The following is a 71804-nucleotide window of genomic DNA, read 5'->3' as shown; positions in this document are numbered from 1 at the left end:
TACCTCGCGTGCCGAGGGGTCCCAGCAACAGATGGGGCCCTCCGTACCTCTCAGGATGGAGTCACCAATGACTAATTAAAATTAGTTAATTAAAATGGGCTGAGTAATGTGACAGCTGTAAATGCAAAGATAGGCTTTTTCAAATAAGCCCCATTTGTTCCACATGTGCATTTGATAGATAACTTTTGGTTACTTAATGTGAAACCAGTAATTATGGAAATGACAGCTAGTGCCAGACAATGGCATGGAGCTGAGAGAATGGGATTTGAGAGACACTGAAAGGGGTGTTTCCTTCCAGTATGCACATTGCCAGTAAACTGATAATGCAGAACCTTGTACTCCACACCAAAGGAAAGTCTAAAACGAACTCTGCAGAGCACGTGAGAGCACTACTGGGCAAGGGGTGGTGAGGAGTGTTACTCCACTCCTTAGTGTTCCCATTAGTACAGTGAAGTCAGCACAGATGGGAGGCAAAAGTAACACAGTTGACACTGCTGGTTGCAAATGATCATCATGCAGGAACAAGTGGAAAGCAGGGAAGGGATCTTAGCATCTGTAAAACACAGGCCCTCTCTGATTGATTTATGCACCACGCTTAGAAGTCTGAACCCACAATCTAACCCACAGGGTCTTCCCTACACAGCCAAGCACCTTTCTATACCTTGCCCTGCTCCTTCTCCAAACTGTTGTGGTGAAGAAGGCAACACCTCTTGTCTGTGCACGCTCTCAATATAATACGAGCGCTCAATATAATACGAGTTCCACCATCCTTGCTCATAGGGAGGGTACTTTACTCTGTGAGTAGTGCCATTGCAATCAATGGATGTTCCCCTGGGTAAGGTAAGTCTCCAGATGTAAAACCAGGCCTGAATCAGTACTGGGATTTTAGCTAGTGCCTTTCAAATTTTCCAGAAGAGGAGACATAGGGCTAATAAAAAGAGTGAGGGACAGGGACCCTGGGACACAGAAAAAGCAGGCATCAGCGCTGTTGGCTCTGGGGAGCTCAAGCTCCCCTTTAAAACAGGAAGTGACCAACTTAGCATCTGTCTACACCACTTCCCCAGCACTCCAAGAAGGGATGGTGCCAAGCATGTCCTACCCACTTATTCCTGCTCCCCACCACTCCCTGCCAATTTCCTGCCCAGAAATGCAGCAACCTCCAGATGCTGCTTTCAAGACTTCTGTCTCCTTTGAAAGCAGCCATCAGGGATGCACCCTGGGAGGTTTCACTGCTGTATTTCACAGTTGGGCACATGCAAGGCAAAGCAAGAGAACTAGGTATATGATGCAGACACATTCCTGATGTCAGATCTCCTCTCTATTGCTCTAATTTTGACTTTTGGTTTCACTCAGCTGCAAAGTCAGCAGCTCAGCTCTTCCTTCCCCGCTCATTCCAATCAGTAGCATCTTCTGTTCTGGCCCCCATGTCTTTTCTGACTTCATCCTTCCTTTTTGATCTTGGCCTTCCTCTGTCCCTCTCCCTTTGGCTTTCACCTCCATCATTCACTCATCAAATTTTCTCCTTCACTCTGCAAGACATGCCCTACCCATACCAGCCTGGACTCTGTGGCTCTTTTGGCAGCACTCCTCGCAACCAGTGTCACTCTCTCCAGGGCTCACTCTCAGTGGAATATTCTTAGCATCTTCATCCCTGCATGCTCAGATACTTCTCACTGCCTGCCATTCAAGTCCATCTAGCAGAGACTTTTGACGACCGGGGCGTGTCTACACATGTAGTTGCATGCGCCTAAACTTAATGCATCTTTGTTCAAGGTGAATTAAGGCAATTTAGGTGCATGCCTACATGTAGACACATTAATGCACACTAAATTTAGGCTCACATAGCTAAGTCTTGTTAGCCCATGCATAGCCACAGTAATCTAAATTAACTCAGTGTGCAGCCATTGATGCACCCCACATTAAGGCACATTCAGCATCTACGCGTGGACTAATGTGACTCAGCTAATCGCATCTAAATTTGGTACAAGTATCAAATTTAGGTAGGATTAACCTGAAATGGCAATTTTTAAGGCACATTAAGGGTGGATACTTGTGGACATGTGCCCTTGATGGACCTTAAAAATGGCCATTTTAGGCTAAACCCACATAAAAGAGCCACGTGCAGACAAGCCCACTCGCCCACAACAAAAAGATGAAAGAGTGCTTCTGACAATGACTGCCCAAAAAGGTCCTTGGTTATCATTTACCAAAGATCCAAAAACATAACATGGCCCATTTTAAGTTTGTTCCTGCCTCAGTTATTCTGATCTCATAGTGCTTGCCAGCCCACAGTCCACACCATGAAGAGCTAAAGGAATATTGTAGCTAGGATTTTGGGGTATGCCTGCAAAGAAAGATCAAGAAAGATGCTCACAGGGTGCTGATTGTCATCAGCTATTGAAATCTTTCACATTGATTGGTCCCAAATATCACCGATTTCAAGACGACAAGAAACCACGCAACCATCTATTCCCATAGAATTTCATGCAGTTTTCCTACATTGAACCCAGTAACTCGGGTTGGCTAGCATAAAAGCCTGGTCTTGACAAGAAGACATGAAGAATCCAAACTCTTCAAGGCCCTCCAAGGTGTGGCAGAAGGCCACCTCTGTTTCTCCCCAAAAACTCTGCTCTGTGACAATTTGGTTAAGATGGGCCCTGAGAGGGTACACACCTTACCCTATCTCTTTAGGTAACCTGAGCTGAATACATTCCTGAGGGAGGGGGGAAACCTGCTCCCTCTGCCTACGTGACTGGCATCACCTACCTGGGTGAGGGGCTTGGGCTCCCTGGGGAGCTAGGAACTGCCAGTCTGCCCAGCAACTAGTGATTCATTTCAAATTGGTTGGCTCACAGCCAACAGGTGCTGGCCTCCATTGGGCCAAGTAAATGAGGTCTATATAAGTTAAGGACTGCCCAGGAGGAGGGGGCAGCAGCCATGAGGAAGACTCAGAGAGAGAGAAGAGCTGGACCATCTGAAACTTGTTCTCTGTCTCAAAACTCATGATCGAGGAATGGTCTGCCTCCAGAGGGAATCTCCACCTGCCTCTGGATGATACTTGTGAGTAAGCTACCCGAGATCTAACTAGATATATAGCTTACAGTAACTCAGACACGTGATCAAAGGCTACCCAGCCATGCCAGTTTGCTCTATGGGATTTCTCTGATATTGCTCTACACTGTACCCTATTCCAACCCTAACCCTGGTAACCAATAAAGTTCTTCTTTGTACGTGGGAGACTTACTGGGAATGGGTCTAGATTATGCCTTTGGATCCCCTTGGATCGGCTGACTAAGGGAGACTACTACTTGTGCTTCCAAATGAGGGAAGCATTCCAAGTTCTTGAAGTGAATCAAATACCTTCAAGGGCTACTAGGCCCGTGTTTCCCAGGGGGTGTAGAATCAAGCCCATCCCTGGGTGGCGGCAGTTTTACCCCCAGGCTAGTGGGTGTGCTCCAGGAAGGGGGTTGGCCAGACATGAGGCGCCCCCAGAGAGGCACTTGGAGCCTGGAAGGTGGTCAGGTGCAGTGAGGTGGGTGGCTTAACGCAGGAGCACCCCCTACTGGCCCGCCACACAAGGTATACAGATAACTAACCCCAATTAGTTTCAGTGAGAGAGAGTCACCTAAGTAAAAGTTAGGCATTTCTAGGTAGCTGGACTTGAGTAACTAAGTAATACTGCACATCTTCTCATGATACAATCCAGATAAGCCTGAAGAGAATGGTCCGCTCAACATTGGATCCGATATGCCCTGTCTTCTGAAAATTAAGGCATAAAGTTCATTCAAGGGGCTGAGGCTGTGTGTGGCCACCTCTAATATTTGGAGCAAAACCATCATCCGGAAGAGAGATTCCTTTGTAAAGGATCCCCCTGATTAAATGTTAACAGCAGCAGCACTAGATGGGGTTGTTGTGTGACAGGTCAGAGCACAGCAGCGAACAGAATTTTTTTTTAAGTAGATGCATTTTTCTAAAACTCTTTGGAGAAACATAACCTCCCCCCCCCAAAAAAACTCCCACAAAACAAAACACTTAGAAGCAATTTTAGTTAGAGCTAGCAGGGGATTTTTTCACTGAAAAATGCTAACCTCATGTAGCAGCCTTACCTTTTCAGAGCTTGGGTTGAATCCCAGGATCAAGGGTCTGCTGTTTGATTGGTGGAGTTCACCCACCAATCTGGAGGCAGCACAAGAGAAGCAATGCCCCGCCCTTTTCCAAAGGGAGGGGGCAAGGAGCAGCTGGACCTGAATCGGAACTGCGCCAGCCAGGTCCAGACAACTTTGATGGCGGAGCCCCTGAAGAGTATAGAAAGGGAGCATGCTCAGCAGCTGGAGAGATGACAAGGGACGGCGAAGAGAGAGGAGCTCCAGAGACGGCCGTCCTCAGGGCCCTGCCTGAGCTTCAGTGGTGAACAAACTGGTGCATGGGGATCATGCTGTAGGAGCCGCTCGAGGCAGCTTGAGCCTGTGAATCCAGCAAGCGGCTGGACAGTCAGAGAGCTGGCCCTGGGAGCAGCTTGCGGCTGCTTGGGCCTCGTCCGGCACGCAGGTCGGCACACAGAGAACTGCCTTGGAAGCAGCTCACGGCTGCTCACCTTAGCCCTGGCCCTAGGCCAAGTGACTGCAGCCCCACAGCATGACTCAACTTCTAGCTAAAAGAGCCCCAATGCCCAGAGCAGGGCCCAGGAAAGGGGAGAACCCCCGGTGTGAGACCAGGGAGTCGGAGCCTGCAAGGGCTTGGCTCCCGAGAGAGAGAGAGAGAGAGAGCGCCCTGGATGCCCAGTGCAGGGCACTGGACTGTCAAGGAAAGCCGAAGGCACCACTGGAGAGAGGCTCTTGCAGGATTGGCCACCGGGGACAAGCCTTGACTTCTCCAGAGAGGAAGCATTGCTGGGGAAATGGGACCCCACAGGGGAGGCTGACATGGGTGAGGAGGGTCTGCCGCCCCCACCATCCACTGAGGGAGGGGCATGTCCAAGTCCCAGGGCCCTAAAGGGGAGGGGCTTCAGGGAAACCCCTTGGGGAGGTGCTGAGTGCACTCCCTATTTTGAGTTAGTCATGTTAAGGACTATACAGCTAGGGGTAGTCTTTAAGGGGGTTTATATTGTTTATGTGTTTTAATGTCTCAATATGTATATTGGTATTGTTATTCATGAAGATTTAAAGAAATATTATTGTTAATTTACTTGGGTTTTATAGGTTAATATCCCTATATGTAAATTGTGTTGTATAGGTTGTAAGTTATTTGGTATTATATGTGAATTGTGGAATATTATATATGGTTATATGTTAAGCCTTGTAAATAGTCTGTTTTATATTAAGTGTCTGTATTTATTCTTGTAATAAATTGTACATAGTTAAGTACTTGGCCTAGCTCTATAGAGAGGGGAGGAAGCCGCTCTAGTAGCTGACCCCTTCCTCAGCACCCTGCCTGACCACCACCACTGTCATCGGAGGACAGGGCACACCCCCTGGGTTTACCCAGGCTACACTCATGAAATAGGAGGGTTTCCCCAAATCTTCCACTTTAAAAAAAAAAAATTAAAGTTTTTGAAAATGTCAAAATGGCCTATTTTTACATTTTTGAACTAGAAATGTTTGGCTTTGCAAGTCAAAATGACTTCATTTGGAAACATTAGTCAGTTTAAACTACCAAAAAAAAGCGGGGGGGGGGGTTGAAAGCAGAGATAGGTTGAGATCAGAAGGAAATCTTTGGAAGTGATAGAATCAAAGCAGTTGAGGGGACTCAAAATAAAGGTTTTTTTAAAAGTTTTGATGAGTGACAATTGGTTGATGAGAGGAAAAATGGTTCAATAGCTGAAAATTTACTTCATCACATGAGCAAAAAAGAAATCATTCATCTCAAATTAGAATCTCAAAGCAAAGTTTTGGTTCTCTCTTCCTTCATAACAGGAACTTGATTGCAGTACAAGGAGCAGCCAGCCTGGGGACTACCTTTTTGTGAGGGCAGGATTTCCTTTCCCCAGTTGTACTTCGCCCAATGGTGCACTGATGCACAATAGTCGCACACCCTCTCACAACACCATCATGCATTCTGACATCCCCATGCCCAGATACTTGAAATAAATCCAGGGCTCCCAACTGGCCCCTCTTGCAGGACAAACTACGCAATCTGCAAGTGACAAATGTAAGGATGGGTGGTCATTCCTATTATGCCTGCACTGAAAGAGGAGTTCCTTAATTCTTTACTTTTGTTGCAGGTGCATTAGCCACCTCTGACAATGTTTTCAGCATTCATTCCTTCATTGCATTGGGACATGTGATGCAAACCTAGCAGCAAACTTCCAGAGGTCCCAGCATGCTTGTTAATGGACTAGAGGGTGAGTTAATGGCCTAAGGCCTGAGGGTGGCTTAATGACCTGAGCTCTCAGAAACCCCAGCACTTTGAAACTGCATCTCAGTGCTCAGGATGGGAGACCACGCAGGGTTTTGAATCAGCACGCTAAACAGCCAAACTCTGAATTCTGCCATCGAGGGTCCTGTTTCGGTTCCCCTGGAAGCTGACAGCAAAACTTCCCATCAAACCTCGGTGCTGGCAATCTCATAAGGTGCAGCTGTCATGTGATTTCTGACATCTCCTGTTTCTAAACAGGACTCGGCAGAATATTCAATGGTCTCTAGTGATGATTTTGCATTCATTGCTTCTTTTGGAAGGCTCCTCTAAAGCCTCCCTGCTCTGCTGGATAGAAACACACGTTTCCTTTCCAGACTGAAGTTCATTAAACACCAGGCTATTTCAGAAATCTGACTGATAGTGTCACATGGGGAGCTGTCGAGTGAAAATTTGCCTTATCTGTGGGTGCTGAGAGCTTGAAAAGCACAACCTGATTTTTGAAAATCTTCCTCCAAATCTCACCAAAACTATTGGCTCTAGCATCCCACAGATAATGGGTAGACTTGGTACCAGGTTCACACTTTGCAAGCAGCGTTTTTTAGTCTATAAGGAACATCTCCAGCCTCCTGCCTTTCTTTACCGGGTGGTTACGTCTCTCCCACAAGGAGCACGCTATTGAAGAACAGATCCAGGAGGTGGCACTCTCCACACTGTGTCAAAACGAGAGCCATGAAACTTTTACTACTGGAGAAAAATAGGCTGACCTCAGAGCCCTAAATCACCTGAATTCCCATCCTCACATGCGGCCTTTGACGGCCCAGCCAAGCAGCAAATGACAAGCAAAAGCAACACAAAACTGCAAAAATGACACTGAGGACATAGTGAAAATGTGCACTAAACTTCAGCAGGAAAACAATTAGCAAATCATCGTACAGCTACAAGAAAGCACATCTAGCTCTAGTTTGTGGCCATGTTGATCTAAGGACATAGGCAGACAAGGTTCTTTGAGTAAAGGCAATATCTTTTATCAGATATTAGCTATAGATATATTTATTAAAAAAATATATTTTATTTGAGTTGGTCTAATAAAAGGTATTGGCTTTACCCAAAGAACCTCATCTGCATCTAGCTGTATACACTTGCCCTATCTTATCTCAGGTCCATCCTTTGCTGCGCTGCTGCAGAAAGCACCTGTGTCACCCGCAGATCTGCGATGACATCCAATTCCTCCTCAAATTCTCACCTCGGCTTCCCTGCATCTGTGTCCTTCATGAACCTGCCCAGTCTCCCGTCAGCTGCCAGGTACCGCTCTGCTGCCAAAACTCCCTCTGCCTGGGCCATGTCACTATTATTACTTCTTATGACACCACACAGATGCCCTGACATACTAGGGGGGGCTCAAATGCATAGTGACAGGCACGTTCCACCCTGAATAGCTCCCAGGAAAAGGCACTGAAGTTGTGGCAGGGAGAAGGGACTCCTCCAAAGTGACACAACAAATCAGCAGCAAAGCAAAGAATGGGATCCAGATCCAAAATTCCCCTGCCCACAAAATCACACTGTCTCTTGGCTACTTATTCTCTTTCATTTCTTCCTTTCCACCCTTCCCAAACCCAGCCGATTTCCTTCGTACTCTCTTCTCCCGTGCCTGACTCTCCCCAGTAGTTGCTTCCTTTTTAAAGAAGAAAGTGGACAAGCACCTGGCTGGGGTCGTCTGACTCCAGCACTCTTGCCTGCCCAGGGCAGGGGTTCAGACTCGATAACCTATTGAGGTCTCTTCCGACCCTAACATCTATGAATTTATAAAGCACTCCCTTATCCCCAGCAGCCTATAAACTAAAATCAGTAAGTGAAGTAAAATTCCAGCAATTCACGGGCTAAATCACATTGCTTTTAGCTGGTTATCTCCACAAGACTGATGTTTAACTGCTGTCCTGTTTAGCTCAAAGTCTGCAAAGGCTGCAGTATAGTTTTGGCAGTGGTCTGACCATAATGCCCAGATCCATTTTCATCCTGGGATGCCCAAAGGGCTTTCCAGAGAGGGTCAGAGTCATTGTCCTAGTGTGCACAGGGGAGATTAAGTCATGGAGGGGAGAAGTGACCTTCCCGAGGTCTCTCAGCGGGTCGGGGAAGGGCCAGGAGGACAACCCAAGTATCCCGAGTCACTGTGCAGTGCACTGCCTCTTAGATTACCCGACATCCTCTCCCCGTAGCAGTGCCCAGGCCTCGCTCCATAACCCTTCAGACCGGGAGCCTGGCCTTCACAGACGTTCCCAGCTAGATGTAGGAGCAATTCCTGCTAGTAACCAAAACCAGCCCTATTATGTGTATCCCGGTGGTGTTTAAACACTGCAGACAGAGAGCAAGACCTCATCACACAGGAAATGAGAAGACAGTTTCCGTCCTGGAGAGCACAGAAATCAGACCATCACGTGAGAGGCAAATGAGAGGTGGAGACAAGACAACAGGAGGGGGCAGGGAGAGTGATGGCAGTGGTCACAGCACCCAAGCTGCCCCACGTGATGCATAATCCCCACACTGGTCCCATTTTCGGAGGTAAATTTCTACCCCACTGAGATCTCAGGTTTGCCTTCCTTGGGAAAAGCTGCTACTGAAGCCAATGGGCTAAATCTAGCCATTCCTTCTAGATTTCCCATTGTTTTTACTCAAGCACGTTCCCACTGTTTGAGGAAGAAGATCATAACTTGGCTCATTATAAACACAACTGAGCAACTCAGTCCAAGCTACAAAATGCAGAGAGCATCTTGCTTCTGAATGGGAGCGTCTCCTTGTAGCTGAGGGGGCCAGGCATCCAAGCAGGTGTCCTATTGCCATTGGTTTCATGAAGGATGTGTTTGGTATCAAGGTGAGGACATTCCTCCGACTTTCAGTTCCTGCCCTCCTGCACCCATCCATTGCCCCCACTGCTTCTCATCTGTTTGCTTGCTTCCCCATCTCCCAGAGAAGCAGAGAGGCCAGAAGTCAGCCTGTGCTCTCAGACCAGGCGAGCTTTGTTCCAGCTTGAAGTTAAGCAGTAGTACCAGGGAGCTGCAATGTAACGCATCTGCACACACCAGCTTGCCCTGCTTCTCTCCACCCTGCAGGACTGCTGCTGGAGCTCGGCATGGCAAGCCTCCTAGCAGGGCTGCTCCACCCATTAGGCCAACTAGGCAGTCACTGAGGGCACCAAAATTTGATGGGGTGGGGTGCCAAAATGACATGCAGAAAAAAATAACAGGAGCATCATTCTAAATAACAGCCCTGCCCAGCTGTTATAATTGGGTTAGGGTTAGTGTGAAACAATCGATACAAAAAAAAGTTTTTATTGTTTTATTGTGCATTTCAAAGATCAAAGAAGTACACGTAAAAGTTCATTCTAGACTTCTTATTTTCCTCTATATTGGAAGTAGTGGGGGGCGCCGAGGTACGCAGTTTGCCTAGGGTGGCAATTACCCTTGGACCGGACCTGCCTCCTAGTCCCAACCAGCTCCCCAGGCCATAAATTTAGACAAACCTTCTCCGGTCACTGACACTCAGCGGTCCCCTTCCAGGACCCTCCCTCCATCTGGGGCAGAAGAGGTGTTTTGGTAGCTGCACATGCAAAATGTCAGGCCCACCACCAAGAGCTGGGATCCCAAGCACCTGCTGGAGCCCAGGAGACGGCGGCAGCGGGGAGCGGTTGTAGCAGAAATCTGCTCTTTGGCTTGTCACCATCCTAGTCCCAGAGCTTGCCAGTGTGATGAGAAAGCACCCAAGCGTGTCTAATCAGGAAGCAGCTTTTACCCTGCGTATAGTTAGCCACCGGCATGGTGGACCTTTGTGTCCATATTACAGGCATGAAGGGAACAGGGAAACTGCAGGAGCTGTGGAAGTGACACAGGGAAAGCAGATCTGCAGGAGAGATGAGGCCAAGACTCCCATTTCATGTTCAGATTTCAAAGTCCTGCTGATCAGAGAGGAGGGATGATAGGTGTCTCCGGTGGGTCTGAGTTTATGCCTAGCTCTGGGCTGGTGTCAATGACTGCCCCAGTGGTAAGCAGGCACCTGCTCATTCAGTACAGGGCGTTCAAGGCAGCTGGATGTGATGCTAGCCACACCAATCTGACGTGGTGTGTGTTAATCACATGAGTTTACTGGGCCAGTAGGTTTATACAAATGGTGACCTCTCTGCTCATGACCTTCAGGCCTGAATACAGAATCCAGCTGTGATCCCATCCTGGGATTTGTCTCAGAGACAAGGAGAAGGCTCTGAGCTCTCCGTATTCAGGTCCTTTGCTGAATGTCTAGAGTTCAAAGAGGAAAAACCCCCTCTCCAGGGCCCACCCTCCACCCCTTAATTCATAGATTCATAGATAATAGAGTCAGAAGGGACCCAACGGATCATCGTGTCCGACCCCTGCCCCTGGCAGGAAAGAGGACCGAGGGCACATGACCCCAGCCAAGGGACTGTCGAGCCTCCTCTTGAAGACCTCCAAGTTAGGTGACAGTACCACCTCTCTGGCCACCCGTATTGTAAAAAATGTCTTCCTAATGTCTAACCTAAATCTACTCTCCACTAGTTTGTGCCTATTATTCCTAGTTACGCCCTGGGGCGATCTGGTAAACAGCTCATCCCCAATTCCCTGCTGTCCTCCCCTGATAAATTTATAGGCAGCCACAAGGTCACCCCTCAGCCATCTTTTGTATAGGCTAAAGAGATCCAGATCTCAACCTCTCCTCGTAGGGTCTTTCATGGAGACCACTCATCATGTGGGTGGCCCTCCTCTGAACCCTTTCCAGATCCTCTGTGTCCCTCTTGAAGTGCAGCACCCAAAACTGGATGCAGTACTCCAACTGAGGCCTGACTAATGCTGCATAGAGGGGGAGCATCACCTCCTTCAATCTGATTGTTAGGCATCTGCTAACACACGACAAGGTGCAATTGGCCTTGTTGATGGCCTCGTTGCACTGCTGGGTCACGTTCATCCTGTTATGTTCTGTCCAACCCTAAATAACTCTATTTACAACATCACAATACAACATTTCAAAGTATAAGGCGCAACATCGCAAAGTGTAAGGCGCAAACCTGAACAATCTTAATAACTTCTTAATAACAACCAGTTGGATGGATATGCACTGACACTACCAACTAGTATCTGCTGCCTAGATAAAGAGAGGTTACTCTTTCGGGATGGCATTGCAGCCCTCTCCAGAGAACTCAGTTCTCTTCCAGGGAATTGAATCAGCCCCAGAGCCATGACCGCGCCAGTGTAACTGAAAACACTTTTATTTCTGCCTCCACTAGATTTTGCCTCTGGGTGTTCCTGTGACTATGCTGACTCTTCAAACGTTGACCCTCTGGCGCATGCTCCTAACAGTGACCGAATGCTATTCAATAGAAATCATGCTATAGATCAGGAACTCTCCCAGAGTGGAGGTGAAGCATTCTGTTTGCAGGTCCACCATATACAGGCCCTATTTGCCAGTCTGCTGCTTTTACAGTCACAAAATGGGTGCAAGTGTAACTTGCTGTTTTCACAAGGTTATCACGTATCTAGTGCAAGGAAGAACAACCTGATGGCAAAGACTTAAGACTGAGAATGAGGGAATCTGGGGTCTTATCTTCAGCTCTGGCACAGGAGTGCTCTGTGACTTGGGGTACATCTCAGAACCTCAGTTTGCACATCTGTAAAGTAGGGACTGTAACGTGGCAGTAGAGGAGAGCTAAACCAGATTCATCCCTCGCCTGAGCACCCAGAAAGCCAAAGTAACTCCAGGAAAACTCCCGTTCATACACTCTAGGAAGACTAGGCTGCCATATGGTCTTCGGAGAAAATTACAGAGAGGAGCCGAGCAAAGAATTGATTCAGGAGGGGGAACTGCAGAAGACACCAAAGCAGAGACCTTCAGCCTCTCAGAGACCTTTGCACAGCGTTGACTGGACCTTCTCCAACAAACTGTTCTCACGGTCCCTTCACCTCTGTTTTCCCCCAGATGTTCCCCTTTTACCACCACCTCTGCTGTGGCCCCCTCCATCCTTTGCCTCAGTGTCTCGTCTCTCTTTCTATCCAGCTGGTCCCCCTAACTAAACACATAAAATCCTGTTTGGTCTCTAGCCCATACTGTAATAAACATGATTAATAATATAAAATGGGTCCGGTTCTATTTACTCATCTCAAGCACTCTGCAGGGACTAGGTTCATTAATATTTACAAAGAGTTTTTTGATCCCTCAGCTTCTAGGATGATTTGCCTTCAGCAGGCGCCAAATTATTATTCGATAGTAAAATGCACAGCAACTAAATTCTCAGTTTTGGATGCTGGTCAGTCTACATCTCCATGTCTCTGGCTTGCGTTCCCCCCTCAGCCCCGGTGTCAAAGGTTTATTTTAGCTTAGACATTCCTGGGTAATGATTTCTGGCTAGAAGACTCTTTTCATGACAAATGCAGCAATTCTGGTTCATTATAAACTGCCCTTGGCACACACAATATTAACTGCTCTTATTCAAGCGCTGACTTTGTTGCCTATATAGCTCTCCAGCATGAGCAGAATAAACCCACGGAAAGGATTTCAAGGAAGATAAATTGCATTTTGGGCCCATGTCCCATGTTGTATGTGGACATACAACCCCCATATTGCCTTCTGTAAGAGCAGGGATATTACCGTGGCCAATTCTATCGCCATATTTTGCTTAAAAATTCCCACATCAGATGCAGTTGAAAAAAAACCAACTGCTTTTTTCAGTAGTAAAAGAAGAAAAACTGAAAAACAAAACTCTACTCTTTTTCCTAAAGGTCCCTGCCCACAACAATGGAGTGCTAGCATATATTTAGCCTGATCCCAACCTATCCATAAAGCCTCCTCCTTCTTTTGCATTACTACACAGAGCAATATATTCCCAAGAGCAGTTTTCATCCACAACTGTTGCACTAAATCTTTCCAGCAAAAAACTGCTTTTTGCTGTTGCATTAAATCTTTCCAGCAATGCTCCTGGCATGGATGCCTATGAGCGACCCTGGGAAAGCTGGTGGGTTTTAGAAATGAGCACCCTTGTCCAGCCTCCACTTTTGTGGGGTCCCAAAGTAGCTTGAGCATGGGCTTTCCCAAGGCATTTGCTTCTGAAGTCCTGCACAGGGAGGGGGGCACAGAACAGACCTAGGACAGGGAGATTGCTGTGAGGTTTGGCCAGCTCAGGGATCTAGCTACTGAGGAACCAAAGTGAACATGAAAAGCCTCTCGCTCTAAGTGGTAGTTTGTCACAACTTAGTGATCTATTAAAAGTGGACCAGCCGGTGAACCCAGCAAGTGAATTTTGCCCCCGGTACACTTGGACAGTTTACCCACTCGGCTCTCTCCCCCTCCCCTGCTAGCTTTTCTCCTCTCTTGTTTCTCATACGCTCACTCAGCGTCACCCCCATTTATTCCCCTTGTGGGACTGCTGGAGACTGACTGGGTTCCCCACTGAATGCTATACTTCATCCCTGGTAGATCATTTCCCGGTAAGTCCTGAGGAGTGGGCTGAGGAGGAGGATGGACTTGTGTTTGTGGCATTGAATGGGGACTCAGGAGACCTGTTTTATTTACCTGGTTAGGCACAGATATTTGGTGTGATGTTGCACAAGTCCCTTCAGTTTGCACTTCCCCCTGCCTGTTAAATGGAGATGACACTGCTTTTTTGTACCACCCTTGCTTCTTCAGACAGAGAGCTTGCGGGGGCAGGAACAGTCTCTTCCTATGTGCAACCCCAGGCACCACCAGGCTCTGACTTCGGTGGGATGCTTCACTGCAGATAGTCGCCAGGAGGTTGTTTCCTCCTTGGCATTGTTGCAGATTCCCCTTTTCGTTACACAGGAGAGCAAACTTCCAGCCCCTCTGGGATCAGCTTGGTGTCAGGGGCTGCATTGCTCTAATAAGTAGCATCTCTCCAATACATACTTCATTACATGGCATGTCAGGTGAGCAGACCACATATCCTCCCAGCAAATCGACTTACTATTCCCTGAGCAGAAAATGCATTCATTTAGTAGATGGTCCGTCTCTCAGGAGGGGCACACTTCAAAAATGGTAGAATAAGACATATGATGTATTTAATCCGCTATCCTGATGCTAAGGACAACTACCATCTATTACAACAGCAAGCTATGCCTGGTAGCTCTCCTCTTCAACCATTGACCCAGTCTTGATGTCATTGATAGTTTGAGACCTGCTCGTACCACAACACAGCAGGATGGACCAGGTTGTCAAACTGTCTCAATCATAGAAAAATAAGGCTGAAAGGGACCTTGAGAGATCCATTAGTTCAACCCCCTGTTCAGAGCAGGATCAGCCGCATCTAAATCATCTTAGCCAAGTGTAGGTTTGACCTGCTTTTAATGCCTAAAGATGAACACAACCTCTCCAAGTAATTTGCTCCAATGCTCAGCTACCCTCATAATAAGAAACTTCTTCCTAACATCCAATTTATATTTCCCTCATTATTTCTTGTCCTGACCACAGCAGCCAAAGAGACTAGACTAACTTGCCATGGCATTGTGCTACTAACACACAAGATGTCATCATTTCAGACCTCACGGTACACACAGAAAAGGAGAAGGTATGGTTGTTCCCTCTCCCCCGTCCTCTTCAGCTAAACCTCACACCTCACAAAGTAGGGATGGAGTTTACTACATACTAAACTGGAATCCTGGATTAGGAGCCAGAACTGAACTTCTTGGAGTGGCCAATTCCCAGTCTCTGGTCAGTCAGAGAGAAAGCTACTGCCCACCAGGCTTTTGTGTACAGGGGTGGGGACAGGAAAGGAAGAAATAGTGAGGACTACCCCATATGTGTGATTTCTCATAACCTAGAGAGACAGCATATCCATGGTATAGATTCTGATACTGATGCAAATCTGGAGAAAGACCAGCTAAGTAAGCCTGGGATTGAGATCTGAATTTGCATCTGTAGGGGTTTTCTAAGTAAGAAGGAGACCTTATGAGATAGGAACAGATGCACAAGGCTAGGCGTGGGCATGCTCTCCTGTTCTTTACTGCTGACTCCCTCAGTCACCCTGACCCTTTCCTCACCACTGACTTTTAATATTTAATTGCAGGTTTGCTGGGGGACTTTGCCCACCTGATTCCTGTAACCAAAGGGAAAGGGAAGGAATAAGGACTCTGATATGTGGTATGGGAGAGCCGTGAGAAGCGAATGAGATGCCACACAGGCTCAGAAAAGTGCACAAGCAAGTAAGAGACTTAATGCTGAATCCTCCCCAAAACTATTGCCTTGTGACAGGGTGGGTCAGAGCTAGCTGCATGCATCCATCCTAATAAATTCCACTCACCCCAGGCAGCTGGAAGCTGCATTGCAGATTATGGGAAAGCGTTCAGGCTGTCCAAAGAGACAGAGCTTAGAGCAGCACCATTCAATGGGCCTGACTGCAAGCATGTGTTTATATCATGCTGCTTTGCTGGCTGAACCAAGGACTAAATCCAAACTCATCACCACAACATGGGAGTGCACATGACCGCTCCTACATACTGTCCTGTAGAATAGCACAGTATATATGTACCCTTCCCTCCTACCCCCTGCTGACTTTGCTCAAATCAGGTGTACAGAGGTGTCATGGAAGGTAGAGTTTGTTCTTTACAGCATAAATGGTTGCATGGAGTAAGCAAATGAAGAAGATCCAATTTGCTTTGTGAACACTTCCCCCACCCAGGCATGTAGGTAATGGTTTTGTTTCTCTGTTTTGAAGGCAGCAGCCAGAAAACATGGCAAGGGTTGACAAGCTGAGGCAGCCTTCATCCTTTCATACAGCACTTGGTTCTCCACAAAGCAGGCCAGACCACAGAGCTTCACTGTCTCTAAGAAACTCTGTTTCTGTCTCCAAGCTAGTAGCCAGGTGAGCAACTAGGTTCCACAGGCCATTAACTATTTCACAGTATCCACGTATTGAGATCCGCATTGACTGCATGAAAAATCACCCATCCCACCCTCTGGGCAGTGTTGACCAACTCTTAAAAACACAATGGATGCCAAACAAACTCTCAGCAGAGATTATGACCTACACTGTCCTAAATGGCCTAAAGCCAGCCTACTTAAGGGATGTGCTCTCTCCCTGGGCCACTCTACAAGAGCTGTGGTCAGCATAAGCACCCAAGATGTGCTTCAGCTTCAAAGAAAGGGGATAGCTGGGAAGACGATGAGAATCTCTGTGAGAACTCGGAAATATCGGGAATTTGGTGACCTAAGGGCATACTGCAAAAGTCATCTGTTTGAGAGGGTATTGGTGCTTCCCACAAAGGTAGAGAGTTGCTGCAGAGAAGTGATTGCTTTAGTGCTGCTGCGATTTCATTGACCAGTAATGGTGCCTTAGGGCAGCCCGAACCTTAAGGATGCATCTTTGCATTAGGCTCAATCTATACAAATACACCGGCAAGTGAAGGCCTGGAGAACTTATCCCTCACAGCAGTCCAGGTCCAACTAAAATGGGATAACAACCCACAGAAACACCAGCAGAGCCCTGTCCATGCTTAGCATGGAGCATGGGTGCCTATTCATCACAGACAAAAATCTTATCCAATATTAGGTAGAACTAAATCTACGAGGTTTATACAGCAGACCAGGGCCTTCTCTCTGGAGGGTCTTTCTAATCATATAGACTGAAGATTTATAGTATTAGACTCTTCCCTCGGACACTCACTCGAAACTGCCCTGAAAGGCAATGCGAGTTATAAGCACATCCCTGAGGCCAGCCTGCACCACAAAAGGTCCTCGACCGTCCTTCTCTGTAAGGCCGTGCCCACACATTTTTCCTGTAAGATTTCTACATTACTCCAGAACAAAGATTTAAGATCGTCTCATGCATGCGTCCCTAAACTATTGCTTGCAAACTCCTTCAGAAGAAGGTGCTCATTATCCTGGTGCTAGTTCCCACGTACCCTCTTCTCATCCCCCATTTCCAACATAGGGAGACAGTACTCGCCTGGCATGTTCGGTGGCACAACATATCAATCCTAGGCGTGAGATAAAACCTGAGGAGCAGCCAAAGGAAGGATGGGATGAGGCTTTCAAGCCTAAAAAGTGTGGGGAGACGGACCACAAATGAGACAGACAACGCAGACAGGGATGCAGTGAAGAACATCTATGAGCCGTGGTAGTCGCTTCAGCTCTATTATTCTACTACATACTTAAAATAACAGTCAGCTGCTAATACTTGCAGGACAATTATTCAAACAAAACAACCATTCAATTTATCTTGCTAAACAAAAAAAGAGACCAGGAATAGATGTGGAGTATTCGAATACGTCACTTAAATATGTCAAGTGGGGATAACCAGGACCCTGAAGGCACAAAAGCTACCTAGCATACCAAAAACACAGTTAAAAAGGGACTCAATCCATCTGTAAGCCCCTCTCTGTAGAGAAGATATCTGAGGAATTTAATCTATCAGACAAAGGCATTGCGCAAACCGGGGCAGGAGAAGTGTGGAAAAGCCCAACTCGTAATTAAGCATTATTTTGAATGGCCAGAGTAACCACCCATCAGAGGAGAGTACCAAGAGCTGCAGTGAAACCTCTGTCTCTTGATGTTGTTAAATCAAAATGAAATTGTCTTTACAACTGGATCAACTGCAAGCTGCTTGGTTCAGGGGAGGAATCCCCGGGGAAAATCTACAGCCTTACTTTAGGCAGGAAGTCAGACCGAACGACCATCCCTTGTGGGCTTTAAATCAAGAGACTGGCATTTCCGACACACTTCAAAAATAAAAATCTCTGCTTGGCCAAATTCAGATCTATCCCCACGTCCAAAATTTAGATCCAAATCAGAATTCGAGTTTTACTGAAACCAAAGGATTCAAAAGGCCCCCAAGAGCTTTGCGAAACATCTGGGCTGCTTCTTTAGGTAAAAAAATATTGTAATTCTTGAATGCACTGTCTGGAAAGGGGGGTAAAGCATCATCTTCTGTCTCTCGTGTAGATATCAAAACATCCTGGATCGTGGAAGTGGCACATCAACGCAAGAGGATCACAAGGTGAGTCCAAATTGACTTATACAAGATGGACAGACACATGACAGAGAAGCTGACACCCTTTGTCATCTTCATCCCTGGTGAGGAAACCAAGCCATGCGTAGCAATCAGCAAGTGGTCTGAAGAGGACTCAGGGCAGGGCAGGTATCATTGTCCAGCGCATCAAGTGTGAACTGAACTGAGAATCAGAGCAAAGACACGAAGCACGCCCCAGAGCATTCGGCTCGTGTATGCTGAGCCACTTGGAGCTGTTTTCAAACCCTTTATTCTGCTTAATTGCCGGACTCTGGTAAGCCAGAGCAGGAGCCAGGAGAGCAATCATTTTGGAGAGAGCAGTCCTAGAGTCAAGAGCATAGCTGCCAAGTATGTGGGGGCCTGTGAGCTCTGCCCTTCCCGCCCCCCGCCCCGAACAACCTGTCTCTAAGTGGGCACGACAGGCCTGAAATGGGAACATCAGATCCCGGTCCCAGGCTGCGTGACTCCAGGCCAGCATTTGTCCCAGTATTGTGCAGGAATCCAGGTTTTCTGTTCACTGAGGAAAAAAGTGGGAAATGGCAGGTTTCCCCTTGCAGGCTGGCAGCGCTGCAGACTACAAGGGGCTGCAGCAGCGGGACACCAGGGACACCGTGTGTATGTGTGCATGTGCACACATGCATGTGGCCAGGAAAGCAGCCCCAGGCAGCGGTGGAGAGCAGCTCCCCCAGCTGCCTGCAGGTACGTCAATGCGGGGGGCAGGGTAGATTGAGACCGCCACGGTGAGGAAGGGAGTGGGGCAGGGGTGCTGCCCAGGCAGGGCAGTGCATGAGGACCAGGGCCAAGGCGGGGAGCAAGACAGAGCCCAGAGGGTGGGACAGAGGGGCTGGCTCCCTACTGAGGAGCGGTGCATGGGACCCATGTGCCCCCCAGATTTGCGCGCAGGGCAGGGGTGGATGCAGGCTGCCTGCTGCCTGATGCTCCCTCTGGGAGCCGTGCACTGGTTGCTGGCAGCCCACATCCACCCCCACCTCCCCTCCACCGCAGGCTCTGCTCAGCTCTGCTCCAGCCTTGTCATGGAGAGAAGGGCGGGGTATCATCTTAGGACCCCCCACCCCAGCAAAAAAAAGGTCGGCTCCTGTGGTCAGGAGGAAGGCTGTGCAGACAAGCCCTTCCAAGTCTAGGAGGCAACATGAGTACTGTCATGAAACAGAGAGGGAGAAAGGGGGTGAGCTTGGGGGCCGTGTTTCACAGTTGCAGTGGGTTCCCTGCAGACAGTAGAGAATAAACGTCTTGATGGATCTCTTTTAGAGGATGGCGAGAAACCGTCTATGGCCCAACGAACAGGAGCCTTTGGGGGCAAAAGCTGCCATACCTCGAGGCCCCACCAGCAATGTCTCCGGGAGTAGGTCCAGCGCCACCCACCACGCCAGTCCCACTCCAGGGAACACCAGCTCTGATGCCAGCAGAGTCACTGCCGGTCCCCAACTTCTGCCTGTCTCTTCTGACCCCCTCCTCACAACCTCTTCCGGTGGCAGGTTTAGGAAAAGCAAATCCGAGCCCGACACACAGACAACCCTCCAGCCTTTGGCCAAGGGGGCTAAACGCTGGGCAGAGCTGCCCTTCTCTTCGCCCCACAGCAGCAGGAGACAGCAGAGGAGTCCTGCCACGTCCGCAGCAGGGGCTTCAGCCACCAAGGTTGGTGAGCTCTCTCCTCGCATGCCCCAAAACCTGTTTGCTTTTGGAATTAGGGCCACAGCTTGGTGCTGGTGAACTCAGCAGTGGAAAGCCCATTGATTTCAATGGGGTGAGGGTGGGAATGGCCAGGAGAGTGGAGAAGAGGGCACCACTTCTGGTGGATGTGTATTGCTGGCAGACCGGAGGCTCCTTGGGTTTGGCTTAGAGGCAAACAGTTGATCTTGAAGCAGGCTGCGGTGGGCTCCCGAAAACCTGGTTCTCACCACTCACCTGCTAATGACACAGACGCAGCACCGGCTTCCCAGCATGCACTGGGCTTCCATTGGGCCAAAGTCTGCCACCTGCACACACCAGCTCCATCAGTGCACTCAGTGAAGCTACCCCAGCACAGCATACTAATTAATGTGAGTAATTATTAATATGGCAGCATCTGGCCCTCTATTAGTAACCAATGGGTCACGAAGCGGGCAAATTGTCTGGATGTTAGTGCCAATACATACAACCAGTTCACACCACGGACTGGAATCAGGGAACATCCACTTGTGAGAAGTCTCACCGAACTGGTGGCCTAAGCTAGACTTAAGCCCGTCTCTCCAGAGTGTACAAAACCAGCCTGTGCAAGAGACTCCTCCTTCCTAATCTAGGCCCCTGCCCTTCCTTGCTCTCAAATGCACTTCTGCTTGAAGCCAATAGTGATTTAAAACCAGGAATAATCAAGAGCGAGGGTGTGAGCCCCAGCCTCTATGAATTGTATTGCTAATTGTCCAGGAAACACAATGAAGGGAATGTCCTCAGTGGGCCCCCATGACAGGCAGTGAATTGAAGTTGCAAAGGGTTTGTTTGTGCACAGCACCATGCAAAAATGGCCCCGTGTGAGCTGGTCTCAGCTCCGCAGTGCTTATCAGAGCACAGGATACACGAAAGAAATGTAAATTGAAGGGGCTGATAGGAATAGACGTCTCTAGAGGAGAAGAGGTAGGACTGCTCCACCCTGTGAGCTATACAGAGCAGACAAACACAGTGTGGTGCCTAGGTCATTACCATTGGGGGTAGACTATTGACCAGGGGACTGCTGGAAAAAGCCCTTTTTTGACTGCACTTAGACAAGTAGGCAACCCAAGGGCAGGGTATAATTCTCCTGATTGCTGCCCTACAGGGAGGATATGATTACCTGGCTAAGGAAGCAGCCAAGGGCCACACAGTTTGTATCAGAAATATGAGCTCTGAAAGTTATGGGGACAGACTGAAGAAAAATGAACAGGTTAGCCTAAGTCAGAAAGAAGACACTTAAGGCAACTCTAAAATTTAGCAAAATTATGAGAAGGGTGGAAGGCAGATAGAAAAATCCAACTACTCATTGCAAATGGCCTAAACAAGAAGAGATGCAATCTCAGGACTTGTCAACACTGCTGCAGCTGTGGGTCCCGATACCATGAGGACTAGACCTCATCCTGCATACGTCCCTACCTGAGCCTACAGGCATGGCTCCAAACCCCAAAATACATGAGTGAGGCTGCTGCAGGCTCATCCTTCCATGCCTGCTCCAGTTCAGAGCATGCTCTGGGTAAGGCACAGCCAGGTTCCCCCACCGCAGAGCTAGACCCCACTACTGCACTGCTGCAGACAAGCCCTCAAAGGACTGGTTTTGGAGAGCTTTACTCCCATGGAATTGTACCTTGGTCTCAAACCCTCTAGGGCTGAGGTGACAAACCCATATATGGCAGAGGCAGCCTGTGTGTGTGGCATATGGCACATCAGGGAAGGGGCAGGGAATACAGCAGCACTTAGGGTAGGGAGCAGAAAGCAGAACAACAGATCAGACAGGGAGCAGAAAACTGGGAACAGGAAGCAGAGCAGTAGAACAGGAAGTAGAAGGGGATCAGAGTAGCCCTCAAGAAGTGCTACTCCTGCCAAAAAGGGATCTAGCAGGCACCTTACTCACTAAATGAATTAAACGTCTCCTAGAGCAAGGCACTGCTCATAAGAGTAAGAGGGACATAGTCAAAACCAGGATCAGAGGTAAATAGCGGACTTGTGAGACAGCTGAAATTTAGAGGGCTCCGGGGTTTTCTTTAGCGAAGCCTCAGTGGGTGCCTGTACACACCACAGGTTTTAATCCTCATTAAATTAAATGGGTTTATAAAATTTAAAGTTGTTTGTTTTGGAGCATTGCATCTGTGTTTCTGCGCACTAGGTTTTCGGACAAATTAAGCCTTGGAACGTTGCATCTGTATTTGCACGCACTAGGTTTTCGAATTAAGCTGGGTCCCTGGCCAGCAGGAGAGCAGGATGGTCCAGCGCTGCCCCCCTGGCCCGGGGTCCTCCACCCACCCCATGTCTATGCCCTACCACGCAGCTCTGGAAGCAGGGAAACTGCAAACCACACAAGGAAAAAAAAGTGAAGGAATTAGAAAGCAATTCAAAGGGGTGAAGTACAAAAAGTCACAGCACCATCTGGTGGACAAAGAGGCCCATTACATGTCTTTGCGTGCCTTTGTGTTTGCACGCAACAAGTCCATGGATGGGACACTTTAATTCCCGGCAAGCCAAACTAAACTACACCCAAAGGCTTTTAGTTCAATGCACCAGAAAGACTTTTAAAGAGGCTGGAAAACCCACTCGTGCAAATAGTCATGTAGTTGCATCGTAAGAAAGGGCAAAAAACGTGGCACGTACAAAGGCCCAATAATGGCAATAGTTTAGCGTCCAGCCCATAGCACTGGAGCATTGCCTGAAGTCAGGGCGTTGTCACAGCTTTCTGGAAGACATGCAGTCTCCATAGTATAAAGCAACGCAGACAGGAATAAGACAGACCAAACCTAATAGATAGAGGGACTATCAGGGCCACAGCCACATGGAGGGGGGATGAGACGCTCCTTGGTCCTATTGCCTTCTGTCCAACAGCATTCCCTTCATCTCTTTATGGATATACAACTGTTTGACCAGCAGCTCACAGACTTTCTCATTCCCACACAGGAAGGGAAGCTTTCCCAGAAGACAGAGTCGATGACCCTCACCGTGCCAGACCCGGCTTCTGACTCAGCCCCGCTCAGGAGCTGTGAGTCTCTGATTTATTCTGGTGACTGAGTGATTACTCCTCCTCTGCCTCAAATTGCAGCTAACACAAAAGCAGGGCCATCTCCAGGGACTGGGCAAACCTAATGATGCCATTGAAAGTAATAGGATTGCTTGAGGGTACCCAAAAGCAGAGTTCAATCAGGGTCACTTTTGCCAGCACTGCTGGCAGCTTGCATAGTGAGAGGATGTAGTGAGATGGTACTGTCTTTCCCTACAGGGAGAGGGACCAGGCAGATACCTCTACTGAAAAAGACAAAAGAAAAGGAAAAATGTATTTAGCAAATGAGATTTGGTGCGGATTATCCCCACGCCCATAAATCAGCTATAAATCTGTTGTTTAAGTGACCTGTCATAGACCCAGGCAAGTTTTTAGCCTCTTACAACTACACAACTACCCCCTCAGTTTAGAATAGAGGACACTGAGGTACGGTTACTCTTACGGGCATAGCTCGTGATCAGCAGGGATGGGAAGTCAAAGGAGCTGGCTCCTGTGTCGGTCCCAAGGCTGGTAGAGTGCACTGACCTTCCCAGTCCTGCTGGCCTAATGCTTAAAAATAACTGGTCTCAAATGTGATGGCAGCATGTCCATGTTTAGCTTGGCTAGATTTGCACTGCATTGGAGATGAGTAATTTCTTCATGCTACACAGCTCGCTGGGAGGTTTATTTTGCACATAAATAATGCTTGGGTTACAGCACTCTTGGCTCAAATCCATTGTACATCTTGCACGGAGGATGAATCAGACTCGGTCATGACTGGCTTTAGATAATCTACGTGTGCGTTCTTAGCGAGATGATATCGGTAGAACGAGAGCTGCTTGGGAATTTTTCAGTGAACCAGGTATTCAGCAGAAAAGGCCACTGCATCAAAACCAAACTTTTCTCAGCAAATAGTGGATTTCAACAAAATGATTGTTGAAAAGGTTTCCTGGGTCCAGGAGAGAGTATAAGGGAGAAGAAGAGACTCTCCCAGCACTGGAGAGCCAATAGTGTGCTAATTATGGTACTTTCTTAGGGAGACCTTAGCTTGAGTCTCTGCTCTGCCAGTTTTGGAAGGCAACGTGCACCTGAGATCTCTCACATTTAGGCAAATGCCCTCAGCAGCCAATGACTGGGTACTTGAGGTTGGTGCCTATTCCCTCCTCTCCCCACCTCAGAAAAAATGAAAGGGTAATTGTCTAAGAGCGCTATTTTGAAAGCTGGAAGAAATCATTATCACATCTTGCAAAGGAAAGGCCAAAGTCTTGGGACACAGTACTAGCTTACCCTTAATTTTTCAATGGCAGATAGAGGAGCAAAGCTCATCATCATCTGGCTGACGAATGGTGATATACTACCAGTCTTAATGTTAAATAGCCAAGTACCTTCCATGCAGAAGTCACAGCAAAAGTAAAATCCCTGTTGGATCCAATGAATGCCATTAGGTCTCTGGCACTTCTTCCTTTAGGGGCTCAGACCTTTGTTTGGGAAAAGGGGTTTTTGGGGGTGCTCTGTTGGGCAGGGTTTGGACTGCAAGCATCACACATGGTAGAAAGTGTATCTCAAAGAACATGTCCGATGTCTCCTCAGGATGGTCAGACTCCAGGTTCCCTTGATCGCTCTGTGGGGAGATAGCACCATAACTGGATGCCCTCATCCAAGACTGTTTTGCCCCAGGTCCCGCACCTTAAGCTGTGTGTCCTGCACTGTCCCAGAAAAGCACGCCGATATCACTGCCTCACTCTACAGTAGTAGCACCATTGCACACCGTGAGTGACAAATCCCATATCAGCTTTCCACACTCACATATGTCGCACTAGGTTGGAGATGCCCACGCGTGGCCGGGCCGGTGGGTAGGCCCCAACAAGGACGCGGCTTGAGTTATACCAAACTTTTATTTTCTAGTTAACAAAATGCACAAAATACTTTGCTGCTACTACTTCCCACGCTAATCTCAACAACTTACATACATAAACAATTAAAACAATGACAAACAGTTAACAACGGGGAATTGTGTCTGTTGAGTCACGAGGTGGTTCAGGCCGAGGCCCCTTGCGTTCAAAACCACGCGTGCTCTTGGTGCGGCTGGCCAGGGCCCTAGTCTCAGACCTGGTCAGCGGCTCATAGCTTTCAAGAGGCTATTTAACAGTTAGGCTTGCAAGCTTACCACAAAGGCAAACAGGAGCAGCTTCATGGCTGGGCAATGCTAGTCACTTCACGGAGGCCTCAAAAAATGACCCGAGACGGACTAGGGGAGGGGCGGCCCTGGCGGGTGATCAGGCCGCAGGCCCTTTGAAGTTTCGTTCCAAACTTCCCCCGTCAGGGCTTTTCCTGCGACTGCGTTTGTACTGTTAGGCTGTAGCGTTTTATTTCCAGCGACCAATCAGTCGTCTTTTCCCTCAGCAATTTGTTCCCGGTGACCAATTGTGCGCCATATCAAAACTTTTGGCTGCAGCATTTTGTTTCGACTCACGCCAGCTATCACTACCTTGCTTTTGTCAGGCAGTTTCGAGGCGGGTGATCTTCTGCTACGTGAGGGTAGCAGACGCCACTCGTCCAGAGACCTTTGCATCGAGGCCTAGCACACTGCCGACTTATAACCCGGCCTGGCCACTCATTTGAGTGTGCCCGCAACAACATAGACCACTTCAAATATTACCAGCAGGCTGTATTGAAGGAACACAGAAACTGGTGATGCAATAGTTATCACTGTTAGTAATGGAAAAATGGGGAAGTGGAGTATGCCGGATGGTTTGGAGTAGCGTGGAGTGAGGCCAGGCCAGATCTTTAGTACAGTTTTTACTCATTCAAGAGAACTACTCTACATACCTCCATTAGGGGCACACCAACACTGGAGGTTTCTGCTGATAGGCATTTCACTTTCAGATACACTCACACCAGTGTGCCCATCCATCGGATGCACATGTGGCATCATAGTACCTGTTGTTTCAGTACTCTACAAACCTACAACACATCTACACTGCCCCAGGACTAGCATGGCAGTGCCTGCAAGAAGGGCACCCTGCCCACACACTCCCACTCTGTCCACACCAAAGCCTAGACATGAGGAAGTGTAGCCAGTTTAGCACAGCCCTGAGCATATGCCCAGAGTCACACTCAGGCTCTCTGCCTAAAGAAAGCTTACAGTCCTAGTATGGCTGGAGGGGACCTCAGGAGGTCATCTGTAGTCCAACCCTCTGCTCAAGGCAGGATCATCTCAGCTTCTTGGTGTCTGCCTAGGGCCAGGCTATACCATCTACACTGCTTTGTTTCCAAGGTTTGGCAGGAACGAGTGACTAAGCTAGCAGTGTGGCTATATCCTTAGGTTCCAGCCCATTTCTTGGCCTCACTCAGAAAGAGAAATCTGGATAGAAAATAGCAAGCCTCAGTTTTACAAGATGACTAGACCATCACTAGTCAGTTGATGCAAGGACTCTTTGGACCAAAGACTTACTGTAGTTGGCAGGGGCATTTTCAAGCAGGCTGTTCTGCTCCACACGTACTACCCCCAATTGACAGCATATAGCCACGTCCGTGTGGCACCAGGGGTGGGTGAATTAGCAGCGCTGAGGAAAGGAAGCAAATGCAGAGGGGCAGAGGTGTCATTTGGGTTGGTCCAAGGGAGTGCAAATTAAACAAAGGTCTTGGTTGCACCACATATCCACACCAATCCACAACATTAGTGTGAAAAAGTGCACACGTGACATATAGCTCTACTCTAATGTAACTGATTTGAATCTGGTATAAAAATCAACACAGGAAAAAGCAAAAATACAACTACAGCAGTCTAAGTTACCCCAGTGTAAGTGACGTGTATCCAGGGGTACCATCCTGGGGTAGATGTTTGCTCATGGCAATCAGGATGTCTATTCCCCCAATGTCCAGTGTCAAGGTACTCTAATAGTACCTACTGCATGCTGCCATCCTGAGACAGCTGGTCATTTGTCCACTCCAGACTTGGGGATAATTTACATTGGTGTCAGTGGCAGCAGCAGTCCCTTGGTCCGAGGTTGACAGTCTTCCAGTAGACAGGGAAGTCATCAGTGAGTCCAGAGATGGCTGAAGACGCCAATCTGAGATCTATATATTTGACTGCAAATACTGTAAACAGTTTCAGCAGGAGGGAGTGGATCCTGGTGATATCAGGTCACAGCCTTTTTCCCTTTTTTCTCTCTCTCACTTGTCTGCCTCCGTAGTGAGCAAGTTTGCTCAAAATGGTCTATGCCTTGTCATATTTGATTTTGGAGATGTCCAAAGGCTGCACTGGCAGATTTATCCAGTGCTGACTTTCATCATTCATCTATGTTTACTTTTTGGGAAAGGCGACTACGCAGGTGGGAAAATCCTTAACGCTCTCCGAAGGCTGCCGTCTCGTTGCAATGTGTGGGGGAGCAGCTGGCTGGTTCGGGGTAGGCTGGTAAAGTGTCATGAGGCTGACAGTGAGTCCAAGTATTTCATACACTTCACAGAAGCAGGTGAGAGAAACCTGGAGCTCTTCAGTTGAGTGGGAGCACACAACACAATTCTAAGGATACTAAAGCTATATAACGGAGGTGCTGGTTATCTTGGGTATGGGTATCTTGGAACGTAACTGGCTGATGTTAAAGAGATTCCTGTCCTTGACTTGAGATGGAAGTCTATCAGAAATTAGATGTGGAATAGCCGTGATATAAGTGGAAAAAGTGTTGGTGCAATGATGCATCCTTGCTGGACTCCAGCTTGAATGGAGAAGGGGTCTGTTTCCAAGTCATTGCTTAGGATGATTGCTGTCATGTCATCACTAAAAAGTCTGATGAGAGTAGCAAATTTTGGCAGGTATACAAATGTCATCAGGATTTTTCACAGGGGCTCTTCAAAGGCCGTAGTCAGGTCAGTGAAGGCCATGTAAAGATTTCTGTGTTTCTCATGGGGCATCTTCTGTAAAGAGCATGCCTAGTGTACCTCTGAATAATCTGAAACCACATTGGGGATCAAGTAAAACATAGTGAGAAGAATGAGTCTGTTGAAGAGAACGCAGGCAAAAATCTTACCAGCTATACTCAAATGATGTAAATTATAGCAGCATAAACCTGTTGTGTGTGTAGGAGTAAAGGAAGATTTAGACTAACCATAACCAGAGAGTTGGTCGGCCACTTTAGGCTAAAGTCAGGCAGAAGGCAGGACAGAGTGGCACCTTAAAGGCTGACTGGGTCAGAGCAGCATGGACTTTTGCAAACAACAACCTCCTTTGTCGGATGCTGTGAATGGTACGAATGTTTGTGCATTAGTAACGTTGACAACAGAGGTTGCTGCCTACAAAAGCTCATGCCTCTCTGAGCCAGTTAGTCCCTAAGGTGCCACTCTGCACTGCCTTCTGCCTGACTAATGATAAGGAACACTTTCAAAACAGTGAAGCCTGTGAGATCCTGAAATACTTTCCCAAAGGAAATGGTGGGAAGCCACTTGTTCAAGTCATTTAAAATTAGACTGGAAAATACACTGGGGAATAGTCTGCAGGTGCAGACACTTGGTTTAAGGAGATATAGAAACCTTGCATTTACTCCTGCCTGAAACCTTGACAACGTGAGAGAAGATGGATAGCAGACAGGAAAGCAAAGAGGCTAGCAAGGCACTGGCATGTGTGTGCAAGAGAGAGAGACCCCTAACAGACCACAAAAGTACACAAAGGCACACAGAAACACACAATTATTTCCACTGTTCACCATTGTAGCTGAAGAGAAAATACCCCCGTGTAGTGCGAAGATTAAACTGGTGTCTGACACCACTACACATTACAGCTCATTCAGCTAAACTCTCAAATACTTTTCACGTCTTTCTTCCTCATTTGGCTTCAATTTACAAATGTGCCTACGGGAAATTTTCAAAACTCAGAGAACAGAGAGAGTCCATGCAGATAATAGAGATAAATTAGATATTTCTTTCCCTATCATAAGGTTCACAAATCCTTAGCCCAGTAATACGGGGGAGGAATGTATCATATTAAAAACCCAGCAATCGTCTTTTTTTTACATATATATTTGCCACTTTAAAGCATGATTATTCAAGCAGCCAGATTGTGTCTTCTCCCAAGGTAGTAGTTACGATGTGACCGGAAGATAGTAGGTTTGGTGTGACCCACAGAATGGCACTCTGTGCCCATAAATTTGTCCAACTATACAGTTGGCCCAACAAGAGATATCACCAAAAAAAAAAAGCTCTTGCTTCTTCTGCAGAGCTGGCAGTTTACTCTGTGAGGTGTGCCAGTGCCATCTAGCGGTAACTTGGCTTTTCCCTTCAATCCAACCCCTGGGGTTGCAGGTTTTAAACTTGTACAAAACAACTGTTGCATGGAGAATTAGCTCGGTCTCAAGGGGAGGGAGCCCCGTGTCCCTCTCCAGCAGGTGAAGGTGCAGCACGGCTGGGCTGGGAGGATGTATCTCAGTCATCTTTAGCATGGTGGGAGGGAAAGGGGACTGGGACTGAGACTCCAAAATGTGGAGAGATGAAAAATGAGAAACCTTTCCAAACCGCCACCAGGGACACAGTCCGCACTTAACTCCAGCCCCACTGAGAAACATTCGGGGAGGGTTCAATGTAGTGATGAGAAAAATTATGTGCATGAACTCCTCAGCTGGCATAAAGCAGCACAGAGCCAATGAAGATGGTGGAACAACACTGTTTCATACCAGCAATAGGTTTGGCCCATGTACATTTAAAAATATTTTTTAAAAACCCTGTACTTGTATTATAAGCAGCTCTTTACACTGAATATAGCTCTGACACTGGCAATAATGCAGACTATTACAATGGAAATGATCCAGAAAAATTCACTGCAGTTTCTTCAGCTCCTTTGTATAAATGTGACAAGAGAAAATTGAATGTGAAAGCTCCTCTAACGAGTCTGTATGTCTAACTTTCAGGGCTCTACAGTCAGGCAGGTCTATTTTTAAGTCTGGGATCCAGGTGCCCATTGAGGACATACCGCTCTGTCCTGTGAAAAGTTTAATAGAGGCTCCCAAACCCCAGCATGAGACCCAACCTGACCTTCAGGTTCCTGGTCCTCATCCATAAGCCAGAAGAAGCTCCCAGTAAGCATGTCACTGAGGGTACTGGCAGATGAACTAGGTACTGCAAGGTCAAAGGTTGTGGGGGGAAGATTGCTCTTACTCATGGAAGATGTAAGCTAGGCCATGGTAGCCCAGCCTGTAATAAAAAAAGGTGTAAGCTATTGCAGGTTAGCTTTCACCTACCATAAGGTAACAGCAGGCACATAGGCAGTCTCCACAGGAGGTACTGTCATGCTGGAAATCCTCATCCCCTGCCATCATAATGTAACTAGTTTGAGTGCCCCCATCCTGAAGCTCCCACTAGGGTGAGCATGTCATCCAGTGCTCTTAAATATGAATCAACCTTGATCTAGAGAGGTAAAGCAGGCCCTGTTGCCTGACCCGCTCTGGCAGGTACCCCAACCTGGCCCTCTCCCACCCCAGGCTCTCTTGGATGCAGGTTTCCCCAAGGAATCTTCCTTGAAAAAGCAGCTTGCTGGCCTTGCTGGGAGGCACCTAACTAGTCACATGCGCTGCCCTATCCAGAAAGATGAATATCCTCAGTCCTGCAGGGCCAGATTCTGCTTCACCTATTACTGGTGTTACCCCTCGGCCCCTTTAGCTCCTCCTCTCTTAGCTGGGGAATTGAAGTAATCAGAAATAGGTGGGACAGGAGGTGGTGAAGAATCTGGCCTTCCCTTGCAGGGATGCTAGTTGCAATCAGAGTAACTCTGATCAGAGGAGTACCCGGCTGCTGCCTACTGCTGCCATGAGAAGCCCATTGCCCTTTATGCATCTGTACACACACATGCATGTGAACACACACCTCACACACAGTTACTGACTGCCAGTGATGGGCTCCATCCTTGATCTCCTATCCTTCCTGTGTTGACTGGCTTTCCATCAGCTCCGCATACCCGCTAAATGAATAAGAGACTGCTCCGTGCCCTTGATGCTCCCAAGTCAGCCTGTCACTCCGTTTACTGACTCTTGCTTTTTACAAAGTCTGTGAATAATCCAGTTAGCTGAGCCGCTAAACATATGACAACCCCTGCTGTCTCCACTTCCATGACTCAGACCCTGGCTGGTAATCAATGAAGTGCACATTCCATGCTTAATCACATCCCTTTGCCCTTATCTTCTGGATATTTGAGTTACTCAGTGTGCAAGTATTTGATAAGTCCCTGGTCCTGCTTAATGCTGTCTTGCTCAGTGACCACCTCTGGCCTAGCACAATGTCCTCTTGACACGGCAGACGAATGGCTGTGGTCTTTGTACTATACTTTGTCTGGGGCTCTCTATGCAGGTAGCTGGATCTCAGCCCAATCTGAGCTAACTTTCTTCCCCAATTCTAATTGTTTGAAGGAATCATTAAACAGCTCATCGGGAGGGGCTGTGCTGTTTTGAAGCACAGGTTTGAACCAAAGTCCTGGCTCTCAGCAAGTGCTGGTAGTGTGATGCTTACGTACGTATTTAAAGCACTGCCCCAAATTGTTGAAGGAGAGTATCCGAGGAATTTCACAAAGCATAGCATGGGAGGAGAAGCACACAGGAGTCTTAGCACAGTAGCAGATTGTGAGCAGCTCAGGGAGAAAAAGCAAGTTCTGCAAGTGATTCGGCCCTTGGAACAGAAAAGACAGAGTGTCAATCAATCAGAGACACAAATCTGCCATCACACACTCAATACAATGAACCTACAAGCTCTGCTTCCCATTTATGATATTATAGTGCCAACAGGCTCCAGCAGAGATGTAGGCCTGTACAAATACAGAACAAAGAGATAGCCATTGCTCCAAAATGTTTATGCTCCAAGTAGTTAATAGCAAAGTGCTATTGTGTCCATTTTATGGGCGAGGAACTCAGACCCAAAGAGATGATGAGACTTGTCCAGCATCAAAGAGGAAATCCATAGCACATCTGGGCACTGAGCAGAGAGTACTTAAATTGTTACCAAAGCTTTCATCACAAGAGCTTGGGACGTCCACCTCCTCCAAGCTGCTTCCTCCTGCTCATCCTTGAGCTCTCACTGATGCTGGGTTTCTTCCCTGCACTTCTAGTAGCACCAGGCAATGAGCAGGCCTACCTCTTCTTACATTTCCTCAGCCACGAAGTTCTTCCAACTGAGACTTCCTTCAGACGCCCGCAGAACGGACGTGGAGCAAAGGGAGTCTAGGCAAGTGCAAAGAGTCTCACAATACAAGATCTATGGGTCCCAAAGTTAAACTAGTAGGTAGTAAGTTCAAAACTAACAAAGGAAGCCCTTTTTCACATGGCGTGTCATTAAAGTGTGCAACTCATTGCTACCAGATGTTGTGGATGCTGATAGCTCAGCTAGATTAAAAAAGGGATTGGACACGTTTTTGGAGGAAAGGGGCATCAGTAGCTATTGAGCATGAGAATGAGGGATTCAGCCTCTGAATCAGAACTTCCTAGACCCTAAATGCTGGAGGCTGCAAGTGAGAGAGGAACTGCGGGGAAAAAAACCCTGGTCATACCCAGGTCACTCTCCCTTTCAGCATCCACCCTCCGCCTGTGTGTGACACAGGAGACTGGGCAAGATGGACCTATGGTCTAACGCCCTTTAGCTCCTACTCTCTTAGCTGGGAAATTCAGAGTAATCGGGACTGCATAGGATTAGAGTCATCATCATTACCATCTCTGGCCAAGGCATCAAAAGCACTCACACAGAGCACCTCCCTGGGGTGTACCATGGCAGTGGAAGGGTAGGAATTTCTTCCTGGCCTCAGGTAGGGATCATCCTGCTCTAGGCACATAGTTTGTCGGCTCTCTTGTTTCTATCCCAGCCAGGGTAACAACACAGTTATTGCTATTGCTATTTACACAAATAGCCCTTTCCTGCAGCCTCTGAAGAACAGAACAAAATTATAGAGCAAAAAATCTACAGTCATTAAAAGCAATGTTGTTTTTTTCTTAATCCGTGGAACTCACTATCACATGATATTACTCAATGGAGAAGACAGCCCAGTTACTCTTCTCTGGATCATTCCTTAGCCTGTTTTCTTCTCTCTCATCTCCTCGTGCTTTTCTCTCTTCCAAACCTAAGATGGTCTAGAAAAAAAAAAATGTGCATTGCGATCAGAGCTCTGATTATTTTAGTGAATATCCGTCACCTTTCCTTACTTCCAACATAGCAAAAACCTCATGGCTGCAGAATAAGACGCGGGTGGTCAGAGCCTAAGGATGAGAGGATGACTCAGGAAAATGCCCTTTCCCCGCTGCACGGTGTTTGGAAGGCATACAGCTCCCCGTACTGAATTACCACGGGGATGTCCCGAATGAATAAACCCATCAGCATTGCAAAGTCCGATACCCAGCTAAGGCCTGAGACCTCCCCCTGACCCATCCCCCAGCCCATAGCTGCAGGAACTCATGATTGACTCAGCCTGATGGAATAGCTACTAACATGGCCCCTAAATATAGACCATTTGGTTCATCCTCTTAACATAGCTCGGCGTGCTGTGATAAAATCAGCTGTCAGAGCCTGGGTTGAGGCAGAGCAAGGATCAAGGGAGACACGGTGGAGCAGGCCTCCTTCCCTGGATACTGTAAGGGCTACTGGGTTGTGAAGTCCAACGCCGACACATTTCCTCTGGGACTTTCTGCAGGAAAGACACAAGTCAGGAACGCCTGGTAAGTCCTCTTTGGCTGGATAGCTTGGTTAGATTTGAATGATGATTTGCATGTCTCTGAATGATATACCACCAGGAAGGGCCTGAACTCAAAACCCATCAGCCGATGGGTAGTCAGCCTCTCCTAGGCTGATGCTCAAGGAGTTTGCTGCCATCCAAGAAATGAAACTTGCCAGCCTGATCCCCTTTCCCTAGGGCAGGCTGAGTCTTGCTGCACCATCCCATTGTCTTTTCTGTCTAGTTCAGCAGAATTTGGGCTTAAGCATCTGGGGAGGCTACTGGAAATGAAGGCTTTATACGTGGGGCTTTATACGTGGGTGACAAAAAGCATCCTTGCACCCCCTATGATCAAACCACCAAGGCTGTCAGGCTGTACCTTTGAGAAAGCCATTTTAAATTCACTGAGACACACCCTTGGCTATAGTTACTTCCCCAGAGCTGGGCCGATTTCCAGAAGGTGAAAGTTTGGCCCGTTGTAGCAGTTGAAGCAGGTATAGCATACAGTACCAGCTGGCCAGATGTGTGGTGGAGAGGGCCACGGGGATAGCACCTTAGCACCTGGAAGAGATGGGGGAGCCGGAGTGGTCGCAACACGAATCAGTGACTTCTTTTTTTCATGTTCACGTGGCATTCGCAGACTGGGAAGGATGAGGTGGGTCTTGCAGCAACTGATGTCCTTCAGGAAGAAGAGTCAGACTAGGGCTTGCTAAACATGGAAACTGCCCCCCCACCCCCACCACCTTGTTACCTCTAGACTTACGCAAATAATGAAGGAAGTGTTTGTGTGCCCATGCATCATTCATGGGGCTTCCTCTGGGGAGGTACACAGCACCTATCTGAAACCGTGGGGAACAGTGGTTGCCCAGCACCCTTCAGGATCAAGCCAATAGTTTAGGACTTTGAGAAATCCTTTTAGCAGTGCTGTTTAGTTTTCCAGCCCAGGAAGGGCCTATAGAAAGGCCCAGAGACCTTTCCAGCCCTTAGCAGTAATAGTCTACATCCTGGCTCTGCTGACTCTATTGCATTTTATGTACTCTGACTCATTTCCACCAGAGATATGGACATTTTATCTAATAGATGGGGCAGGGCACTGAGTTGGGAGTTTTAGGGTCCACTTTCAATTGTGTTATTGAACAAGTGGGTGACCTTGAGCAAATCACTTAAAGGTTTTTGCTCTCAGCCAGCATAAACCAGCATAACTCCATGGATTTCCATCAACTGAAGGGTTTGTCTCTTTGTCACCCTAAGGGAGGTTAAAATGCTGCTAAAACTGCAGGCAAGTAGTCTGAAACCCAGAGGTGGAAAGCACTGGTGAAATGCAAAGCATGTGCTCATTCATTTATTCTTGGGTTGTTCCTATTGTTTCCTTCTGGAAACACCCAGTGAGCTCCAGCGATCACCTTGGAGGACAGCAGAGCTGTCTTTTCCTTTCCAGCCATTGCCCTAAAAACTCTTATTAAACAGCTTCAGGCTCCTTTTCAATAGAAAAAGCAAAACTAGGGAGAGTCCATATGTTGGAAATGCCAGTTAAAAAAGGGAAAAACAAAGTTAGAGAACTTTCTCTCTCTAAAGCATCTACTACTCACTGCTGTCAGACATCAGACACGGAGCTGCATGGCCCTATGTCTGACCCAGTAAGGCACTTCTTATGCCCTTCAGAGAAAAGGCTACCAGGGCCAGCACAAAGTAGTGGGCAATCCTTTACCCTAACTAAATAAGATCAAAAGAAATGATAGGGCCTGTGTGTACATGCCTATTCATGCCTGTAAATGACTTGGACTATTAATTATATCCAAGAAAATGAAACAAAATAATCTTGAGGTGATAACAGTAGTAAAAAGGTTTGTCTACACATAAAAGCCGCACCGATGTAAGTGTACTGCTTTAGTTAACCCCTGGTTAGACGATTATATTCCTTACTCAACTTGCTTGTTCCTGTATGAGAGGAGGAATAAGATGAAGTAGTACTACCTACCTTCAGACCACTAGAAATGCAACCATACAGAAGGTGCATAGGCATAATTACATTGGCAAATAGCCGGGCATAATTAATTATACCAGTACAAAATGTGTGTGGGTCAAGCCACAGGGGATGCAGGTATCTGGCAGGGGGGTTGGCAGTGCCGTTTTCACTCCACCGGCATTGTCCTCTTTAGCTCACCCTCTCTCAATGAAGGAAGGGAATGCCCTTCAAGTCCAAGGAAATGCTCCAAGCAGATCCCCCATAGCTCCAGCTACTAACTGGGACCTCAGTCTCTGATGATTCCCTCCGTACCATTGCCTCTTTCTTGGTCTCAATTGCTTTTTACCTGGCATGAAGCAGGGTCTCTTTCTTTCCTCACTCGGAGCTGGGTCTCACAGATGTTTCTTAGTGTTTTTCCAGCCAGGTGCTCTCAAAACTACATTGAGAGCAGCTGGCTTTTAAAAAGGGCAAATCCATTCTGGATAGGTAGCAGCTGAGCAGTGTGTATGCACCTTTAGTCTCAACCACTTTCTGCAACTGATGTAAGGCATCAGCCTTCTCATAATGCAGAATACCCTTGATACTGATTCTTGTTGAGCTGGAAATCATGTCTTCCATGTACAGCACCTAGTGAAATGAATAATGTTGGGTGCAGAAATCATCCTCGTCAGGTTTCAGCATGTGCGCTGGAAATGTTGCAATAAAAATAACTCTGTTGTACAAAGCTGCATGCTAACACTTCCTCTGAATGGCAGAACAGCTCAGGGTCTGGACCCTGAAATGACAGCTTATGTCTTGGGCTTTTACACTTTTGACAGAAAAACATAGTATTTTTCCTTCTTCTCTTTAAAAGTCAACCCTTCTTTTCCCCACCTCTGTGATCCATTCACTCTGTTTGAAGGTGCTAACACTTCTTCAAATTGAATGGGAAATGCTAGTGTTTGTGGTTGCTTTTTTAGGAGTTCACTGGGCTTTTTCTTCCAACAGGGGTTTCCAAAGAAGAAGTAAGATCTCTTAGCCTTGATTCATTAAGAGCTTTACATAATCTATGTTAGAATTTACCACCACCCTGTTAATAGGAAGCAAGAGGAAGCCATGAAACAATTGGTTGGTGATGGTCACCCATAGCATGGCAGAACTCCCCCCTCGGCTAAATTATATGGTCAACAGCATCAAAGCAAACATATGTATGGAGAGGTGTTGACTGGATGACTTTATGTCCTCTATTGTTCTCTTCAAGAAAAAAATAGAGGACCTAAAGGCATCCACTTTTGTATCAACAGAGGACAGAGGACAACTGAACTGTCCTCTATGCTGGCCACCCTAAAGGAGACACAGGCAGCATTCACCCTTCTCCAGACATTCCCAGGGGGCTGCATCCCGGGGATGAGACTGGACCCCATCAAGGGGTGACGCTGGTGGCTGGATCAGTGCTGCCGTTACTTGTGGTGTTGTCTGAAGCAAAGCTGTTGCTCCAGCCCTGTCAGCAGTAGTTTGATGGATGCATGGAAGAAATCAGGTCTTTGCTCAGCTTGAGTTCACCAAGGCACCAAAAAGGCACCATCCAAGGGAAAGCTATGAATGCAGTAGGATGAAAGTCCCTTCTAAACAAAGCTCATTCCCCACAGCCAGACTGATCCCATGGGTGAGGACCTGAATTGAGCATGAACTGGTTTCAGCTGCCTGCCCTGTCACAGACTGCCTGTTTGACCTTGGGGTAATCACTTAATCAATCTGCCCCTCAGTTCCCCTTCTTGACCATGGGGATAATAACCCTTTCCCTCGCCATCTGCCTCATCTACTGAGATGGTGAGTCCTATGGGCAGGGATTGAATCTCTTCATATGTGTGTACAGCCCCTGGCGCAACAAAGCTTTGATTTTTCCTAAGGAGGGAAGCGCGAGACTAACAGTTAGTGAGTTAGGCATTGCAGTGACAAATAAGGCAGGAAAACACAGAGCAAAAGGGACCCTTTGAATTACTTCCATATGGCTCACTCGCAATCACGCTGTAGATTACAATTCCATTTATAAAGCCTGAATGAAGAGCCATTGCACAAGTGCTACAAACTGAGCCATACAAGTGAGGAAGGGTTATAAAGTGATCAGAAGAAAGTGGTAGAGGTAAGACCAGGCCACGGTTATAAGCAGCCTGTCAAACTCTCTAATAACTTATTAGCCCTCTGGGAGAATATTGGTGAACCATTATTAAGCCTTTCTATAAGGAGAAGCTGAGTATAAAGTGGGACCTGACTGTGAGTCTGCAGCTAAATCAGCATCCTGCTTAGTCCAGCCCAGTAATACGGTGAAATGCTTGGGAGGTTTCCCTGGGGGTGTTCACAGTCTCTTCTACCACCCTTTACAGGAAGGCTTCTCCTCTACCCGGCAGTGCCACCAACAGCTGTTGCTTGGGGAACCTTCCTTGCATTTTTGCACCAAAATAGAGTCTGCACATTCCACCCAGCCTGTCTTTTTGCAAAGACTAAAAATAACAGCCCAGTGCCTCGGAGTGGCCCTGGTATCTGTTCAAGCACTGTCTGCAGTGGTATTAAATTGTGAGGTGTCACCTGCAGAGGACTATCGGATTAAAGGTAAACAGCCAAGATATTTCACAAGTGGCTCGTGATGCCTGGTGATTCAATGCAGGGGCACCCAACCTGAGACATCTTACGGGGTCCTAATCATCTTACGGGGTCCTAATTTTCACAAGTCGAACCTTCATCATGTCCCTTTGAAAATCTTGGCCCTAGACATATACTTGTTTCACAGGTAAGTAACTAAAAATTAGGAGTATTTTAAAACTGAATTTCCTTTTAACATTGCTGCTCTTTATTGGCTGGGTGGGCATTTCACTCCGTTCTTGCACTTTAAAGTCAGAGTCACGTTCCACATTTCAGGTGTTAGCCCTGTGCTTCAATGTGGTTCTCACGGCTACCACATCTGCTGGGCAAACACCTCCAGACAAGACGAGCAGATTTAAGCCTGGCATTCAGTTGTTTGTATGTATGATTGAGCTTAGTTAGCCCAAACTGAGATTGGGCACATGCCGTACAAACACATCAAGGCGACTGTCCTAAACTGTATGCATTTGCAAGCTGAAAACAGTGTTACCAATCCACACTAAATGATTACTAAAGATTTCCTTTAAAGTCCCATTTATAGCAGTCATGCAAGTTCCTGGCTGGTCCTGCTTTGAGCAGGGGGGTGGACTAGATGTGACCTCCTGAGGTCCCTCCCAACCCCCATTTTCTATGACTCTATGATAAAGGCACATTTCTAAATGGGTGCATTTCTAGCCTGTTTTGTCGTAAAACAAAAGCATGAAACTATGACTTGACTGCATTCCAAAGGGCCGAAAACCCAGAAAGCAAATTAGAAAACACGGCATGGGTTTTTTTGTCTTTAAATCCCATGATTTTAAGCCACTGTTACGATTTTCTGAAACTGGGGTCATCATTTTTTAATGTCTGGGGCTGACAGCACTGAACTATCCCATGAGGCTGGCTGATCCTTAGAAAGAAGGAAGCTTGAAAAGCAGATCCCAACCACACTTCGTAGCACTGAATGCTAGGAAAAATGATGGCTTTAGTAAGTGAAGCAAAAATATGATCCAGGAACAAGATAAACTAGTTGAAAAGCCTCCCAGCATCACTGTTCTGGATCTTTTTTTGGCCACAGCTTCACTAGAAGCAGACCTTTCTTCCCCACCAACACATCCACCCTTTTTTCCTCATGCTGGAAAACTCAGCCCCCAGCCCTGTAATGTTTTTCACCCTGTGCCCTGGTTGCAAGCAGGCAGGCAAAGCCGAAATAGCTGAAAATGCACTTTTTTAGCCACGGAGAGGGATGAACAAAAGCTGCCTGTACTCGTCCCAGCTATGGGCAGTCTGCCTTTCGCAACACTGGAAGCTGGACCGCGTTCCCCACTCATCCCAAAGGGACAAACTTTCAACCCAGCCTGCTCAGGAAAGGAGAACGATTCAGTCTGTCTAGCTGGCCTCTGACCTTCTTCCTAACCCACCCCTCTGCCTTCCACATATTTCCTAGCCACCGCAGGGACAAAAGGTCTCCAAGGAGCAGCTGTGAAGGTGCTGGACCTGGACAGACTGCCAAGAATGCTGCCCGGGCTTGGGGCTGGACGTAGCCCTGTTGACCTCTGCTAGAACAGATGGGATCAAGGCAGTGACGGCAGCACAATGGCCCATCGGAGCACAGGACAGGGGAAGAGATTTGAACATGTCACCATTGAGTTAGCAAAGCCAATGAGTGCCTGGGCCCCGGATTAAGCTGCCACCCCGGTTTCCTCTCCGGCTATTATTAGTGCTTACCCAGCTATGCGCATTCCACACGAGCAGCCACACGAGTGGCGCCAGCCGTTCACGGGCCTTTTGTCAGGGGGCTGGTGAGCTCTCCATGAAGCAGGGAGGAGGGGAGGAGGCCAGCGCGATTCAGTACAAGGGACTTTAATTTCTAGTGGCAGACGCATGATCCATGATAGCGAGGAGGGGTTGAGGGAGGGAGCAGAGCAAGCTGTGACACCAAGGCACCCATAGGAGTGCTTGTGTTGCAGCTCGGAAGTGACTCTATCCGCTGTAGGTTGAGGGTGAGTTTCCACCGTTCACTCACTCCCAGGGCCAATGTATAGCAGGGGATAAGGCAAGACGCCGAGACGTGCAGGTGAGAGAGGGAAAGGATGTGGCAGGATGCCCATCTGTGCTACAAATATAGACACACTGATGGGGATCTGAGCCAGCAATTAAACTTACTGCAGCCTGCAGAGAATCCCATAGTTTATAGAGAAGGGATACGAGGGATTCCTGGTAGCAAATCCAGCCAGCCTAGGACACCGAGACACTATCCTGCCTCTTCCGTGACATTTCGATTACCCGGTCGCTCCAGCCATTTAAAGACAAAGTGCTAGGAAATACGGCAGGGACAGCGGTCCTCCCTCAGCAGGCAGATAAAAGCCAGCTCTTTTCCCTCTGACAGAGGAAATACCATGATCACCACTGTGGTTTTCCCAGGGACAGGGAATAACTGCTTTTCTGGCACGGGGTAGTATCTGTGGAGGTAATATATAGTTAACCTCCCACTTTCATTTTCAATGGGAAGATCTTGGCTTGACGCCCACTTTAGGGAAATGGGAGACTCCTCCCTAGCTGGCTCCTGAGGCCATACGGCTGAGGGCAAGCGAAACCCGGGGGCATCCAAACCCCAAGCTCCGGGCTTGGGCCTGCATATAGGATGCCGCCAAATGATTTGGAAACAGCTGAAGCCCCAGGTGGGGGTGGATGATGTTTGCCGGTAGTAGGGCCATGTATGGGTCTTAAATGACTCACGGATTTGGAATTGATTTGGCTAATTTGATTTTCCTTAGAAAAAAAACAACAACTCTGGTTTCCATGCTCCTGTGAAAGGGCAAGACAGATCCCTTTGCTTTGAGTAATCCCTCTCCTATCCAGCTGAGAAAGGTACAATTTGTGTCCACACCTGACGCACGGTGCTGGGGCAGCTGGCACAACCAGGGGACAGAATAGCCCACCTGTGAGAGTAGCCATCTGCTGCAACAAATCCACATAAGGGAGCTGCTTGGCATCAATGGGATCTGCCTTCCTTCCCAAGTGTCTCACAATTCAAAATAGTGGATTTATTCTTGTTAGAAACAGATTGAGAGTGAGCTATCTAATGGCACCCTCACTTCGCAGCGCACATCAGATCCTATAGCCAGCCTACATACAGCCACTGCTATCAGCATGGCTAGCAGGGGCTTCACAGGATGACACAAAGGGCTTTTTGCTTAGCAGCTGTGTTTGTTCAGTGCAGATGATTTCAGGAGCAAAGTGATGACATGCTGCTGGCCAGCCACCCCAGAGAGACAGGGTGCTGAGCCTGCAGCTTCTTTTTTAAATAGATGATTCAGTCATTCGGTAGCTCACTGGGGATGGCGGTCTAGCAAAAGTACCAGCAAGAGAGGTGATGGACTCCAACAGGTGGGTGGCATTGTTTCCTACTGGACATAATGGTTTAAATAGAATGCAAAGCGAATCCGCGGGGCTGCCGTCTTTATAAGACGAGCTTTTTTTTTCTCAGAGGCTAAAAGAAGGTTATGCTTTCTCTTCGCTTGGGTTTTGGCTGCTGGATCTAACCCAGCTATTCTCACTCAGACTGTTCTTAGGACAAAGAGGGAGGACGGGCAGAGCCCTTCTCATTCAGAGTTATGCTGTGCTTACCTTTTCCCTCTGCACCTCTGATGAGTCTAGGGTCAAGCGCTAGTGGGACCTTCCTGAGAAAACGGTGTAGTCTCCTCCAGGAGGCTAGTTGTAGGTCGGAGGCATGGTGCAAAGTGGTTGGATTCTGGAATGAGGTTTCAAGATGTTGGTAAGGTTTCAGTAAGGCTGGCCAAAACTTGGACTGGGCTCCCAAGGGAGGTGGTGCTCTCCCCTACCTCAGGGGTCTGTAAGAGGAGGCTGGATAGGCATCTGGCTGGGGTCATCTGACCCCAGAGCTCCTTCCTGCCCAGGCAGGGGGTCGGATTCGATGATCTGTTGAGGTCCCTTCTGACCCGAACATCTGTGAATCTATGAGATATCGTTTCTGTGCCTTCTGCACCTGAATGGCATTGAAAACTTTACCAGGGAATACAAAGGATTGTAAGTTTTTACCCAGCAGGTAAAAACACAGCTTTCTCAAGTTTGGTGTTTGGCGGATGTCTGGGTTCCTGCTAATAAGGTGAGATTTTTGCAGAGCAAGAACTACACTCAGCTTGACCTTAACTACAGAGTTGACCATTCAAGTACAGCATGAGCCAACGCCACCACCAGTGTCCTTTACCTGACTGCAGGGGAGTGAGGCAAGGGACAAATTTTGGTTCTTTCTTCTGAACCTTTCCAGCTTGCTGCTTCTGGTAATCAAGACAAGCTTCACAAACTGGAACCTGTCTGTGTTAACTGCCACCGGACGAGGTCCTGGCACCCTAGGAGAGGCTTTGGTTTTGGTTTCAATGTGCAGATCAGGTTTGCATTTGTGAAGATGATCGGGTAAATTACTGGCTGCTGGGCAGAGTGGGCGCTGCTCAGGTCCCTGCAAATCCGCTTCACGGGCACCGCTCAGCCCTGCCGTACAGTCCACTGCCAGGGCATCAGGGACCTTTCCTCAGGACTGCGCCAGCCTGCGGCCCCTGTGCTATTTCAATGCCAGACCTCTATTGAACTGAGGCTACCAGCCATGCTGGAGATGCTATCAAGGCAGGGAATAGCCAAGGGACTATTCACGTGTCCGTGCTAGATCTTAAAATTTCAGCTTCGTGGATTCAGTCTTAAAATACTTAACCAAATCCAGGCACCCCTGGGAGTCCAGATGGCTGGCTTGACTCTCCTCCTGCATTTTTTTTCTTAAGCAAAATTCCCAGTGGCAGTTCTCCTAGTTGGGGCCGTAGGATGCAGCCTTTTTCTAAATTAGCCCATGAAGATGCCTTCATGATCAGGGTATCGGGTTTAAAATCCCTAGACTGTCTGGGGCCAGGAACAATTGTATGGTCACGTTTGTGTTGGTGGGAATCAGATAATACCAGGCGGGATGAGCATCAAGGCCATTGTAATAAATAAAATACATTCCAGCAGGGTCTGTCAGGTCTTTCATCTCTCAAAGGGAGAAAAATTGCACAAACTTTGCCGAGCCTTTTCAGATCAGACATTAACAGTCAGTCTCATGTGCTTTGGGGCATACAATGTGTAATATCTATAAGTTTTGGCCCAGCAGCCTCAGCTAAAATTTTCCCTGATGCCAAAGAGGTGGCCACATTTCAATATTACGATGTGTGTACTGTTTGCAAAGGGCTCTGGAGCTGTCTAAATGTCAAATATTACATGCCCTATCCAGTGCTGTTTAAGAATTGCAAAATCACGGCAGCCCATCTTTCTAGTCACTGGAATGAACTCTTGTTCCTTAAGTATATGGGTTCTTATCTATAATTAGCAATTTACAGGGTAACTGCTAAGCATTTTGTCACGCAAAGCTCTGCGTAATTGCATACTTTCCGTGCTTTCAGAGCACACAGTTCACGCTGCTGTTTTTAACTCCCTCTATTGAAGGCCTGCTATTTTGTGAAAAGTGATAAGCAAACATCAGCCTTGCAAATACCATGTGCTGTAACATTAAAAAAAGAGAGACAGTAAATGAGTAAATGATAGGGCGGGACTTCACTGAAAGGCCATATCTAATTATACCTATTAAACGAGCAGCCCACCAGGCTTCCCTTTTAGCAGATAGAAATGCTTTGAGACACGTTTGGGTTCAGAAAGTTTGCCGTGTGCTATCGATGGGAATAAATCATTTGTGCTGTGCAAACTATGTAATCTATTGTAAATCGCAACCAAGCTGTAGCAATAATGTTATCTATGTAAACCCTCTCCCTTTGGGGTCTCCTTTCTGTGCTGGTTTGCTCGGCCTCTAAGACAATGGGGTTCAGATCCAGGACTGGAGCGCTGAGATGCTCCCACAAAACAAACAGCACATTATGTCAGGGCACCTAGCACAAACCCAGGGTAACTAATGGGCATGCAGTACAGACAGACCATCTGTTGCCTGGCTTCAAGTTTCCATCCACACCTTTTCCCAGCCTGCTTGAATTTAGCATTTGTATCCATAATCCTGACTCAGTCCGTGCCCCCTAGAACAACTGGCTGCCTTAAATGATTGGCAGTGAAACAGTTCGCAGTCTTGCCGTTCCTGTTGTTGTCGGGAGCCCCATTGTCCATACCCCAAGGAGATGCCTGTGGAGCGTTTACATCTTTGAGAGCAACTTTTCTAAGCCATGCACTAAGCAACACACAGATAGCATTGCAGTAAACTGAGGCATAGTGGAGAGGTTACCTTTGCAACCAGAAGGGCTAGAAGTTTGCTGGAAAAAAATGTTTCCCTAATCAAGAAGTTGCGAGAGCCATCAGGGTATTGCTGGCTTGTTATATCAAGCAGCTGCTGCCCAATCAGCCTCCTGTTCCTACCACTTGATCCATTTATTCCGGGACTCTCAAAGCCACTTTGAAATTTAGTGGGATTTGATCACCTCATTCCATACAACTGAGGCACCCTTCTTGGTATTCAGGTCCAGCTCCCCGCAATCACAACCCGATCATATAACCCCGCTCACAATGCTCCTGTTGAAAGGTTGTTCCAGAAGCTCACGCTGTGACGGTTACAAACCTCCTTCTAATTCACAGTCTAAGTGTATCCCCTGGAGCTCTGAAAGAGATTCCAGCCTTCCTAGGTATCACAATGACAAGCAGAACAAGTCGGATGAAACTGGGATTTCCTATTGGCCAATAAGTGTTTTTTATGAGATAACTTCCTGCAGTTAATCCAGTGCTTGTCGATGCTCCTTTCTTACATGATATGACTATAACAAAGAAGTGCTCAGCATACCAGGGCACCCATTGTATTTCATTTGACAAGTGCCAGAAGCCAAATCCTTTGTCCCAAGGGTAGTCCGTGGCCATCACTTGTAAGTCAATACCGGACAACTGAAAATATATGCCATAGCTCAAGCCATGGGAAGTCACAGGGGGTGTTAACAGCCATCCTAGTGCTCTCTTCTGCCCTTAAAAATCTATGAAACTCAGTGCCTTCTTCACACTGCCTTACCCATCTCACCGTGCCCACATGCTGCATGTGCTTACATGGAAAAGCAGTACCGAGCAAGCACTTTAAGTGTGCTCTTAAATCCTCTCTTCCTCCCATATCCCTGTGACTCCTGGCAAACCCAGGTAGGCTGAGTCCTCATTTCTGGCTGCTTTCCCAGGCATCCCAACTCCTTTTTTGCACTGACAATCCAGGGCATCTGTAGAAGCAGCTGGCACCAAGGACAATAAAGCACCTGACGTGGCACCTCTCAGTAGAGCATCCACAAGCATCTGGAATGATCGTGGTCCGAGACCCACGCTGCTTTTGTGTGGTGGTGGGGGGGTGTTGTCACCATTTTATAGCCCCACACAGCACATGCTGTTGGGTGTTTTCCCGAAAGCTGCAGTGGCCGGAGCTGCATCAGGACATGAAGATCTCAGTTTTTACAGTTTTCAAAAAACTCTCACAAAATGTTATAGCTCTCACAGTGTTAAAGACAAGCTTGAAATGAACACTTAAAGGTTCAAAACTCGGGCAAACTAAAAAAACCAAACCACCCCAATATTTATCATCTGCAAAAAAACGCATGATTTTAAGCCAAGCTCATGTTTTTTCAAGGCCTGTCTCAGTGCTTCTGGTTGGCCCCTCTACCTAATGAATAAAGAGTATTCATATCTGTGCAGCCCTTAAATATGGCATTTGCCTCTACAAACCAAATCAACATTTACTGCACTGCAGTAGTTGGATTTATGGGGATATTTCCTTTATGCCAGTTCAAGCAGAAACCATTGCAACTACTGCAGTAAATTCATTAAATACATGTAAATACTACTGCAGATATGGTGGGGTATGAGCAGAGAAGCCAATAAATAAAACAAGAACTTGGGCACTTTGCTGTGGATCTGTCCTGCTTTTTCAGCATTGACAGAAGAAATAAAATCCGTATGTGAACATTTATCAGTATGTATTTGTAGACAGGCAATGTAAAGGGTGGGAAGTAATGGATTTCAATGTCCTGATTGGCCATTTGGAGTATTATTATAAGTACTACTGCTAGTACCCATATTATATACTACAACAACTACTACTAGTAGTCCTGCTACTAATAATGATGTCCCATCCTACCCAGAAAGGCACTGGCCACATTACAGACAGGCACTTCAAGGTCCACGCTTGTTGGCATACAGAGGGGGTATCTCAAACAGCACCTGGTTGGCTTTGCCATTGCCAGCTGGGATCTCCCCTTTCTCTTCGGTGACAGGCTCAGCATCAATCTGCAATAGGCCAGACCTTGCTTCACGGCCCAGTTCCCTCGGCCACCATGCACCTGGGGGCCCAGCCACAGAGGGACTTGGTCCTGGTCCAGGAACTGGGGGGAGCATTGGCCCATCCTTTGCCTTGCTTGTGCTTCAGGCCGGTTGCCTGCTGTCCCGTGGCACACTGGCATGGATCTCAACACACGCGTCTGTCTCTGTTTCAGATGAGAGGACCTGGACATTTCTAGACGGGTCAGACAACTCCAGCCACATACCTCCCCAAGGGCAAGGGAGAGTGAAGGAGCTGACGGCTCGCTATCTGTCTCGGACAGCTGCCCCCGCTGCTCACAGAGGCCTCGCGCAGCCTGTAAGTAGCTCATGCTTTGCATTCCTCGCCTGCCTATGAGTCACCAAAAACATCCAAGCAATGTCCTCTCAGCAAAGGGCTGCAGCAGGGGCAGAGGGAATGTGTGAGTTTGATGGGAATATGGAGGAAGATGGGATCAGCCCTTCTACAAATCACCCAGTTTCTCCTGCCGAAGAGCAGCCAAGCCAATTAATTCCTCATATACATGTGTGTAAATCCACTTATATATTATATATGCATGCACCCCAAGATTATATAGGTATGTATAGCATACATATACACAATCACGTGCTTGTGCACACACACACAAGCTGTATATTCATATATACTACATATACACATGCACTTCATTCTAGATGGGGGGGGTTCTTTTTTTTAAGTCCGGCATCTGCATTTCCCTTGCATTTTCACCTGCACATCATATATCTGGCTCTGGTCCATGAACAGTTGTGCCCTCTTGCTGCATACAATGAAGTTACTGCCATGCTCCACCCCAGATGTGATGACCGCCTTTCAGTGTCAAACAAGGTGCCACCCTGCCCTGCTTTTTGCCTAGCCCAGAAAGAGTGATCCTTGGACCCTGCTGTCCGATGCTGCTCAGTTTAATCCATAGCAAAACTCCAGCAGACCTCAAAGGAGGCAGGAGCTCAAGGCAGTGTCATATAAATATGGTTGATTGTGCTGGGCACTGAGGCTTGTAAAAGGTGGCAACCAAAGGTCAGATCCTAAGGGATCTGTTCCCATTGACTTCCATGGGAGTTGTGCCCTAAACTGGGAATAAATCAGTTCCAGGATAGAAGGGAAAGAGAGTCTGTGACATTTAATGGGACTCTTTTTTCATCAAAACTTTATCAAGACGTGATCAAGCGATACAGCGAGGCCTGTACAGTGAGCACAGCAGCGCGCACAAACCCTTGCCGTCCGTAAGAGCAGGGCGAGGGGAACCTACACATGCAGACAAGCAGGGTTTGGTCTCAGGTGGAGGCCTCTGAAGCCCTCAGCTTGTCCAGTCCCTTTCTCATGAGCATTCAAGGCAACAAATAGGGTCACGCTGTGGTTAAAAAGATGAGTGTGTCAAAGACAATAATGGCTGGAGTGCTGGTCTCTTAATACTAACAAGGCATTTAACTCCCTGTTCTGCTCCTGGGCCTCACTCTTGCTACTACCCCGGCATGTCGTGGTGACTTCACCCAGTCACCTCAATAAAGCATGTTCAGGCTCCCCTGAAGCTCTGTACTTGTATATGGGATATCACACCTATCCAGCAAATAAGCTGGGAAACTTCCAAAAATGTTTCACATATTAGACACTCCTTTTCATTTGTAGTGCCAGCATTTGGACTTTTCAATCACACAGCACCATTTTAAAATGTATTCTTAGTTTGTGTTTTTAACAATAAAGCTCTGCTAAAAACCCTCAAAACATCCTATTGCCGGGGGGTGGTATTTAATTCAAGCTGAAACACCTTTTTTTTTTTGTTTCCCAACACTTGTGAAACATTTCCATTTTAGGTCAACCTGAAAATGAATCATTTTTCCATTTTAGAGGCATCCCAATGAACCAGAAGGATAAGCTATTTTCAGTGATCAACTTGTCCTCAGCAAAATCTTTGGGTTTTAATTTTAATGGCTTCTTTCAGGTTTTCTGTCTGAAAAAGTAACTCTAAAATAAGACACCCAGTATAAGACCACACAGGACATATGTTAGTATATATTATTAAGTTTAATTGCCGTTTGTGCCTTTTTTCAGCATACCACAAAGGCTAGCATCATTCGTTCTCCTGACAGCCAGAAAGCAAGCAAGGTATGAAATGCTAAAAACTTGTGTGGTCACCTAACCAAATATTTGTGTACTTGCACACAGTGTGATTTAACACCTAGCACATGGCAATGAGTAATGGTGTCATGCTGAATATGGAGGTCTGACTCCCCGGTGATCTAATTTCCAAGTTGTTTGCTGTGTTTGAAATAACCTTGCATTAAAATGGTCCGGTTACTTAAAAATACGTTGCTTCACATGAAGCTGCACCCTTTCTGCAATTTGCTGTGAAATGTAATGGCCGTGGGGTTTCTTTTGTTGCTTTATTACTAATGTTCAGCCCAGGTTTGGTTTTAAACTGCAACTATTTATGTTTAACAGAATGGAGTTATATTGCGCATAACTGACCTCAAGCCAAAAAAAATAAAAAGTCTTCCAAACATAACACTAGATGCTTGCAAAGAGTCAGCAGCTCTGATTGTACCGGTTAGGACATTGCTGGGATCATCACTAGCTAGTAGGCCCCCAGTGGTTTCCACACGGCTATATACGTATGTGGTCTTCATTATCACAGTGGCTGAGTGTTGCCCGGTCAGTGGGTCCTCTCCCTTTGGATTACCAGGGGACTGCACGGGCTTTCTTCTGAATTCCTGACACGGCCTTCATTCCCCAGATGCCATGCAGACACCACCCTGCACATCTGGGAGATAACTCAGTGGGGTGTTAACCCCCTGCTTGCTGCTATTTGACATGGCCCTGTTTATATTATTCCAATGGTTGTCCTTCCTTGCTAACATTGCCCAAACTGAGTATCTCTGTTGCACTTTAGCTGAATTTAACCATGGGAATTTTAGTGTCTAAGAGCCTGGATCAAGAGACTTTGCTTGACACACATATTGCTTTGCGAACCGATTTAACCATGTAAGCGTTTGCAGCGGTGTGATGCTTTTGAGTGTTGTGTGCTGTTGAAGCCAAGATATGGCATTAATATTCAGCAGGTGCATGGGTTTTCCCAGCTTTTTTATTTTGGTTTTTTTTTTGCTGTTGTCACTACTAATGGCCACCTGGTCTGAATGGGGAGAGACGATGCTGACATTTAAACTGTTTCCCTAAAGATGGCAGAGGCTCAGAGCCAGAAGTCAGCTAAGGTGAATGGCAAGAAAACAGAAGAGGGCTTCCCTCCTCCCGCCACCCAAGACACCCTTCAGGTCTCTGCTTCCCCCATGGGGAGCCAAGATCCAAGCCCCCTACCTCCACCTCCTACAAAGGAGTCCTTATCCAAGTTTTACCAGCAGCGCCAAGTGAATGAGCTGAAGAGGTTGTACAGGCACATGCACCCTGAGCTGAGGAAGAACCTGGAGGAAGCTGTGACAGAAGACCTGGCAGAGATGCTCCACGCTGAAGATCCCAACACACAGGCCTCGGTGAATCAGGACACAGTACCCCCTGGTGACGTCCAGTCCATGCGCTGGATCTTTGAGAACTGGACCCTGGACTCTATAGGCGATCACGAGGGCACCAAGAAGCTAGCCGACGAGGAGACGAGGAGCGGGGACGTGAAAAGTACATCCATGAGGTTTGAGAGTCAGGCACTCAATGGGGACAAGGCATGTGCATCCATCAAAGTAGCAGAGACAGGCCAGGCTAAAGGGGACGTGCGGACCGCCCGATGGCTGTTTGAAACCCAGCCACTGGACTCGTTAAACAAACTGTATACCGAAGAGGCAGACGTGCAGGAAGCAGTCCTCAAGGAGCCTGTTCAGAAAGGAGACGTGAAAGGTGCTGCGCAGCTCTTTGAAACACACTCCTTGGATGCCCTGGGACGTTGCTACTCCGTGGAGGAGCAGAGTATCCTGCAGCTTAAGTCAGAAATGCAGGAGCAGAAAGGTGACGTCAAAAAAACCATCAAGCTCTTCCAAACTGAACCACTCTGCGCGATCAGGGACAAAACTGGGAACATTCACGAGATCAAGTCTGTTTGCAGAGAAGAAATCCAGAGTAATGCCGTCAGGACAGCTCGCTGGCTGTTTGAGACTCAGCCACTGGATACCATCAATAAGGACACCTCTAAAGTGCAAATTATCCGGGGGATTTCATTAGAGGAGGCAGGAAAGCCAGATGTCAGTGGAGCAAGGTGGATATTTGAAACTCAGCCTCTACATGCCATCCGCGAGCTGACGGTGGAAGAAGAGGATTTCAAAGCATCCACGGATTTTGTCCCAGGGGCGGATGTCAGTAAGCAGAGACTGCTCTTTGAGACTCAGGCCCTTGCTTCTCTCAAAGGAGAAGTCTCCGACAGTGGTCCGGCCAAAGAAGAAGTTGTTGGCGGTGACGTGAAATCAACACTCTGGCTATTTGAAACCCAGCCCATGGAAACCCTGAAAGATAATTTTGAAGTGGGGCATTTAAAGAAAGTGAACCTTTCAGAAGAGGAGAGGGGAGATGTGAAGCAGAGGAAGCACATCTTTGAGACCTGTCCCCTGGGTAGCATCTCCAAGGCATCCTCAGAAGAGGTCTCCGCCACCAATGTACAAGAGGTGGTGAAAGGAGACGTGAAATCATTCAAAACCTTGTTTGAGACTCTCCCTTTAGACAGCATTAAGCAGGCTGATGCTGAACCTGTCACCAAAGAGAAAGAGGAGATCCTGGCTGGGAATGTCAAAGCCACCCAGGTGCTGTTTGAGACAACCCCTCTGTATGCTATCAAGGACAGCTTGGGCAATTTCCACCAGATCACCTCCGTCAGCAGAGAGCAAATCATAAGCGGTGATGTCAAGAACTACAAATGGATGTTTGAAACCAGACCTCTGGACCAGTTTGATGAAAGCACCCAGAAGGTGGACATCATCAGAGGGATCACCAAGCAGGAGGTGATGGCTGGGGATGTCAAAACAGCCAAGTGGCTCTTTGAAACCCAGCCCATGGATGTCATCCACACCCAGGTGAACCAAGGAGAAGAGCACTCATCGGTGAAAAGGGAGGTGTCCCAGAAGGGCGACGTGAAGACCTGCAGGTGGCTATTTGAGACGCAGCCGATAGACACGCTGTACGAGAAAACAGAGAAGAAGCAGGAAGAAGACGGCTCTGTACCACAGGCCAATGTCAAGTCGTACACATGGATGTTTGAGACCCAATCCCTGGACTCCCTGAAAGGCCAGGAGGAACAGTATCTGCAGGTCAGCAAAGCATACTGCCAGGATGACTTACAAGGGGTTGATGTCAAAACTGTTAGCCACCTATTTGAGACTGAGCCCCTGGTCAGCGATGCCTCCAGCGAGCATGACTCAAAGAAGCCTGTCAGGTACTCCAGCCGTGTGGAGATACAGTCTGGGGAAGTGTCCAGGGTGAAGGAGTTCTTTGAAACCAAGCCCTTGGACACAGCGGATGCACCGACTGCCGCCGTGAAAAAGAGTGATGTGCCCACAGCTGAGAACATCGAGGCTGGATCGGTGCACAAGTTCACCTGGCTCTTTGAGAACTGCCCAATGGATGCTATAAAGGACAACACCGAGGGCATCCAGGAAATCCCTCCAGAGAAGGGTATCAAGGGCGGAGATGTGGGAGGCAAGAGGTTCGTTTTTGAGACCTACTCCCTCAACCAGATCCATGACGAGGTGGACGAAACAGAGATCAAGAGGATCCAGCAGGAGACTATGAGCAAAGCGAGTGTGAAGTCCCGCACCATGCTGTTTGAGAGCCAGCCACTGTATGCCATTCAGGACAAGGATGGAGACTACCATGAAGTCACATCAGTGAAGAAGGAGGAGATCATGAAAGGTGATGTGAAAGGTGCCCGGTGGCTCTTTGAAACCAAGCCATTGAACCAGATCAAGAAGGAAGAGGAAGTGTTTGTTATCCGGGCTGTCACCCAGGAGGACATCAAGAAAGGGGACATCCAGGCTGCCCGATGGAGGTTTGAGACGGAGCCCCTTGATTCCTTCTCCCGCGGGAAGCGACCCGTGGTCAGGACAGTCGATGACGTGCAGAAAGGAGATGTCCAGTCCAACAAGCAGCTCTTTGAGTCTCAGCAAGTGAGCCAAAAGAAGTACGTGCGGATGGTCAGCGTCAGTGACGTCCAGCAAGGTGACGTGAGGACCTCCACCTGGCTCTTTGAGAACCAGCCCATCGATTCTCTGAAGGGAGAGTCTGACGGCAGCACCATCAGCACTGTGCAGAGAGAAGACAGTCAGAAAGGGGACGTCAAGCGCTGCACCTGGCTCTTCGAAACTCAGCCCATGGATAGCCTCAAAGACTCAGAAGTCTCTGCCCGCCCAGGTGCCCCAGAAGCTATCCCATGTGCTGACGTGAAGAGCACAACGTGGCTATTTGAGACGACCCCCTTAGACAAAGTCAGCGCTACTATTCACGGAGCAGAAACGGAGGTGAGAGAGCGAACTGTGAGGGAAACTTTGCAAACCCTCTGCACCTGCCAAGCCATCCAGCATGGTGGGATCCTCATAGAAGCCAATGATGCAGAGAGCGTGAGGATGGCAAAGTACCAGCTCAGCAGCCCAGGCACTCCAGAGATCCAAAAAGAAGAGACTGTGAAAGGCAATTTGCAAAGGATCATCTTGCAGCTGCTGTACCAAACCAAAGTAGAGGCCCAGGGGGTGCTGGTGGAGGAGGATAAGGAGGGCAAGATCAAAGTCAGCCCACTGCAGCTACTGGATCCAAGCAAAGCCCATAAAAGCACAGAGGACTTGAGTGACGATGTGACAAAGGTTCTCCATGACCTCCCTAGCCAAGACATCTCCATCAAAAAGGGAATGGTCATCCAAGAGATGAAGACGGGGTCAAGGAAGATGACCATCTACTCCCTCCTGCGCCACTCTGTTCAGCAGGAGGTTGTCAAAGGGGATGTGAAGTCAACCATTGGAAACCTGCTGGCTTCCTCACAAGAGCAGAAGACAGCAGCGACCATCAGACGGGAAGATAATGAGAAGGGAAACGTCCAGCTGTACACCAGTTGCATTGAGAAGGGAAACCTGGACTATCTAAAGACCCTGCAGCAGGAGTCAGAGTTTGAGTCTCTTGTCCCAACCCAAGCTGAACAGGAGCCAGCTGCAAGTATCCCAAGAGACACGCAGGGGGCTAAGACACACGTCTTGCAAGAAGAAGAACGAGTAGAGAAAGCGATTGCAGATGTTGTCACAGGGGATGTGAAGGGGGCTACGAAAGTGCTCATGTGTGAAGGAGTAAGTAAAGACAGCACGTTAGAGAGAGAAGCGACGGATGCAGGTGCTGCAAGCTCCACTGTGCAGTGTCTTGGGAAGCCCCTAAGCCTGCCCGCAGTGGTGGAAAAGAAAGATACTAAGCGTGGGGAACTTAAGGTGACCATCAAGTCACTTCAAAAGAGTAAGAACGGTAGCAAGAAGGTGGAGAAGGAAGAGTCAGTCATGGAGGGAGCCAAGATTGCACTGCAGGAAGAAGCCTCTGCTGAAGCGCTGGCTCAGAGAGATGAGGCGGCCAAGGCAAGCCAGTGTCTGGTGGTGGGGCAGCCCAGCCCAGCGACAGCAGACGGGCAAGAGCACGCTCTTGGAAGCGATCTTCAGGCCGCCATGCAGAGTCTGAGGCTGGCCACAGCCGAGGCAAAAAGCATTCAGCACCAGGTCCAGAGTAAGCTACACAAGAGCAGCGAGGAAGTCCACGTGGCCTCCAAGCAGCAGGCCGTCAACACGCAGAAGAAAGTGACCCTCCAGGCAACGGTACGCAAGCAGGACTGTACTGCCACCCAGCAATGCCAAGCTCGCAGTGCCACCACCACCACCACCACCAGAGTCCACAAGGCCTCCAAGTCCCAGTCAAGCGTGTCACAGAAGAGCGTGACATCCCACAAAAAGGTCAGTGCTTCGGAGGAAGTACGGGGAGGACAGCAGTTGAGCCAGGAAAGTCAAGTTATGCCTAGTGCAGATGTTAGCATTAAGGATGGCCTTTATACTGCCAAGCCAGTGAAAACCTATGTAAATCCTTTCCTTGAGTCTGATTACAAAGAGCAAGCAGTGCAAGAAGAAAGAGAGCAAGATGTTATGATCAGAGGTGATGTACAGACAGCTATCAGAGCACTGCAAAGTGCTGCGGCAGAACAGAGACCGGTAGAGAAGGAGGATGTTGTTCGAGGTAACTTAAAGGCCACGCTTCAGTCACTGGAAAAGTCTAATGTTAATGTCTCCAAAGGGGATTTTAAAGCTGCTATGATATACAGAAATGCAGGGCAGTCGTATACCACATGTAAAAAGAAAAATGAGGCTCCTGCGGTTAGTAACCAGGCAGCAGGAGTGGCTTCAGGGTCACAGCCAGATACTGACTTTCCTCCTCCTCCTCCTCCTCCAGCTGCTGTGATGAAAGCAGAGCGTTGCCCACCCTCAACCAAAGCACCAGAAGCAGCCCCTCTACCACCAGCCAACAAGGACGACGGCCTGGAAGGTCCTGCACCCACACACAGCTCTCTGCCACAGCCCCTTGCTCCCATCTCCACCAAAGCCAGTGATCAGAGCCCCCCAAGCAAGCCAGAGACTCCCCCCAAACCACAAATTACTGCCCCACCGCGGAAGAAACCAGTCCCACCTCCAAAACCCGAGCGTCTCTTGGAAGAGGCACGTTCACACCATGATAGAAACAGCAAAGGGAGGTTGGCCAAGCCAGTTCCACCCCTGCGGCCTCCTAAACCCCCAGGCCTAGGCAAGCCAAGCAGACCACCCATGGATGAGGCGAAGGGCTCATGCGATGCAGCGGTATCAGAGCAATCAGGTTGTGGGGAACATCCGACAAAACGCTGTACTCCGCAGTCACCAGTAGTCAGCACTGCCGAGGCAAAGGACCGGAGCTGTGAGACAGCAACACCTAAAGACGTTGCTCAAACACCTCTTCAGATAGCAGAGGAAAGGTATAAGGCAAGCAAGGAAGAACAGGGCAAGGTGGAGTCCACACATTCGAAGACATCAGAGCCACTCAACAACGAAGCGCCCGTTTCTGAGGCAGAGCAGACAAACGAGAAAGCAGCAATCCTGAAGGGCGCTCAGGGCTGCATGGCTGCTTGTAGCCCGGAGACCAGGTGCATATTCCCATCCAAACCAGGCTGTCTGGGTGGATCTCCGGCAGCTCTTGCTCGCCCCGAAGGGCAGAGTAAGCCAAATACATCTCCTAATGGTCAAGCCACCCTTCCAAGGAAAGGAGCTGCCTCACCCAAGGCAGAAAGTGCAAGCGTGCCTAATACCTACGAGTCGTGGGACGATCAGAGCCGGATCTGGAAAACCAGTCAGAAGAGCACAGAAGGGAAATCCGCCTTTGCCCATCAGCAGGTGACCGAGCAACAGCAGGCGAACAGCAGATGGCCGAGACCACGCGAAGCGGAGACGGAGCCGCTTGCAGAGGAGAAGCCGGTGGTGGTCATGCGAGGGAAGCCCGGCCGGGAAACGGAGGCCGAACGGCGCAAGCGGCTGTCCGTGCACAAGGAGGAGATCATGAAGGGCAACGTGAAGGAGGCCATGGAGATCTTTGAGAACCTGCGGCGGCAGGAGGAGCTGCAGGAGATCCTGACGCGGGTGAGGGAGTTCGAGGAGGAGACGTGCAAGGTGGACGTGAAGGCCCTGAGGAGTTTCTTTGAGGACGTCCCCGAATGGGTGGTTCGGCACAAGTCTCGCCCGCCGAAGCAGCCACCGCAGCACAAGGCCGAGAAGGTCGAGCCGGCAGCGAAGGAGGACTCTGACAGCGTCTCCTCGGTGGAGCTGGCTTTCGAAGACCTGGAGAGAGCGAGCGCTGAGATCATCCACCTGAAGGAGCAGACGCTCGCCAGGCTGCTGGACATCGAGGAGGCCATCAGGAAAGCGCTCTACTCTGTCTCCAGTCTGAAGTCCGAATCAGACATAGCCGGGCTCTCCGGCCTCTTCAAGGAGTCCCTGGGGAACGCCCAGGGCCCCGCTACTAGCAACAACATCCGCAAGATCAGCATCGTGTCCAGCAAATCCAGGCAAGAAAAAGCAGCACAGGAGACGCAGAACGCAGCCTCGGCAGGAAGTGCAAAGGTGACAGAAAAGACCGAGGTGTCCAAGGCCGAGTTAGCGGTCCCCAGCTTGGTTCAGCCCCGTGTGAGTTCTCCCTCCTCTCCTTCCTATATCTCCATCGCATCGGCTGCCAGAAAGCCTGCAGAGTCTCTCAAGGCAGCGCACGCTGCCTGGGATGTGCCCTCTCCGGACGTCCCTGACACCCAAGACAAAAGGGACCCCTTTTCTAGCTCGTTAGTCCACAAATCAGGGGGTGCAGGTGGATGTGACCTAGCTCCAGCGGAGAACGAACAGGAGCCCATCCACATGAAGGCAGGAATGAGCTCAATAAAGCAGCACTGTCTTGGCAGCCCAGAGCACCAGAGCAGTAGCACCAGTGACAGAGAAAAGTGCCCACTGGACACATCCAAAGGCAGCTGCCAGGGTGCACTCAAGGGAGGCCTTTCTGATTTCAGTCCTCAAGCTCCCCTGATTGTCTCCAGCCCACAAAACCCCAAGAGGCAGAAGAGCATCTTGGAACTGCAGACCGGGCCGAATGGATCCAAGCTCTATGGAGCCACCAGAACCGTGACGGAGCAGTACGAGGAGGTGGATCAGTTTGGAAACAAAATCATCACTTCGTCCACCACCGTCACCAAGCAAGCGGAGACCCAAACTTCCACCATGTGCGACGTGGGCTCTCCCCCCCACTACGAGGTCACTGCCTCGCCTCTGCTACGGAGGTATCTGCGCAGCCCAGGGGAAGAATTTCACTCCAACGGCAGCCTTCAGGACCCCGGAGTGGTCTTCGTCACTTTTGGTAACTCCAAACCAAAAAAATAGGCATCCTGGAATAGCGGGAGGAGCCAACTGTGTCCAACACACCCAACAAATACATCACACAGGCAGGAACTTTCCAAGTCTTATGAGCCATGCAAGGACGTTATCTTAGTGTTTGTGTATGGGAGGGGCATCTGGATTTAGCTTTTGGGACAAATGGCATCCGTCTGAGCACCCCTACAGACGCAGCATCAACCTGCAACCGAAGATCTGACACTCGGATAGAAACACGAGTGTGAAAATTAGCTAATTGTTAATGGTGGTGTGTTCCCTTCTGAACAGTATTTTCAGGAGCATCCGTGGCCTCCCTGAACACAGGTAGAAGATAGGACAATTAGAGCCAGCTAAAGGAGCCACTCATTGGAAGCAGACTAGTTTATCCCGCCGTGCCCTTGTCTTCCCAATATCAGTGATGATCTCCCAATAAGCATATGTTATTCCACATACTACACACACATACAGGTTGAGGGTGGGTTGGATTAGTTTTCTCTTATTTGCTAAAAAAAAAAGAACATTCTCAAAGTGTTTGTGTGCTAAGCAGAAACGTATACAGGGAAAGGATTTAATGCTACCTAAAACTGTTTAAATCAGGATTTCCAGATTAATCAGTATCATTCCCCTTAAAAGGACATAAAGAACAATGCTGTGGTTAAGACTGGATTAAATATGCCAAAAGAAATAGAAGGTTTTTTGCTTTCCTTTCTTTCTTTTTTAGACTTGTAATTTATTATTCATTATATACAAAACTGTATCTTAGACTCCAAACTTTCTTAAGTGTTTAACATTTAAAAACATTTTCAAACTTTGTAAAGCATTTTTTTTTCTTTTTACAATTACTTTTGTTTTGTACAGTGTCAACTCAAGATTTTAGATATTTTGTGGCTTTTTTTTAATTTTTATTGCTGCATTCTGAAGGTAAACATTGCCTCCAAAAATACTTTGGTCTGCGTGATTTTGTTTTGCCGAGCGTTGGATTCATTTCAGAGAATTCAGAAATCGTACTTTCATGGCCAGTTTAGCCTGTCATATTTGAGTGTCGACATTTGGATCATCTCTGGAATTGCTTCCTCTTTTGTAATGATCATTTTTGACAATTCAAAGGAAAAAAAATACTTTTCCTCTACATTTTGACCAGTTCTAAAAATATCCTTAAAAAGACAGTAAAATTAGCAAAAAGGGTGTCTAAGATTTGATGAATTAAAGAGTTTAATTAGATCTCATTTGAGATTTGTTCATATGGTACTAGAGCAATTCCTCGCAGGGCATTTCAGAGTTCTCTTGGATGGTCAGTACCCAGGTCTGAGCACCTGCCTGGGCTCAGTCGTGCCCACACTAGCACGGCACTTACCTATGACACTTTGTGACTTTCTTACTCATTGCACTGTGAGCCACACAAATATTGATCACCTTAGTGCTAGTTTGCAATCACACCTTCAATTTAAGCAGCACATCGGTGGGGAGTGGCTACACCTTTATGGGGCAGAAGCGGGGTTATGTGGATCAAGAGATAATCCTGCCTTGGAGTGGCGTAACTTTGAGCCGCTTAATAAGTGCTTTAAGCCACTTGAAAGGTGTTAACATGTGGACAGTCCAAGGATTAAGAGCTCCAGGAGCCACCCAAAATTAATGTGTAACAAGGACTTCTGGGGTATATCCCATCATTTTCTATGTTTCAATAAAATGAGCTTCTTTTCTAGTAGACTGTGGGAAGAATTGTTTGTCTTTCTGGATATATGGTGCGTGATGGCATTGGAAGATTATCAATCTGTGAACGGTTCAGGATGCATCTCAAGGCAAATTATTTGGGCTGACACCCAGGGTGTAAACAGCATTTATACTTTAGCCAGTATTCCTGGCCAAGGCAGCTAGTCGGCATGTGAAGTACCCCACATTCAGGCCAGATTGCTCTGTATGGGGACAGGAGCAGGGTCAAGGAGGTCATCCTGGCGACAGCCTGAGTTCACTTTAACAGTGAACAGAAGCCCTTAGAGATCTGGACAGGCTTTTCAGACCTTGAGTCCAGTCCAGTCATGTAGGAATAAGCAGGCTCCATATATGTGCCACTACTTATTAGACAACACAGAGCTAACTGCTGAAGGCCAGCAGCAAATTACCATATTTCCATGCACACCACTGACAGCCTGTTCCAAGTTTAGAGTGCATGTCTTCAGCAGGTAAACTGATATTTCTAACGAGAAGAACAGCCATGGCATTTTTATTCAGGCACAGGTAAAGGAATCGCTTAATTTCATGGGTCGTTAGAATCTACTTGATTTCTACTAATCGCTCTTCACTCAAAATGTGTTAACAACACCTCTCCTTTATAATGGTCATGACGTTCCTTCAATCAAAGTGGTCTTTCTTTGGCAATCTCGCTGAAGAATTTGCAATTTAGCTGCCCCTGGTCTCCCTTCTCCTATTTCACAGCCCTGCAGACTACTTTTGGTTCTATTTTCCTCTGCCCGTGGGATCCAGTCTTCAGCAGCAGCTATAGTTTCAGCTTGTGGCAGAGTAGCCAAGAGCTGCGGGCAGTTCAGCTGCAAAAGGGTTAAAACTGTGGCTTTTGCTTGAGCAGGCAAGGGAGGGTGAGTGTGATGAAGATGAGGCTCCGTCTCTGCTGTATTTCTTCATTTTGGCTTCCCCAAAATAAGGTGCAGGTCTTACTTGGGGTGCTGCTATGTGAGAAAATACAGTACTTCCTCTCTCACAAAGCATGGAGGAAGCAAAAGTACTGCACCCTGAGAGGAGTATCTATGTCTCATGGGATTATACCTGGGAAAGGGGCAGCTGATGAAGCCACCTTTAATTTAGGGTTGAGTTTAAAGTCACACTTGAGCCTCTAATCTGGAAAGGAGAAGAACAAATGAGAGTTTTTCTCCAGGTGTATGAGATCATGAAGGATCTGTTAAAAAATTAACTACTCTGTAAAACAGAAGCACCTTGATTCTGTTCCTGGCTCTGCCCCTTAGTCTTTCGGGTGACCTCGGACAAGTCACTTTACCACTCAGTGCCTCGGTTTCCCCTTCTGTAAAGTGGAAATGAGCATTCTGACCTCATTTGTAAAACACTTGGGGAGTTATTGATGAAAAGTGCTGTCTAACAGGTATGTGTTACTGCTCTCCTTTCTGCTTCATTACCTCTGGCAGGGAGGGGTTCACCTCCACTCAGGATTAAAACCCAGCAACCTTGTGATAAATAAAAGAAAATATTTATTTCTGCAGCATGTACTTAAGCCTGTGGCACCTACTGGCTCAGGAAATCCCACTGAGTTCAAGTAGGTGTGCTTTAAAAAGTCAGGGTAGTTTTTGCTATGTGGCAACTAAGGTAAAGAGAGAAGGCTAAAATCAGCACTTATGCCGGTCAGCTGTGGGGAAGCCAGGAAAAAACTCTTGGAGCACTAAAGCCCTGGAAAGAGGCCTAACACTTTGTACATCACTCTCAAGTGACCTGCCAGAGGTCAGATGTAGAAATTAGAGGCCGTTTGTAGACGACACTTTAAAGAGAGTTTAAAGCGGGTTAAATGCCTTTTGCACCGATTTAACAGCATTGCTGTTTGCACATTCGGTGGCATAGTGCACATTAATTCCAGCTGCTGTAGCACTTTCAGCAGCGTAATGCACCTTAAATGACTTTAGGATGCAGCAAATGACTTAGGGGTGCTGCAAAGTAAAACACATCCGAGGAGTTTTAGTTTCCTACCCTACAGCCGCAGAGGGAAGCACTGGCCTGTGCGTGGCTCAGGGGCTGCACTGGCAGACCATGCAGGCAGCCCGGCAACAGCCTGGGAAGGCAGGCTCCGTGGAAGGGGGGAAAAAAGCAGCAAGCCTGATCTTTCTTTTTTTCTTCCCCTGGAGCCTGCCTGCATGCCTTCCTGGGCTGCGCAGGGGCCCAGTGCTTCCCTCCATGGCTGCGGTGACCCCTGGGACTGCCCAAGCCACTGAGGGGGGGAAGGTGTTTTTAAAAAACCACTGCTTCAGTTTCATGAGAATTAAACCCTCGTGTCATCTACAAGCAGCCAGAGACAGCCTCTGACACATAAGGCAGGCCCTTTCAGAAGAAGCATGGAGTATGAACCAAGTGGAACGTGTCCATCCCTCGGAAAAGATGCACACAGCAAAGAGTGACTCCACAAACTTGCAAGATACAGAATTGGGCCCTGGACCATGTTACATTTAAGCTGATGGTGAGATAGCTAGGAGACATCAGCAGCAATGTAGTCAGCACAATGGTGTCAGTTCTGGCCAGAGCCCAGAAGAGTAGGGATACACTAAAAGATAAAGCGATAGGCAAAACCACCTGACACCATGAGAGCCACTATGCACGGAGTATATCTGGCCGGGGATTAAAATAAGAGTCAAGCACGGCAGAACTTTGTTTGGTTTAGGATCAATTCCACAAGCAAGGCAATGGGGTTTGCTTCCAGTTCTGCTTTTGGGTTGGTTTGGGGTTTTTTTTTAGAATTGGCATCAAAAATATTTCCACCACTACTTTTCTAATCCCTGATTGATGCAGGTGTTCATTTGTTTCAGGTTACCCAGAATTCTTCTTTCTTTTACTTAATGTAAAAGATAAGTGCGCCGATTCTTTAGGAAACTCTATATTAGTGGTTTGAGTGGTGCATTCTGGTTCTACAGGGCTGCAAATAAGCCCAAATATCTAGCCCCGCCGGCACTTAAAATAATGATCTTCTTATTTGTATTTCTCTTTTCCAGGATGTTTAAACGCCTCAAAGATCCATTTATGAGGCTGAAATAATTTGAGATCTAATTCTTCCATGGTATTTCCATTATCCAGGAACTAAAATACCATGAGGAGACAGATGTTGTATTATTTCAGCTCCATACATGGCCTCTTGAAGCACTGAAACAAATATAAATCGAGGTATCAGTATGTGCCTTTTGCTTGTACCCCTGCAAAAACACTGGTGTTTTTTTTCTTTTTTCTCTCAAATCCCAAGTGAGCTTGTGAATTATTTGGGGACTCTGGATACAACACATTATTTGTTTATATGCCCCAGCATCCCTGCTCTCCCTTCATAGCATTTGCAACCTGAAAAGAGGTAATCATGATAAATGTCACTTTATGGCCTGCTTGCAAGTACAAAAATCAATGGGAGAATTAAAGAAGGAGGTAATGTGTCAAACTTGGTATTCAGGGACCCAGAACGGGTCACTTGACTGTGTCTCTTCATATAATATTATAGCCGTGAAACAACCAAAGCCTGGTGGAAGAAAGAGGCAGGCTGAATTGCCAGGTTTTATTCCCAGAGTGGCTGTAATATGTTCAGAGAACGCCATGTCATCCACTGATAAGCTATTCCTGTCATCCCCAGAAACATTGGCGGACCTTCTTCTACCTGAGCTTTGAACTTCTCAAGCATTATGTCCCATTACCATCTCACTACGTCTTAGCTGGAGTTTTGTGGTCTCTGAAGTAGGTTTGGGCCAAGAAAAGAGGTTTTGAATCAAAACCTCAGATCTTTTTGCTCTGCTCTGGGTTCTGTAAGCCTTTGGAAAGCCATATGTTCACATCCGATAAGAACCAACATGCCCCAGATCATTAAGATGCTGGACCAGCTCAATGATAGAAGCCGTCTGAATGCCTCAGAAACCATGCTGAGCATCGCTTCCCACTGAATGCATTTGCTTTGGTCAAAGGGCCCGATTTGAACGTACACAGCCTATCAGCTTAACACCAGCTCTTGCTAACAGGCCGCTGGCATTTCCCATATGGTGACTGGAAGGGACCACAGTAGCAGGAAGTTAAAACAACCGCCTATGCACTGGATCCCCCCATTCAAAGGCAAGATGGTCCTTTAATAATAGAAAATACTGGCAAGCAAAATGATACCACACTTGATCTTAACCAACAGGCCAGCGCACTTGCACCCTAGCAAGCTATAAAAGCCTTGCATAATTATATTACATGTCATTAGTTTTCTCTGTTCATTTTTCCCAGTAAATGTAATGGTGAAGAGCAGTATCTTGGCTCTGTGACTCCATGTTTTGCTCAGGCCAGTCCTTCAAACCAAAATCTCTATTATGTGTACTTTTCCTGATGTCCCGCAACCTCTTTGATCAACAATTTACTGAAAAATGACAGCTACTTGCTTTCCTTTAATCATATTTAGTCTCATTGCTCAAAAAATGGTTGAAGAGCATGAATCGTGATTATAGTACCTGAACTGCTTAGTAATGCTTTTTATCTTCCCTCCATTTCAGTTGTATGCACAGCACACACACTTTACTAAACCTGTGCAGGGGAGGATTCACACAAGGTATAACTGGCAGGGCTCACACCCTGGGACAGCAGAGAATAGCTGCTGCTATGAACGGCAGGTGCCAGTACAGCTAGCGACTATGGGGTGACTGAGACAAATCCCAGATGTATGGACCCTCTCGTGCCCCCCTCCTGCACCTGCCACTGATTGCCATCCTAAGCAACTTAAAATGCTTCATTTGGAACTGAAGAAAAGTAACTTTAGGGAAATGAGACGGTCTCTATGCAGGGTAACCCTAATCTGTTGTGTGCTGGCTGTGCTAATACTTCTCCCACTGTGGCAGTGGTATCTCTAATTGGGAGGGGTGGGGGGAGAGGCAGTTAACAAGGGATTCCTGCCCCTGCTTCGCCAGAGCCTTGAGCCCTATTGTTTCCATTCTGGTGTCCCTATGCCACTGGATTCACAGGACACACCCAGGGTCATTAGCTACTGCATGTCACCTCAAGCCACCCATTTCCTTTGATACCTGGCTGTCTGCAACAGAAGCCGAAAAACACATGCACATGGCCGCTCCATTCTTTGGAATATCCCTTTGGCCTGAAGCAGCTGCAAACTTTTCTTCAAATAATTTATTTTTAATGCTCCTTCCCCAAAAGGACAATGTGTATTGGGCATGAGCTGAAACCAGCCGCGAATGGATGCTCTGAGTTTGGGAAGTGTGATTGTTGGAGCCCAGATGCTATAATTTTTTTTAAAAGAGCCATTGTAATTAAAGAGCATCTCGTGTATTAGTGTCCCCATGGTTAAAAATGGTGGCTGGGTCATTTTAACTAAAGCTCATTGAATGAGCTTTAGTTAAAGCACCCCCACTGCCACTTTTAAGCCCAGGGACACTGATACACAAGACGCTGGAGTCTGCTGGAGCACAGTAATTATCACTCTCTGCCAGACTTAATTAATCAAGTCTGCTTCAACGCACTGGAATTACAGCGCATCGGAGCAGCCTCACTGCTCATGTATAGGCACTCACAGAGATTAAATAGATCCCGTATTTAGCTGCATATTATATGCACCTTTCCACCATAAATAAGCACTTCAAAATTGGAGCGTACGTCTTTAGTAGGGAAGCTGATTTTTTTTTTCTTGGCTGGAAGAGAAGGATGCCACATTTCCTGGACAGTCTATGGTTCCAGTAGGACATACTCTAGGTCACACAATTAGCCTTGACTCTGAAAAAAATCTTTTTTTTCTCTACATTTTGCTTTCCAAAAGCAAAGTGTGCATCTTATTTGGGGATATTGGTAAATGTAGTACATTGGCTAACGCTCTGTGTTTCCTAGTCATAACTGATGGCTAATTTTAAACAGCTGTCCTTCACCTCTTATGGTTCTCCACTAATTATTCTTATAGCATCCCTAACGTGACAACGTTTCTGTGCTTTGTGTCTGTAGTGCACAAGCTGTGAGTTGTGGCTGAGATTCCCCTCTCTAAAAGTTGTTTTTTTCCCCATCTGACCTCTGCTAGTATTTTCAGCTATAGGTACCCGCCTCTCATCCATGCTTTTCTGAAGCCCAGGGTCCTTACTTTTCTGCTCTCCATCCTTCCTTTCCTCAGGATCCTGAACCCAATCATCTCATGGTTGCTGCTGTCCAAATTGCCATCCACTGCTACATTCCCCACCAATTCTTCCCTGTTTTTAAGCAGCAGGTCAAGAAGAGCATGGTCCCTAGTTGGCCGCTCCAGCACTTGCACTAGGAAGTTGCCCCCAACACTGTCCAAAAACTTCCTGGATTGCCTATGCATTGCTGTCTTGTCCTCCCAGAAGGTGTCAGGGTGTCTCCAGGTTCATACTGGAGCTCTGAGCAATCATATGGCTCTTTTACATAAAGTGCAACTCCTCCTCCTCCTCTTCTCCCCTGCCTATCCTTCCTGAACAGTTTGTAGCCATCCGTGACAGTGCTCCAGTCCTGTGAGCTATCCCTTTGTGTTTCATCAAGAGGCAAGGATTTCTTTGGCCCAACTGTATAGTCGGGATAGAGTTAGACAAGCTTTTGAATGCAAAACATTTTTCTTCTGGTCCCTTCAGGTGGTCTGATAAAAGATGTCACCCAAAGGAATCCTTGCCTCTCACAGTTCCAGACTATCACAGCTCAGCATCATTCAAACACCACCACTGTATTTCATCAGCATTATCTATGTGATGGCAAGATCATCATGCTCCAGTAACTTGCTCCTAGTCATTTTTATCACACCCCTTTCTACTTGCTAAGGTCATCTTTGGAAATTATTTAGCTCGTTGATATGGTACTGATGACAATTCTGTCCTAGCAATGTATAACAGAAAGGAATTCACTCTTGCACTGTACTGTTAGATCTTTGCCTGAAGGTGGATGCCACCCTGTGTCCCCAGACCACCACATGAACAACCAAATCTAAGGGGAACTTTCTGGGTCCTCAACTGAATCTCCTTATCTATTGCTAAGTTAGTAAGGATCCTGAGCAGATATTATGGGTCAATGTTGCTCTGTTTAATCCCAGTGTTAATCTGATGTTTAACTTAAGTTACCTTGCACACTATCTCCTTACAGTGCTGCCCTATCAATATCTAGCCATGGGCAATGCAAATGGGAAACATCTAATAAACATGAGGATAGTCACAAACTCACTTTTGGCTTTTAATTTAAACCATATACATATAGTGATATACCTGAGTTGATGTACCAGTTTACAAAAATTGCTATAATCTATTTCTACTCTCTGGGTGCATGTACATGTGCATTTAAGCACAACTAAATTTAATGCGCATTAAGCAATTTTTGGTAGGTGTCTACATGTGCAGCGACTTGGCACTAAAGTTAGTGCCACGTCCCTGCAGCCCTGCCACGTGTCCCTAGTGACTGGGCAGACCCAGCACTAAAGTTAGTGCCAGGTCATGTCTACATGAGCGTTAATGCGTTTTAACTAATCGTGCCTAAATTCAAGACCTGCAAATGCATTTGCAGGGCATTTGTAGTTATCGAATTTAGGTGCAATTAGCCTAATTCTGCCATTCTTAATGTGCATTAAGGCCACATACATGTAGCTGTGCACCCATAATGCACAGTAAATTAGGCTAATGCACATTAACGCATCTCATGTAGACACTCCCGCTGTGAAGAACTACAGAACTAATGGGAATGTGATATCAGTGGGCATAGGCAATAGAGAATTGGCTAGGATTTTTTGTTAAATTATTCACAAATTTGTCTATTAACATCTCTGTCCCTCTGAAAGTTTCCAAATTGTAATGACAGGCTGAAGAACCTCTCAGTCCAGCTGTCCTGTGCCTGCAAGTCATCCAGCAATAAGCAAGTTTGACATTCCCTGATATTTTCAAAGTAAAATAGGGGATTTTAAAAAGTCTGGGTACCTTTAGACATCAGTTACAAATGAAAAGCACAATATTTTCCCCCTTAGCATGTCATCTCTAAAGGCATGTTGTGAGTGTAATAATGGAACAGTTCTTTAAAATGCCTGGAGCAATGGCAACATAAAAATGTGGCTGTTGACCTGTTCCAAGTAAGGGCAGAAAGTCTCTTGCAGACTCCCTAGGAAATTGTGTCCAAAGCTAAATGCAGTGGATATAGAGACTGAGTAATCAGAGGGCAACAGCAAAACACGTGGCTAAAGAAATGGAATGGCTTTCAGGAAGAAAAATCAGATTCACATTTATTTGACCAAAGTCGGTGGAACAAGCTGAATTGGTTTCCAGTGTGGTCAGGGGATGATCTCATCTCCACCACTTTGTGGGCTGTGCCCCTGGAAAATTAAACTGGCCAAGCTTACAAAAGGATTCATCAAGGTTAGATATGTAGAACTGGGTCATGATGAAAACTGGACCCAGTGATCTACCCACATTGCTGTGAGCTTTAAAGACATCCCACTTGCTTAACCATGCAAACAACTCATGGTTATTTCTGCAGCTGAGCTACAGCCTGTGCTTCTTTGCTCTCACACTCTCTCTGTCGCGCTCTCTCACTCTCACACTCTCCAGAATCAAATTGGCTAGGGCATTCATACCACAGTGATTCGCTGCAATTATTCCCATGACTCGGTATTAGCTGAATCCCATCACATTGCAAAATGTAGTCTACAAGAAAACACGCTGGATGATCAGACCAGGCAGATCACTGTAGCTAGTAGAACTTTAACATTTACAATTTTCTGCCTTTTTCTGGTGAGCTGCCCAGTTTCTGTGAGCATCTCTAGGGACATTGCTTCCAAAGACCTCCATAGCTTTGTTCATCCAATGAAGAGTTTACAGGATAGTTTTTCTGGTCTCAATTCGCCTTATTTCATGAAAGGGATAAAGGCCCAGGGCAAGTCTTCTGTTCTGCAAACCCATTCATCCATTCCTGTTTGGACCCCAGACTCTGATCCTATACATGATGGCAGATGCCTTGGATCAATCCTGAGTTTAAAGCTTTTAGAAAAGTGACATTAATATTAATTTTAAAATGACAAGGAAGTGAAACTCCTGGAGCAAGTTCAGCAAAGCTATGCTACCTATTACATTTTGGTGTGATTGACTTTGGTTTCTTCTTTGCCATTTCAGTCCATGACGAAGGAAGTATGTTCCTCCTGCCTTCGGCCTGTCTATTCTATGGAGCTGGTGGTTGTTGATCAGGCCCTTCTGCACAGCTCATGTTTCAGCTGCAAGGTCTGCGGGAAAAAGCTCAGGTAAGTAGTAGGACCTGGTGCCACTTTCTCTTGAGACAACTCAGAGTGGCTTACAGCATGAAGACCCAATGGTCCTCCTGTAGCAGTGCCAACAAGGAACATCTCTGCAGTGGGTATAAATAGGAGAACAATGTCTCAGACATGATTGCTCGCCCCATCACTAGGGCTTGAAGCCTGGCAGTTGTGAATATGTGGTGCTAGGACTCTGTGAACCAAGACTCATGGACTGGGGCTGAAGAAGCTGAGGCAGGAAGAAGCTGCATCCCTCCCAGACCCCACTCCGTATCCTAAAGGAAACCTGCATTGGACTTAGCACATTGCTGATTAATTCGAGACGCTGTTCAGTATAGCCCTATAGTGAAGCAACCACAGTAAGCTTCTTGTTCCTCAAGTGGAGCCCTTCTATGAGTCAGTCTACCCACTGTTAGCATCTTCTTCTGTACTTGGCTCTAATTAGATGCAGTATAGACAGGAAACGGGGCACAGAAAGGCTGGAAGCCAGGAATGAGTTCATAGCCTGCAGCACCTGGGTAAACCCTGAGCAGGGTCCTGCAGAGGGAGGTGGAGTAAGAGACAGCTTCACCTCAGCTCCTGATGCTCAACAGAGCTTCTGGGGTCAGGCTAAAGATGCACTGGGGTTGAGCTAAAGACATATCAACATGGATGATTGGTCTGAAGCGGTTGGAAGGAGGCCCAGAGGGACAACTCTAAGTAGCAGTGTAGATATACACAGACTTTCCTCGAGACTGTCTCCCCTTAGGATGGTCCAAAAATTCATTGTAAAGTAGCTGTTTTATTATGGACTAAAATAAACTTCTGAGATGGAAACTGGCAACCAACCAGCACACAACGTACTATAAAGTGAGAGGACACGTTGACCTGGAACATCAAGGAAAAAGTCCTGGGACCCTTGACAAAAGTAACAGGACATCCATTTCTAAATGTCTCTCACACACATCCTGCAGGTTGCACCACGTTCAGTTTATTGATTTAGAGACCTCATTATTAAGAACAAGGGAGACCATTGTGATGGTGTGGCCTGACCTCATGAATGACAGTGGTCATAAGATTTTACCCAGCAATATCTTCATCAAGCCCATGACCTGTAGTTGAGCTAGAAGTTATCTTTTAGAAAGGCTCAGCTGAGTGACTTCAAGTGAGGAAAGCTCCACTTATGGGCCTTATTAAACAGCATGCAGTTTACTGTGCATAAGAGAGGCTTTAGAAATGAATGCTTTGTGGAATCGCTAGGGGTTAGAACCAGGGTGCCTAGATATTTCGTTAGCCACAAAGGTAGCCCCATCAGCTCAGATTGTCCTCATTCCCAAAGGAAAATGTGTGTCAATCAGATGCAACTCCCTAACAACACAGTCAAGATGCCCAGGGCAAATTGTCCTTTGCTGCCGGGGATCACATATGTTTTTCCAGATTCTCTTTCATCCCTTGCTGTTCTTCCTACTCAGTGTTACTCAGAAGTGTTGATATGCCTTGTTCTGATGTTAGGCCACGTTCAACCCAACCCAAGATGTCTGAAGAAGATGGTACTAAGAGCAGTTTTTTCCTGCCTGCAACCTTTGCAGATGCCAAACACAGTCTTGGCAAAGACAGGAGACATCTAACCACCCCGGGGCCCTTTGACTCCCTGAAGGAGAGTCCAAATGGTGTCTTACTCTTGACCACATCTTCATCTTAGCTGGTGCTGGTGCAAGATACTTTGCAGACTCCTGATTAATTTGCACCAGGGGGAATGAGCAGTTTGTTGGAAGTCTCTTCCCTCTGTAAATCCATGCTCGCCACTTAATGACATGGTGCGTGCCAAAGGCAACCTGCATGTATTGAAATTGGGAGGTATTTTGAAGATCAAGGGGAAAGCATCTTCCTCAGTAGGGATGATCCTGTAATATCCAAATATGAGAAGAGAAAGAGAACCTAAATGTATGCGCCCCAAGAAAGCAACAGAATTGCTCCTATGCTTGAGTCAAGTCACTCGGTATCGCTCGCAATTGCAGTTTGGTCGTCCCCTATGTGAAATGAAATTCTGGACCGGGCGTCCTGTGTTCCCCTTCTCCCCTAAAGGCCAGACTCCGTGATCAGATGACATCTCCCCATGCTCTCTCTTCATTGTGAAGGGACTTGGTCACAACGTGGGAGTCTCTGGAAGTAATGCATAGATCAGTGGTTCTCAACCTTTTTAGACTCAAGGCACCCCCTTGGAAAATCCCAGCTCTCAGTTTTCACTTGTTTTTTGACTATGGAGAAATAACAGAACAATTCTTCTGTTGCAAAGAACTCAGAAAGACCACAGCGGGTCAGAATGGTTTCGATATTATGGAGTCCTATTGGAAATCTTTGCAGTTATCATGTGAATCGCGTATAAATGTTTGCACATCTTACAGCACTATTATTGTACGGCACCCTATGGTATCTTTAAAACAGGGGTGGGAAAAATTTGGCCTGTGGGCCAAGTGCAGCCTGCCAGGCCATTCTATCTGGCCCATGGGGCCCCTAAAAAAATTAGAAAATTAATATTTATCTGCCCCTGGCTGCCTGTCACGTGTCCCTCGATGCTTGCCCGAAGTCAGTAAGTGGCCCTCAACCCGAAATAATGGTCTGCCCACAGCATCCTGGGGTACTGCAGCACGTTGGTTGAAAATCACTGGCATAAAGGGAGATGGTGTCCGAGAGCAGAGCCTGGCCCAGGCGGGGAATGGGGCCATGAGAAAACTAAACTACAGCTCTCATGAGACACTTCTGTGGGTAATGGGACTGCTTTATTTTTTTAGATGTTTACTGCTTTTTAAAAAAGAAATCAAACCTTTCTAAAGTCAGCAGATGCTTTTCTGAAAGTTTTGTTTAATTGAAAATCAAAATTTTCCATCCAAAACAATGTTGATGGGGATTTTTCCATCCATGCTAATAATAGGCCTTTTCATGCCACAAAGTATTTAACTGCCCTGCTTGATGTGTGTTTTGCAGCCTGCATAATTACACTGCCCTCCACGGTGCGTTCTGCTGCAAAGGCCTTTGCAAGCTGCTTGCCAAAGCTAGAAGAGGAAATGAGAAGGAAAGATTCGTTTACAGACATAAACACCAGCCCCGGCAGGCAATGGCAATAGCCGGTCTAAGGTCAGAGCCCCAGGGCAGATATAGTAGAGCTGGAGAAGAGGCTGTGGAGAGATCATCTGAGTCACATTCAGAGCTCAGCTTGGAGCCAGCTTGCCAAATGAAAGGACCCAAGAGTGAATTTGCCTCCTTGAGAAACCAGCTCGAAACTAGCTGGCCACCCTTGGGAAAAGCAGACAGAAGCGCCCACAAACCTAGGAAGAGCGAATGGCT

At 47.4% G+C, this 71804-nt stretch overlaps 1 protein-coding gene across 1 annotated transcript; it reads left to right on the top strand.

The window, feature by feature from the left end:
* The first annotated feature begins 13674 nt into the window (after window positions 1-13674).
* Window positions 13675-58464, top strand: XIRP1 (xin actin binding repeat containing 1). The gene is made up of 9 exons (XM_019530122.1): window positions 13675-13832; window positions 15425-15560; window positions 16073-16219; window positions 18298-18352; window positions 19634-20020; window positions 22997-23078; window positions 46810-46952; window positions 48702-48755; window positions 49826-58464. The coding sequence occupies exons 2-9, from the start codon at window positions 15523-15525 to the stop codon at window positions 57530-57532; spliced, it is 8613 nt and encodes a 2870-aa protein (XP_019385667.1). The 5' UTR covers window positions 13675-13832; window positions 15425-15522; the 3' UTR covers window positions 57533-58464.
* Window positions 58465-71804: the final 13340 nt, after the last annotated feature.

Source organism: Crocodylus porosus, unplaced genomic scaffold (assembly GCF_001723895.1).
Source record: "Crocodylus porosus isolate Cpor-Errol unplaced genomic scaffold, CroPor_comp1, whole genome shotgun sequence".
Classification (NCBI taxonomy): Eukaryota; Metazoa; Chordata; order Crocodylia; family Crocodylidae; genus Crocodylus; species Crocodylus porosus.
The sequence above is the reverse complement of the archived record's forward strand: the minus strand, read 5'-3'. Positions and strand labels throughout refer to the sequence as shown.

What these genes read in the sequence shown, in the direction of transcription:
- XIRP1 (XM_019530122.1), top strand. Translation starts at nt 15,523, where the DNA reads ATGAGATGCCACACAGGCTCAGAAAAGTGCACAAGCAA. An exon ending in TCAGAAAAGTGCACAAGCAA is followed by an intron (nt 15,561 to 16,072) that starts GTAAGAGACTTA and finishes TCTGTTTTGAAG; the next exon opens with GCAGCAGCCAGAAAACATGG. An exon ending in ACAGAGGCCTCGCGCAGCCT is followed by an intron (nt 46,953 to 48,701) that starts GTAAGTAGCTCA and finishes GCCTTTTTTCAG; the next exon opens with CATACCACAAAGGCTAGCAT.